The 71,366-nt window shown below is 39.4% G+C and overlaps 3 protein-coding genes across 8 annotated transcripts; 1 reads left to right on the top strand and 2 right to left on the bottom strand.

Moving 5' to 3' along the window:
• Window positions 1-1,049: 1,049 nt before the first annotated feature.
• Window positions 1,050-17,238, top strand: RBSN (rabenosyn, RAB effector). 3 transcript variants are annotated; one of them, XM_050904443.1, is made up of 12 exons: window positions 1,050-1,085; window positions 1,629-1,925; window positions 4,685-4,825; window positions 6,696-6,796; window positions 7,442-7,487; window positions 7,600-7,761; window positions 8,666-8,907; window positions 9,772-9,842; window positions 11,522-11,608; window positions 12,067-12,169; window positions 12,597-12,671; window positions 13,591-17,238. In XM_050904443.1, exons 2-12 carry the CDS (start codon window positions 1,763-1,765, stop codon window positions 14,728-14,730), a joined length of 2,331 nt encoding a protein of 776 aa, XP_050760400.1. In that variant the 5' UTR covers window positions 1,050-1,085; window positions 1,629-1,762; the 3' UTR covers window positions 14,731-17,238. The 3 variants fall into 3 exon arrangements, with proteins under 3 accessions (XP_050760400.1, XP_050760399.1, XP_050760401.1); XM_050904442.1 differs by lacking the exon at window positions 1,050-1,085 and having other exon boundaries at window positions 1,612-1,925; XM_050904444.1 differs by lacking the exon at window positions 1,050-1,085 and having other exon boundaries at window positions 1,612-1,925; window positions 12,597-12,680.
• Window positions 17,239-18,151: 913 nt separating this feature from the next.
• Window positions 18,152-19,764, bottom strand: MRPS25 (mitochondrial ribosomal protein S25). The gene is made up of 4 exons (XM_050904455.1): window positions 19,552-19,764; window positions 19,347-19,453; window positions 18,766-18,853; window positions 18,152-18,526 (listed from the first exon to the last, which is right to left on the bottom strand). Exons 1-4 carry the CDS (start codon window positions 19,683-19,685, stop codon window positions 18,334-18,336), a joined length of 522 nt encoding a protein of 173 aa, XP_050760412.1. The 5' UTR covers window positions 19,686-19,764; the 3' UTR covers window positions 18,152-18,333.
• A 12,324-nt stretch (window positions 19,765-32,088) lies between these two features.
• NR2C2 (nuclear receptor subfamily 2 group C member 2) lies at window positions 32,089-66,388 on the bottom strand. 4 transcript variants are annotated; one of them, XM_050904451.1, is made up of 15 exons: window positions 66,309-66,388; window positions 64,189-64,272; window positions 53,195-53,305; window positions 50,108-50,308; window positions 48,787-48,889; window positions 47,551-47,730; window positions 45,271-45,418; window positions 43,497-43,590; window positions 42,948-43,081; window positions 41,163-41,340; window positions 40,015-40,136; window positions 39,364-39,503; window positions 36,326-36,463; window positions 34,687-34,792; window positions 32,089-32,454 (listed from the first exon to the last, which is right to left on the bottom strand). In XM_050904451.1, exons 2-15 carry the CDS (start codon window positions 64,246-64,248, stop codon window positions 32,280-32,282), a joined length of 1,890 nt encoding a protein of 629 aa, XP_050760408.1. In that variant the 5' UTR covers window positions 64,249-64,272; window positions 66,309-66,388; the 3' UTR covers window positions 32,089-32,279. The 4 variants fall into 4 exon arrangements, with proteins under 4 accessions (XP_050760408.1, XP_050760407.1, XP_050760409.1 ...); XM_050904450.1 differs by lacking the exon at window positions 66,309-66,388 and adding an exon at window positions 65,775-65,855; XM_050904452.1 differs by lacking the exon at window positions 66,309-66,388 and adding an exon at window positions 62,813-62,912 and having other exon boundaries at window positions 64,189-64,253.
• Between the last annotated feature and the right edge of the window lie 4,978 nt (window positions 66,389-71,366).

Below are 71,366 nucleotides of genomic sequence, written 5' to 3'. Positions count from 1 at the left end.
GAGTTGGCATCTAGTTATAATTCATGCCTTGGAAAACACTTCCCCCTCCCCCACGCTCGATCGCTCTTCAAAATGTTTTACAGGACTTAACTTCAAGGATAAAAGTGCAGGACATCAACAGTGAAAATCCACCTTTAATGGATAGGACTCAGGTGTAAACAGCGTTGTCACATAAGAAAATCTCTGCCTCCAAAAGCCTGCAATTCTAACAGATGAAGCAGAAGTATGGTTACACACTCCTTTCCTCCATACGCTAGGGAATGTGGGACAGCACAGATTTCTGCCAGTTGAGACTGAACAGAAACTAGCATCAGAAAGGGGATATTGAAAGGCTTCTGTCATTGATTTACACAACTATTTGTCAGGTGGCAAGGGCAAGCAGTAGTGGGATTCCTGGATTCTATTTGTGGCTCTGTGAGTACCATGTCATCTACTGCTACGGTTTACAGTTTTGGAACACTTTCTTTTCAATGACTTGGCAGGCTAAGAAAAGGTACATCAGGCTTGTCATTGTTAGCAACGCTGGTCCTCTTCCCAGCATGCTTCGTAATAAGGATATAAAGCACAAATCCACCAGCAGCTAGCAGAAGAGGTAAGTGTTACGCGAGACGTCCCGAAGCAGCGGGAGGCCAGAGGGGGGGCTAGCCTCCCCCGCTCCTGAGAGGATTCTGTCACCACGATCTCATACTACCTCCCTCATACACACCTGCGAGCCTCAGAACGCTCCAGCAGGCCCCGTGATCAGGAGCTATTCCAGGGCGGCTGAAAACAGAGCAGCGGCCGCCGCATCTCCCTCAGGGGAGGCCGCGGCCCAGGCCCAGGCCTCCTCCGCCCCGCCCCGCCCCGCCCTCCATCGATAGCTCTGCGCTTGGCAGCGCACGCCTTAACTAGGCCTCGCGTCTCCCTCCGGTCCCGGATGAGCCCTCCTCGTCCCCACCCTTCCCGCCCATCGGTATCTCGGCGCTCGCCCCGCCCTCCGCCGGACTCTACCGCTCCCGGGCAGCCGGGACGCCGAGCGGGTGGGAGCGCGGCGGGCCGCGGCTTCCGTGCTGCCGGAGACACGCACCTCCCGCCCGGCCGCTGAGGTGAGGCCCGGCCGCCTGCGTCAGGGCTGGCGGCCCCTCTCGGGCGGGGCGGGGCGGGGGCCCCCAACGGCCGCTCCTCCGGCGGTCAGCGCGAGCGCTAAGCCCCACCCCTTTCCCTGCGTGCCCCCCGCCCCGGCCGCGCGGGGGGCAACGGGCCCGGCGCGTGCTGCCCTCCTGCGCCTGCGCAGGCAGCCGCCCCCCCCCCCCCCCCCCGCCGGGGGCGAGCCGAGCCGGGGCGGCAGGCAGCGCGGGGCCCGCGCCGGCCCTGTCCGCGGCGTGCCGTTTCCAGGTCGCTACCCGACTGCTCCTTCCAGGCAGAGGCGCGAACAGGCCTCTCCGCTCCCCCCGCCCCGTGCGGGGCCTTCGGGCCCCGGGCGGGGCGCGCACGCCGGCCGAGCGGGTGCCGCATGCGGAGCGGCGGGACGCGGCCCCCGCCCCGCCCGGGGCCTCGGCGTGGGCGCCCGCTGGGCCGCGGAGGGGCCGGGGAGGGCGTGGGGTGAAGCCGTGCCGCCAGCCCGACGCCGCTGCCCGGGTTTCTTTCAGAAAGCCGCGGAGGACGATGCCGCTCCCGCGCTGCTCGCCCCCGCGCTTCGTCCCTGCGAGGCGGCCGTGCCCCGCGCTGCTGCGCTGCTGCTGAGGTCGGGGAGCGAGCGGTGTCCGCCCGCGGCCGGGCCGCCATGGCATCCGGCTGTCCGCCGCCCTTCGGCGACCCGGGGGAAATGAGGGAGGGCTTTCTGTGCCCCCTTTGCCTGAAGGACCTCCAGTCTTTCTATCAGCTCCAGTCGCACTACGAAGAAGAGCACTCAAGTGAGGACAGAGATGTCAAAGGACAGCTCAAAAGTAAGAGGCATGACAGCTGTTTTAATGTGTTTGTTTTTGCCGCGTAAAATTCCGTACGACAAAAGCTGCTGGTACTGTGAGCTCTCTCAAAATGTCTAAGACGACTAAAATATTAGCTGAAGTGAGTTACAAGTGAGGTATGGGGTTCCATTTTTCTAAAAATTACCTTAGGCCAAGGCATAGTTTTTACATTATTCCCGATACTTTCAATAGGTAAATTCTAAAGCAGGCACTTAAAAGACATCACTCTTCAACTGTCTGATTTTATGCATGATTTTTATTATTGGCCTTTTTGGGTTGTTTGTTTGTTTGTTTATATCTGAAGACTGATTTATACTGTAACCCAGATGAATTCCCAAGCATTACTTGAAGACCTTACAGGATATGGGGAATCTCTGGTACTTGCCAGGTACCAATTCATTAATCCCTTGTTTTGGTAGTAGATAAAACTGTAGTCGCAGTTAAAGTGTAAAGTTAAGGAAGGCTGGTGGTTGGAAAAGATGGAAAAGAATGTGGGTGGTGCAGCTGGCAGTAGATGCTGGGAGTGTCCCAGGGTTGTGCTATGGATTACCAACTTTAACTGGTGTTTGAAAAATCCCTTTGAATTCTGTTTAACCAAAATATTTCCCTCTTTTTACACCCCCCCCCCGCCCCGCCCCCCCCCCCCCCCCCCCCCCGCGTACACAGTGTCATTTTACATTGAGAGAAGAATGTGCAAAAACTGGTGATAATTCTGTGTGTTCCCTGCAAAAATCCTTCTGGTTTTGTTTTATTATACTACAGATAGTGGCCTGGCAGTCTTGAATTTTTACCCCCTCCTTTTTTTTGTGCCCCCCCCCCGCCCCCCGAGATTGATGATTATTACTTCCAAAGTCTCTTTTCTCAGTGAAAAGTTTGTGTTTTTAACAAGCCTGTCTTAAGGGTAGCACAGCTGAATATTTCATGAATCTTTAAGTTGCTAGCCATCAGTCTGGCTACTTCTTGGCTCTTAGCTCTGTGCTCTTCTTGGACAGTGAAGGTAGACTGGTCAGTACTGCAGTCATGTTCTCATCATGGGTACAGTGCTGTAATAGCTGAATCACAGATGCTTCCGTGGAGCATTTAAACCAGAACAACAATACGGTTTTCATTGTGATAAGAGGAAGGAAAACAACAACAACCTAGGCTTGGTAAGATTTCCCAAATGCTTCTTTTATTTAATACAAAACACCTGCATTTTGATTTTGTTCTCTCTAGTGTTCTTTTAATCTAAAATAGGGTACTGTGACTTCTCAGGCTGTCTTCCATATGTGTTCTTGCATAAAGGATGTTGGTTTTGTCTGCTTACTTTCTGTCCTAGTTATTCATGTCAAGGTCTATCCAGTGAAGTCCCTTCTAGAAAAAGGAAGGCCAGCAGAATCACCTATTTTAATTACCTGTTTTAGGGACTAGTGTTCAAACTGTGCATCACAAGTGGTTGCACGACTTTGTGCTGAACTCCAGCTACCCTAATTGTGGAGTTCTAGAAATGCTTACAAATCCCCTTATTACTTCAGTTGAGTCATACTGAGGTGGTTAAGTTTGACTTCATGGCAAACAAGATTATGAATTTTGCTTGAAAAGCTTTTGTGTCTGGCAAAGCCATGAGGCATCCCTGCTTCTTTTTGAGTATGTCAGACTTTCAAAGTCTTGAGTGCAAATATATTTTTCTATTTAGATAGTGTAAACTTCACGTAAGAAACTGCAGTGTCTAGCTGGCATTTGCTATGCTGGCTTGAGAGTAGGTGAGGGGAGGAGAAATCTTGTTTCTTAGATGATGTTACAATGTTAGTAAAGCCCTTGCCAACCTGACACAGTTTTATTGAGAAGTGCATTTTATATCAGTGAGTGTCATTTTGAGAGGTAGCATAACTTCAGCAGCTGAAAAACTGCTGGAATTATGATGTCTGGATGAGGGGCCTGCTGGCACAGCCCCAGTGGCTGAAGCTCGGGGGGACAGACTCCAGTAGGGTCAAGGTGGAAGTTCTAGTGTTTTGGACAGTAAATAAGAAAATGAGAAATATGAAAGGACATGCTAACTCATGGTTCCCAGCAGCTTGTTAGAAAGCCTGATGTATAAAAGATCTAGTTCAAGGAGATACTGAATGTGTTCGGCAAGAAAAGTAGTGCCCTCAACTTCTGCTAGCATCCAGAGAGGAACATAGCTGCAAGGGCAATAAAAGCTCTGAAGTTTCAAGTTCCTGGCCTTTTTTTTTAGCCCAGGAGACTGTCCTCCTCTCACTAGCATTCATATGAGATAATGCACTGGGCTGTTCAGTATTTCTGAAATTATTTAGGTGTACGAGCACACTGAAATTCTTAGTTTGTAGTTTGTGCAACAAGACAAAGAAAGTGTTGAACATCCTTGCATCCTAAGAAAATCATTGGGAATTAAGAGAATTAAGATATTATCTGTATGATGTCCCAGAATGCTGTGAAATGGGTCCCATAGTTTAAGACAGCTTACTGTTTTGCAGTGAAGTCCCTGTTTGGAGTGTCTAAAACTACTGTTTTGTCATTAGGACCTTAGTGCTACTTTATGACAGATAACAAAGAGCATCTCATGTCATCTGTGATTCTCTGAACCGCATTCTGGTTCTAAACAGAACATGTTGAGGATAAATTTGTCATCAAGGAAAAAGACTTGGGCTAAAAGATAAGGAATATTCCATACTGGTTTCATGTGACAAATATTTGGTGACTACCTGCCACATTTGATAACTTGGGTTTATCTTTTTCAGATCTAGTCCAGAAGGCCAAAAGAGCAAAGAAGAAATTGCTGAAACGAGAAGATGACAGAACTGATTCTGGATCTCAGGAACGATATGAGTCATTCAGCTATGGTGGAGTAGATCCGTACATGTGGGAGCCCCAGGAAGTAGGTAGGAGAGCTAGAAAGCGATACGCAGTGGGGATAACTTTTAATCTTAATTGGGAAAGTGCTACAGTATTGCTGAAGTTGCATGGAATTGTGTCTGTATTGCGTTTGATTCACTGTAGCATGGGGTTATGGTTTGCATATTGATTTTGTGCAGCCTGCCCACATTGTGTGGGGTGATGGGGAGAATGCAGATAATGGGGGGGGGGGGGGGGGAATGTATAGAATCAGTACCCCAACTAAGCTTGAGAGCAGGATAGCTGTTTGTCATGTCATTGTGCCTGAGCTGTTGAGGCCTGCTGGATACGTGTTTACCTCTGTGCATCTAGCTTTGTTGAGGTGTTGTGCAACCATCTTGTGGCTTTTTACAAAACAGGTAATCCACTAAATAATTAAGCTATAGCTATATAAAATCTCCAGGTTTTGGGCTACACTTAAAGTAGTTGTTAGTTCACGTCTGACAAAAAGCTTGTCCATTGATTTAAACTTTCAGCTTTTTCCTTGGATTGAGGTGTAGCTCTTCTCTCATTAAAAAGAGTTTTACTTTAAAAAAAACAGAGAAGCAAAAAACCACAAAACAAACAAAAAACCCAAGCCCAAACCCACCCTTCTGAATATAAATCTACATTTGTAGAATTTCAAGGATAAGTTGACTGAGCCTGTAATTACAAATACTGCTACTGGAAATTGCCTGTTACTGAAATATTATGGTTATTTTCAGGGGGAGGAAGCAGCATTATCTCTGGTGGATCCTGGGAAAGTTTCCCCTGTGCTGCTGACAGACTAGGACTTAGTCCTTTGGGTCTGCAGAGTCTGAGTTCTGTAGATCATTATACTTTTGACTTTGTAACTATTTCAGCAGCAATCATAGTATAAATATTAGCTAAGAATAAATTTAGGCAGTGAACTAGCAGAAGGTTTCTGAACATTAGAGAAGTGAGAACTGTTTTCTGATCAGAGTGGAGAAGATGAACCTTATGGATTTTAGGATGGGATTTGGTGGGTTTGTGAAAGGGACTGCGTGATGTCTCCAAAGCAGTGGCTGAATTCAGTTACCCAGAGGGGCCCTTTCGTTCCTATGAATTCAGCTTAGGAAGTTTTTTGGTTATTGCATTAGCATGAGGAAGTGAGATTGTTACACTTACATAGGCAGTATCAAAAAGCAACATCTGATTTTGTGTTCTACCAGTCAGAAGAAAGATTTTTCTATTATTATTTTGTCTGTAACTTTGATTTTTTAATACCTGGCTCATCTTACTCAGAAAAGGATCAAAACTTAAACTTGAAACCAATGTTGTCAAGTATGAATTGTACATTTCTTAAATAGATGCTATATTATTCTTTTGTATACTTGGTGGTCAGTTTTCTGTCAATCTGAACTGTCATCAAGGACTTGATTCAGACCCCTAAAGGTGGAAGGATGATCAGAAGTCTGAAAGAGAAATTGCTGTTGCATAGACCTCCAATAATCATTGGACCTGCCTCTTCCCTTTGTTCAACATGTAGCCAGGAAACTAAAGAGAGTTGGTTTTGAGACTACTACTAGTTGATAGTAGCTTGCCAAATGTAACTGAGGGATGAAGAGGGAAGAAAAATTTGTTGCAGATGTTCTCTTTAACATAGTCCCTGTTGTCTTCTGTAGTAGAAATAAAACACTGTTTATTGCTAGCCTGGAGATTAGGCTTTAACCTGCATGTTTTATTTAGAGCAGCACTGTGAAAATGTAGGATTCTAATGTGTCTTTAAAATTCGATTTGGACATGAGAAATAAATGGTGAAAAGAAGAGACAGCTGTCTTTCAAGAGGCATTTAAATGCATTTAAATCCATACAGAACACCTGGGTGACTATGAAAACTTTCTGCTATCTCTCCAGGTGCTATGAGAAGTCATCTTTCTGATTTCAAGAAACACCGAGCAGCCAGGATTGATCACTATGTAGTTGAAGTCAATAAGTTAATAATCAGGTTAGAAAAGGTAAATTTGCTGCTTTTTAATATTCCAGCATTCTGAATGTTTCCTAGATTTAAAAAATCATATTTTAGTATGAAGTGTGCCCATTTATCTAGCAGTGCACTTTATAAAGGATACTAAACTATGACTCTTTCACACATTACTGTTTTCCTTTTTTTATCCTTGAGTACTGTGCTTGGTCTGACCCTGTACTGTGGATATGATTTCTGTTTCTATGCACTGTTTTCAAGCTGAAGATGCTACTTCCACGTGCTTCATGAACCATCTGTTTTCCTGTATATTTTCTCCATCTTTTACTTTACTAAATTTCTCCCTAATGTTTTTGTCATGATTCTTCCAGCTTCTCATTCTTCAAAATCTGCCAATGATATACTTACATTTTGGCTCAGATGCAGTAATGTTGAATGCTGTAAGGATTATGTCCAAAATGCTCTGATTTGTACAGGTTTGGCAGTCATTGTTTAGCACTACTTGTGTGAATATGGCATTAGAAATAAATAGGAAAGTTGCAGGAATCTGGTGTAAAACAGACTGAGAGTCCTATCTCTTAAAAATGCCACGTCTCTTTTTCTTGGTGGGTTGGGTTGTGTTGGGTTGTCTTCTTGCAAAAGTACAGTTTTCTTGAATGTATTGTTTATCTCCTACTAGCTTACATCGTTTGACAGAGCAAACACTGAGTCAGCTAAAATAAGAGGTTGGTATGAGCTTACCTTAGACTATTTGCTCCTATAGTTTAACCAGCTGAGGAATTAATTGAATGAATACCTTATGTTGTGTGTATTCCCTCCCCTCTTGCCCGATCACAGCTATAGAGAAGTCTGTTGTGCCTTGGGTCAGTGATCAGGATGTTCCATTCTGCCCAGACTGTGGCAACAAGTTCAGTATTCGAAACCGACGTCACCACTGCCGCCTTTGTGGGTCTATTATGTGCAAGAAGTGCATGGAACTTGTCAGTCTTCCTTTGGCAAGTAAGTATAGTGTGTGGTGTTAATTCCTCCTTTCCTTAGCTCACTTAGGGTGCTAACTGCATCCTGGCTTTTTGCCATTAGAAAAAAAGCTGCTGGTAATATTCTGCCTGGGCAGAAACACTTGGTCCTTAATGTGTCATTCACTTTCATGCAGACACTTGTCTGTGAAACGGAATAAGAACAATGATTTCTCCATTCTTTGTCTCCGTTCCTTCTTCAGATTTGGAAGTGTTGCATAACACAGAAAAAGTTACTGGAAGTAGTAGTAGTATATTCTACTAGTAAATATAATTAATATTTAGTGTCTTATTCTACTGAGTACCATAACTATGAAGGTGTTAGCTTTAGGAATTATAACTGCCAAGGTTCCTGACATTTAAAACTATTGTGGATATTTCCAGTCTTGCCCATGGTTGTCCAAATGCTGACATTGAGGAAATTCATCCACAAGCCTTTAAGAAACCCTTCGAACTATAATTTCCTCATCTAGTGCACTGGAGAGGACACCATATTTTCTGTGGAAATAAATGACGTTAACTGTGCTTTTTGGAGCATTCAAGCACAAAACATGGACAGTATTAACATACCTGTTCTTTCACACACTATTCTATAACTATGCAAGCTCCAACATGAGAGTGCTTCTAGGCATAAACGAAGTAGGTGGTTCTCAGCAGTCTGCTCTCTAGCTGCTTTTAGAATGGAGCAGGATTTACAGTGAAGACCCAAATTCTGACTTGCAGTCTTGGTTGCCATGGGTTCCTTGCATGTCTTTCAGCAGACTGTTTGAACTTGGTTTTCTAATATTACCTGAACGTAAAGTTTCTGTTAAAGTGCAATTCATTTGTGTTGGTAAAATCTGTTGGCTTCTCCAGTCACTGTAAAATTACCTGTGTATAATTTTTAGGCAAACTCACTAGTGCCAGCAAAGAGGCCTTGGGTTCTCATACTAGCCCGAACTCCTCACCTAATAGTGTCCATGGCTCCCGCCGTGGCAGCATTAGCAGCATAAGCAGTGTGAGCTCAGTTCTGGATGAGAAGGATGATGACCGAATCCGTTGTTGTCGGCACTGCAAAGATACCCTGTTGAAAAGAGAACAGCAGATTGATGAGAAAGAATACACTCCAGAGATTGTGAAACTCTATGAGGTAAATCAAACTCTTTGCTGCTTTCATCCTTGGTGTATATATCTGCAGCTGTCACTACTTGACTTTTGGCTTGTTATCTCATGTCCAAGCTCTTACTTTATGACTTAATACTCACTTGTGTTATAATAGACTCTATTGAGTGTTTATGCCATGTAACAAAGTTACATCTGAAATGATGGAGCCAGTTGCCATATAGTATTTATATCCCACGATAACTTCAAACATCCTTTTAAGATACATCTTCATTCTCATCATCTGGAACTAACAGTTCTGAGATGCCTCTCAAAATTGTGAACTGTGTCAACTGGGATTCCTCAGAACAGTTCTTGTTTAAACCAATGACGTGCTGTGTACTTTGTTGATGGGCTGCACTGGAACTATAGGACTCGATGATGTCAGTGCTGTTTGTCCTCACGCTGATGGCAAATGCTTTTTTGAACCACCTGTATCAATCAACAGTGTATGGCTGGAACATTGTGTTCATCTATGCTTTGCAAGCAGATACTGACAATCATCAGGTGTATTTTCAGTAGAGTCCACAAACCCCCCAGGTTAGTGTTAATGGGAGTTTCTGTTGGTGCTCTTCACGAAGAGATTTAAGGCTAGAAGTTGTCCAAGTCATCCATTAAAACAGCTTCTGAATTCAGAATTCACCTTGCAGGGGTACAGAGTCTTTCTCTGTTCCTGACCATGCCATCTGTATTCTGAAGGTAACCGGAGCATCTTGTCATCGTGAATAGTTAAATGGCTTTCATCACGGTTAACTTTGAATGTGCACAGGCAGCATGAAAGATTTATGTCAGCATGTTCTTGCATTAGTGTTTTAATACAAGTTCTTTTTTTATACATTTTGTTTTAAACAAGAAACTCCGACTCTGCATGGAGAAGGTTGACCAGAAGGCGCCGGAATACATAAGGATGGCAGAATCACTAAAGTAAGCCCCATTTGCTAATTTTGTTTATTAATATATGTATCTTTTCTCCCCAAAAGTGTGGGAAGGAGTAAGGAAGTGGCGTGCTAAGGCTGCGAGAGTATGTAAATTATAAGAAAAAGCAGTGTTAGATTATCTGTTGTCTTTTGGATGCTCTTCAAACAAAGTAGTACTGAATTAATTATTAATGGTAACATTGCATACAGAGAAGTAGTCTGATTTATTTTTTTTAAAGCCCCTTCCCAGTGAGGCGCCACTGTCATACTTTGACATGTCATCTTTGCAAAAAGGAAGTACAAGGCTACAATTCTTGTTGTGTAAAGGAGCCTCTTCAAAACAGTTGAAGTAGGATGTTACTGCCTTCAGCTGGATGGTATGGCTTCCAAGTAGTGCCGGCAGCAAAGGATCATTTGAATGCTTGTCATCTGTTCTTGTGTAAAGCAAGCCACCTTCACCTGACAGTTGTTCTAAGTCTAGCTGGCCTGCCCTGTGCTGCAGTGGATAAGCAGCGTTCACATATCACGCTTTTGTGCGTAATTTCTTGCAGTAGTATTCTCTCACTGGGGTAACTTAAATCTCTCTGGCTACATCTGCAAGAGGTTGTCAAGTTATGCTTCTGGCTTGTATAGTAGAGAAATACCCACATTGGTCTTAGACTATGAAGCATGTCTGTTTGGGAAGCTAAAGTTAACAAATATTTCTGTACCTGTCCTTTAGATCTAATGGCTGTAGAAAAATTAGGCTGTCATTCATCATAACAAAACTGTTTTTGTCAAAACACACCTCCCAAAAGGAAGAAAGAAGTATAGAAGGTGAAAAACGCACTAAGCTGTTACTGCTTTTTGTCATGACTTCATGAGAGCTGGTGTTATGTGGCTTGACAACTGGAGAAAAGTGAAAATATGAATGTCTTGGATAATGGAAGCACATGTCAGAAAACAACAGACTTCTTACTGATGAAATTAAAGATTTCTGACTAGTAGTCAGTGAGTCCCAGAAACTGGAATCATAGATACTGAAGTTGCTTTTGAGAGAGTGATCCTTGTCTTTTATTTTTGTGACATAAAAGGAGAGGGAAGCTAAAAACTGGTGAAGAGTCTTCCCCATTAAACCCTAATCTGTTTTATCAATGAATGTCAGATTCTAGTAAAGTGCATATAATTGATTGTGCTCCCATGTGGACAGTTTGTTACTAGCATCTTAAATATTACACCCATGTGGGGTTGTAGGCTTTTGCTTTCTGACAAACATTAGTAGAGATAACTATACCATTAAAGTAAAATAGTTACTTATTCAATCAGTCAGTGTTTTTTCCACACCCAATCACCTGGAAAACACAAAATAGATGCATTTGCTAAGTATGTGTATATTTTAGATATTATTGGTAGAGTGGCATTCTTGTGTTAAAATACAATTTCTCCTATAATAGTAAATAATAATACAATCATAAATAAAATTATCTGCTATTAAATGTTCGCGTTCACAAGATGATTGTAATTTTCCACTTCTGTCACAAAGAAAGGATTTTTAAACACAATGAGCTTGAAATAAAATGGTTCAACCCCTTTAGTGTTAGCTGTTCTTACCATTGTTGAATCTTAGTCATCTTGGCATAACTTCTAGTGTTCTATGTATCGTTAGCTGGATGCATGACTTACAATAAAGCTGTATTTCTTTCTTAGTGCTGGGGAGACAACCTACAATCTTGAACATGCTAATGACTTGAGGGTGGAGATTCAAAAAGTATACGAATTTATAGATGCCTTAAGGTAAAAGATCTCTTCCCCCCGCCCCCAGCATGCGTGTATCTCCCTCTGTTATGACTTCTCCGTATTTTTTCTCAACTGTTGGTGTCTATGTTTGTGTAGCATATACCTGCTTATTCATATGGATAATCAATTTGTCTGCTCAGTTGTAAAGAGCATGTGAAAAGGTAGATGCTGTTCCTGTGCACCATCAATTTCTACTTCCTTTACCAGCCTTAAAAATCATGCATTCCTGTGCAGTGGAAATAACTAAGCACAGAGGAAACAAGTAGCGGCACAGTTCTTTTTCTAAAAAAAAAAAAGCGTGGGAGTGGAAAGTGTTATAACTCGTAATATCCAAAATGGTTTACCTAAAAGAACATCAGAAATTTTTCATCCAATATTGTGTGTCTCCCCTTCTGTTGCATTTTCGCTGGCCCTTGTTTTTGAACTGATGAGGCTGTATGTTTGCTTTGATTCAGTAAGAAGATTTTGAGTCTAGGCTTGCATGAAGATCCCCAGCCTCATCCTAAAACACTGCAACTTCAGAGAATGATAAGATATTCAGCTACACTTTTTGTTCAGGTAAATGGAGCATATGTTATGAGCTGAATGTAAATTTTATATAGTGTTCTCTTCTTTGCCAGGCATCCCTGTGGTTTGAAACCATTTTGACAGGAGGTTTAGTTCTATACATGTTCTGTAGTTCCCCTAATGACTTACGGTAGCCTTAAATGAGCTAGCTTGAGTACATAGTGTACTCAGAGCAGCATCGAGTTTAGGGACCTAAGAGAGGTGTGAATCTTGGCTTTGCCTCTTGCTGAGGTGTGAACCTAGCTAGCAGTATAGTTATGGCAGCAAAGACGTGCTCAGACTTGCAGCAGTGACTGCAGTGTGGAAGTACCTTTTATTTGTTTGTGGGGTGTTCTGTTGGTGGTATCTCTCTTTTCAAATACTTGAAAATTGGCTGAATGCCTGCAAGCAACACTGTAAATATTTCAATTTTTGCCAGGAAAAACTGCTTGGCCTAATGTCCCTGCCAACCAAAGATCAGTATGAAGAATTGAAGAAGAGAAGACTGCATATGGTAAGACAGGTTAAGATCTGTTACATCTTGTATCAGAGCCTCCTTCAAGGGCTTAAGCCTAGTAGCTGTGTGTGTATGAACAGTTGCCTTTAACATTGGATTTCAGTTTTTCATTTTTTTATGGAGATCATTCCATACTCTTTTTCAGCGATTCATGTAACACCATTGTTGTATTCTGTCCAGAACATAAGTAGATATGTATTGAGCAGCTGAACACTTCTAGAAAGCAGCAGTGACTTGGTTGCACATGCTGTTTCTGCTGCAGTGCATGCAGAGCAAGCCCTAAACTAAGTATGTTAGTTTACATGGATTTTCAAATGGTGTTCTGGAGTTCATTTGCACAAGTAGAATTTGGAGACTTCTTTTGGTGGTGAAAAAGGACATATTAGAATAAGGATGCCTCTTCAGAGAGAGAGGGTTTTTTCAGTTAGGAGGGAGGACATCATTAATTGTAAACTAAACCAGCTTTATCTTGATGTAACAGCTGAGAAATAAGAATCGTTGCACTCCAAAAGCTGATGATACCAGTGACCTTTAACACTGATGTTCTATTACAGATACCTCCTGTAGTCAGATGTGATATGGTTACTGTCCAAATCAATCTAGACCACTCTTTGCACAGTTGCATTAAGCATTTTTTTCTCTATATAAAGTACTGTCACTGCTCCTACTTGCCCTCAAGTTTGTAGCGGCAGATGTCATGAGATTTTGATCAATATTGTCACAAACAAACTGAAGGGAAGCATTTAGGTAATATTATGAAAATAAGCATTTTCTGCCAAGTAACCAAAAATGCAGCTGATCCCCTTCAGTGACAGCCAGCAATGTCTAAAATCAGCTAACTTCTTGTACCTATGGATATTTAGAACGGAATTTTTCAAGCTCATGGTGTTCTCTTACTACATGTTTTTTGTTTTAGGTGGCTCTCGAAACACATGGAAAACAAGAGGAAAAGCAGAAAAACTTTATCTCCAGATCTGCAGCCACAGTTAATGGTGATGCAACTCCCCTGAAAAAAGGAACAGTCAGGAATTCTGAAGGCTGGTTACCTACATCTAGCATATCGAGAGAGAGAGAGATAGCAGACCCACTTCTTCAGCAGATTGACAACATCACATCCTTTATTAAGCAGGCAAAGGCAGCTAATAGGATCGACGAGGTCCATATGTTGCAAGAGAACCTGAGGCAGCTTCAGGATGAATATGATCAACAACAAACTCTGAAAGCTATCGAGCTTTCTAAAAAGCAGGCAGAAGAGGAGGAGATGCAGAGGGAGGAACTTCAGATCCTTCGTGAAAAAGAGTGGGAAAGGGAACACCACAAATTGATGTCTCAGCATTCAAGGACACGCTCCTTAGACTTCAGAGAAGTCAAGCAGCATCAGCATGAAGTTGCAAAAGAGAATCGGAACTTGACGGCGCATGCATTGGATTTGGATATTAGTCAGATCAAAGGGGACCCAAGTTTTGAAACTCCTGCTGTTGAGAGGCTGCCAGCTAAAGAGCACTTGATCTTCACGCTCAAACCCCAGAATGTCCCACAGTGTGACAAAGACCAAGATCAGACAGCCTGTCTAAACCCCTTTGAAGATGAAGCAGATACCCCTCAGTTAGAGGAAGACCCTGCTAACCCATTTGCGAAAGACACTTCTCCAGTGGTTTCTTTCTCTAACACAGCTCTGCAGAGTGATAAAAAAGAATATAATCCATTTGAAAATGAGGAGGAGGATGATGAACAAACTAATGGAGCACCTGGCAGTACTTCAAACCCTTTTGAAGAGGATGAAAATCCATTTCAAAAGCCTGGGGGTGGTTGGAATTCTGGGAATCCATTTGAAGAGGGATCCTCTACTAATCCCTTTGAAGTGGAGGATGGCAATGAGATCTCTGGAGAGGAGGCTATAGAGGAAGAGCTGCTTCTCCAACAGATAGATAATATCAAAGCTTATATATTTGATGCCAAACATAGTGGACGAATGGATGAGGTGGAGGTACTGACAGAGAACTTAAAGGAGTTGAAGCGCACATTAGCAAAGCAGAAGGAGAAATCCAACTGCTGAAGCAGCAATAGGGCTGTGTAATAATTATTTTAAGTCTGCTGTTAAATATGGGAAGGTAGAGCAGATACTTATAAACAGGAGTACAGATCACAAGAGGGAATTGGGAGAATGTTGACTTTTATGCACTTTCAGTTAGGCATTTCCACTACTACTCAGTCTTGAAGAAAGAATTATTGAGAGATGCTGCTGGTCTCAAATGCTTATACTAAGAAATTTTAAAATAACTTGTTAGAACACTCTTTTAATGCTAACTGGTCTTACTGTGTGCTTATTTTGGTCAAAGTGGTTAAGTGCTAATAGGGAACTATGATTTGGAAATGGTTGCAATGTTGGTTTGTCATCTTTCCCCCTTGCTGTTGTAGTATTGTGGTATTGGCCTTTCAAGTGGGGCTTTGACTAAAGAGAGACAAAAACTTTTCTAAAACTTCTGCATCCTCTGATAATGACACAGTGCATTGTTACAGGCTAGCTTGACTGCCTAATGGTGTTACGAGAAAGTGCTGTTAAAAGGCTACTGTGATTCTTTGAGGTGCAGAATATACAGGCTTGCAGATCAATTTTGTGCAATGCTAATACATAAAAGGGATTTTAAGACTGAGAAGAGCTTTATAACTCATCTGAATATGGGTAACTTTTTAATGTGTTTATAAAAATTCCCAAGTAAAATTTGGATGCTGTCTTTTCATCACTTGGTTTCCCATTTGCTCTGAGCACAGACCGCAGTGTAACAGAGAGCACCATGCTGGCTTCAGCAACCTGCTTGTGAGGGAACAAGTATCTACTCATTTCCAGGGAAAAGAGCATCAGGCTAGCACCATTTCAAACTATAATATAAAGGGTGACCCTCCAATTCCTAATTATCTTATGGAATCTACACATTCCTTTAAATTCTCTGGGTGACAGAATGATCATGTTTGTCATATTTGTGAGACTGGAACCCTCTTTTTGTAGCATTCAAGGAACAAAAATCTTGTTTACAATGGAGAGCTGAAGTGCCACTGAACTGGAATTCTCTGAAAGCTAGGAGACAAAGTCTGTGGCTGCGATAGTGCCAAATAGCAATTCTCTTTCATATTTGATTCCCCTCAGAAGTTGTTATGAGACTCAGGCATGTCTGGCTTAAATAAGAAGCTCCACATTGGAGTCATCTTGTGGTCCTGTGGTTGGGGGCCTGACTAGGTGACCGCCAGCACCTGTGATGCAGGAGGGCTTAGAGCTGGGCTTCTGAAGATTGGTATCAGAAATGTGCGATCACTTGAGGGTTAGGTCAGCCCGTACCTTTGTGAAAGATGGAGCCTGAGCTGCTTTCATTTTTATCTTTGAAAGGCGGAGGTCCATCGTCAGGCATCAGTGTTTGAAAGGGTGGTGGGGAGGAGTTAGTCTAAAGGGTGTATTTATTTAAAGCTGAAATAGAGGAAAATCAGGCAGATCACACTGTATAGCACTAATAATAGTGGGCTTACTCAGAAGTGTAAACTTTTATGGAAAGGGATGTGTCTTTTCACTATGTCTCTGGTAACATATATTAGCACAGCTGTAACCCAAATATTGCATTATATTTTAGGTACACAAATAATTACGCTACCTAAAGAGCAGGAACTCTAGTTTTATTTTTCTGTAAGTAAGTGGAGGTAGGGACTTGTGGAACTGTTGTTTAAAAAAAAACAAAACACCTATATCCTCACTTAATAGCACTAGTAGCTGATCAAAATAACTTAGAGCAGCCAGTTAAGGACAGCTGATATTCTTCCTACTGTAGCCCACATTTGAAGTTGAAAGGTGTGCAGAACAGGTTGTCTTAAGACCATAAAGTTTTTATACTGAGATGTTTTATTAAAGTTGATTGAGTCCCCGAGTGTTATTTTGCACCAAGTGAAATGAAGAACAGAGGATTCTGAGAGGTCGTAAACTAACAAAACATGTGCGCTGTGGCACCAGGTTCACGAAGGCAGCAAAAAATAAATGTTAAGATAGCTAAACATAATCCCTGGAATTGTTTAACAGAAATAGTATAAGGTAGTTATTTAAGACAGACTTGTTTGCTAGTCAAGAGGATTCCTCCCTGCACTGCAACCCAAAGCTTTTTTTGGTATCAGTGTGAAAAAAATGTTTCAGTGGCTTCAGCTTTCACATTTAAAAAGTGTTTTTTCCTTGTTGCAACCATCCTGCCTTGTTTGTATTTTCAGTCTAATACACTAATAATTAAAGTATCCTTATTGTACATGTAATAATGTATTTTTACAAGCAGATAACAGACTAGCATACCTCATGATCTTTGTCAGTGTTAAATGTGATAGACTAGACATCTGATATGAAGGTCATCTCCAAAGTGAAGAGCTTATGCTGGTATTTGGACTGCTGTGAGGCTCACAAGGCACAACGGAATGAAGACATCTTAACCGTAAAGCTCAGTAAGTAACTAGCATTGACTTTTGTTAAAATTGCATGCACTACTCTGTATGGAAACTTTGTAAACAGAGGTGAAATAAAACAACATGTTTATTTTGTGCTGTGTTCGTCCTTGACAATTTTTACAGGATGCCTCAATTGGTGTGAAATTTTGTACTCGACCATTAGTTCAGAAATGCTGAAATACAGTCCTATAGTAATTTGCATATATAAGCCTGACTTAAAGGTATGTGCAATTACCTAATTCCAAGCAATATAGTACAACCTATCATATGTTTATATACTATTATGGTGTAATTGTTTAGTGAGGCAGAAGCTATGATGATTTAGGTGGTTTTGACCATGTGCAGGGAGCAGGAGTGTTTGAGGTAAGAGGAGTTATAGCAGCACTGGAATTTGAAGCATAATGGACTTGCTGGCTAGAATTTGCTGGAAGTTGATAAATCTAGACACAGTTCTCCTTTGTATGGCTTTTTTTTTTTAAGGAAGACTTTAGGAAATTGTCTTAAGAGTAGCTTTAAATTCCTTTTTGAAGGACAATAAAGATAATTGTAAAGCATATCTTTCAAATACCAGCTTACATGTTCTCCTTTACAGCTGCTATTCTTGACTTGATCAGTGTTTCTCAGAGCTGCAGTATCAACTGCAAAACTTGTAAATGAGACTTTTAACTGTTTCTGAGTGGTAACTAAGTAAATAAAATTCAGCATGTAGTTTGAGCTTGGAGTTACATTATCATTTGGCTGTCCTCAGTTAGTACAAGATGGAAATCAGCGGCAACACTTTAACACCACTTTCTATAATTGTGGAATTCTGTGCTGCTTCTAAGATAAATTAACTTTTTAGTCTAGTCTCTCTATCCCAAAGCAAACATGATCTTGTTTTTGCCGTAACATTATACATGCAGGCGTGAGTAGGAAATGGGGCTCAGTCATTCTGTTTTCCTTGTTGTTCTGTTTTCCTTTTATGTGGTGTTGACTGTAATGCTTTGTAAAACTGGCACCAAAAAAGCTGGGTTTTAAACTTTTATTTATTTTTCACTTTAGTTGTAGGTGTAAGAAGACTTATGAGACAAAGTTGTCTGTATTATATGAACTTGCTTGTTCCTGCTTCCAGGAGCTGTTAGCTCTTGTCTCTAACTGAAGTACCTTGATCATCCGGCCCTGAGGAAAAACAACTGCATGACTTGAGATGTCAGGCCGATGCTTCATTTTTCATAGCAGCTTTATATTTTCCCCTCATCTCTTTGGGCAGTGGCACAAAAGCAGGGCAGGGAACTTGGCCTTCAATTTCACACATGCATTCTCGCAGATGATACTTCTTGGGCCCAAAAGTTGCTGGATGGGATAGTTTTTTCCTTTCTCTTTCCTCTTTTTCGAGTGTTTCTCTAGAAGAGAGATCTGTTTGTTACTATCAGACGCCTGAATGGCAACATTTCCTCTCCCTTCCCTGGACCCAATTTACCAGAAAGATGGATTTACAGTTCCTAGCTTGTGGATGTTACCTAGCTCATGTCAATTTTGTCTGGGAAAAGTGGTATTTCCTTCTGTATACCTGACAAAAGTTTGCAGCGATTGTATTATGATGTATGGTAGACTGTACATTAGATTACTGAGTGTTACTTACTTGCTTTTCCCCAAGATTTTTTTAATGTGCTCGGTTATCTCTTTGTTGGTTTTATCTTCCACGTCAACCAAAACTTGTTCTCCGTTGTCTGTCAAGAAAGATTTGTAATAGTATATTAAACGGTACCCCTTCCCTACGTACCACATGCTATTTCACAGTAGCTGCAAAAAGTGTTTTAAACGCACAAAACTAAGACATCTATTTCTCTATTACAGTTAATGTACAATGTAATGTTTCGATAGGACAAGCAAAGTCGTCATCGAGGCTGATGCTCGGACAGCTGGCAGAAGCGTGAGGCAGTGGAGGTGAGCGCAGGGTGTTCGCTAACACACAAAGCCCACTTTCTAAACGAGCGCCCTTCTTGCCCCCGTCGCACGCTGGGACGCGGGGGCCAAGTCAGAATGACAGAAACGCGGATCAAACCGTGCTTCGAGCCTGAAAACCATCGCTGCTCTGAGGCCTCCCGCAGACGAAGCTGCTCGGGGGAAGCCCCGCTCGGGGCTCCTGGCGGGACAGGGGCCGGGGCCGGGGCCGGAGCGCGTTCGGGGCAGGCCCGGCTCTCCGGTCCCGGCGGCACCTACCCAGGTAGAACCGGAGGAAGGGCGAGGGGGTCATGTTCCTGAACAGCATGATCTGCACCCAGGGGTTCTTGTACTGGATCTGGGGGATGTTGAAAAACACAAACTTTCTGGAAAGGAGGAGAAGAAAAACACACAAACACCAGCCGAGATGTCTCTCAGGAAGGCGCAGACCGCCCCGCGCTCCCGCCGCGCCCCCCGCGCTCACCTCGCCCCCTCGCTCAGCTCTCCCGCCGTGTTGTAGTTCACGGTCATCACCTTCACCGAGCTCTTGAAGATGACGTCGCCCTGGCTGAGATACTGCAGCGTCCGCCTGATGGGGAACCGGCCCTTCATCGGCATGGCGGCGGCCTGGCCCCGGCCTCGGCTCGGCTCGGCTCCGCCGCCGGGCGGAAATGGCGGGAAGCGCCGCCCCGCGCCGAGAGCGGCGGGAGCCGTAGTTCCCTCAGCAGCCGCGCCGGCTCTGGCGGCCGCGCGCGCCCTCCGCCGGCCGCGCGGGGCCCTCAGCTCCGCTCCGCTCCGCCGGGCTGGCGGCAGGGGCAGCAGCGTGCGGGGAGGCGCGTGCCGGTGAGCCTGCCGGCGATGGTGTCTGCACGGGTCTGGCAGCTGCCTCTCCTGCTGTGGTTGATACCGAAACAATACGGGAATTTTAAGTTTAAGAGACAAGCCTATAATACGTAACGCAGCGTGTTACGAGGGGCCTTAGACAAGAATGCACCCAAGGACATAATTCTTGTCTTTGTGACTGCTATGTCCTGAAGGAGTATAGATAAGGAACTGGATGCCAGTTGAAACAAAGATAAACGGCACTAAAGAACATCTGCATCCTCGGTAAGAGTTGAGAAAACTAGTTAAAACTGACATCATTGCAACAGACTGAGATAAGGCGCTCAATAAACCAACCTGTGAGCATATATGGCAGAAAGACTCAAGAGTTCATGGAAAGGACACCAAAAGACACTTCTTCAACCACCACCAGGGACCACCAGAGACCACCGAAGACCCTCATGGAAGCCCCTCAGGAACCCTGACCGCATGCGTAATGATTATGTAAATATGATAATTAGCTACAGGAGAGAGAATGAATATGTATAAGATTTCCGAGAAATGTAATGCATATGTATAATCCTATGGAAATATAAGGGGTGCTTGCCGAGACAAAGACTGAGCACGTTGGGCGGAAGTATCCCCCGTGCTCCCAGCGCCTCAATAAAGGATGCCTGCCTTCTAAATTGCTAATTGCTTGTTAGAGGGTTCTTTATGACCGAATTTCCGGTAACACTTACGGAGATTTGTACGGTTCAAAGAAGTTGCACAACGCCAGATGTCTTTTTCACCAGTACGTCGCCGTTTATCTGAGAACCTGCCGTTGCGAGTCGCGTTTTGCAGATTAGCGGCAGTTTTGTGGCCACTGAAAGCTTGCACGCTCACGAGAAGGCTGCCCGGGCGCGAGGCAGCAGTCCTGCGCGGTGCAGCGGGTCACGGCCGGCTCGGGCCGCCCCCGGGCTGCCGGGGCTGCACGCTTGCTCGGTGATGTGCTCATCCCCCGGCAGCCGCCCTTGGCTAGTGTCTCAAAAAGTAAACTGGGCTGATGGTCTTAGTAAAAGGAAGTCAAAACCACGCCAAACCAAGTATTTTGGAGGCAAAGGTAATAAGACAGCGTGAAATTAAAAGTGAGGTGCACACAGGTATCATGTTGTGACAGCTAAAGTGGGAGAAATAACTAGTTAGTAACAATTTAAGGGAAGTAGAAGAGTTGGAAGATGAACTAAAACATAAAGGGCTGCAAGCCCTCTCCCTGCGAAAAAACAAAGAAAAGATGATCACATGCATTTTTTTACTTCATTTTTGTTGTTTCCCCTTGTAGTAACATCGTATCTTGATGCTAATTAAATTTCTGAAACATGCTGTTGGCAAGGGTTGTTTTTTGTTTTTTTGGTTTGGTGGGTTTTTTTTTACTTTTTCACTATTACTTTTGTTTAAGCAGCTAAAGAAATATAAAAAGCAACTCAATTTAATACATTATTTGGCATGGCATGAATGACTGGACATTTTTGTCTGTAACAAGCCACACAGCTTTATCAAATGCAAAAAACGCATTTTGTGCTCAGGAAAAATTTGCCTGACTCGATGCACGAGTTCATGCCACAGGATATACAGATGCTCTGAAGTATTTCCTACATCAAATTCTGTCAATGCACACTGATCTTGACTCGTAATACCCTTCTGAGCTCCTGTTGTTTCTTTTCTAGATGCTCTGCAGATAGAATAAATTGAATGCTCTGTTGTGTGGACACAATTTCAACTGGCAGAGGATCAAACTTTTCAAACTTACTTAGCCAACAAGAACTCCTGCTTCACAGTAGGCCTCTAAATGAAAAGGACCTTTTTTTCCCCCCATGTTTTTCTTGCAGACACCTGGATTTGACAACTGAAACGTAAAGTCTGACTACCCTCATTTCTGCTTAGTGAAACTTTTCTAAGTTGTACAGTTTCTAAGAGCAGCAACAAGAAATGAAGTTAACTATCTATCTAGCTTCTCTACATAAATACGTGTGGTGCATCTCAACCATGTTATATATATAAAATGGAGGACGCATTTACTGTTTGGAATGGAGTCCAAGTTCATTACCTCAGTTATAAAGTGTGTGTGAAGGGAACTAAAACAAGACCTAATGCATCACCTTAATTTAAAATGCGGGGAACAGGAAGGGGCTACCAGATAAAAGTAAACATACATAAAGCATTGCCTATTAATAGCTAACTATCTCCTCAAAAAACCTGAGAAAAACAGAAGGCTAAAGAAGATTAATTAAAACCTTCTCCTTCTCCTAGAAGTAGCTCCCTGGTGTCAGTAAGGTTCATGGGATTTATCTTCTGTCTTAGACTTGAGGTTAAATCACTCATAAGATAATCACTGTAGTGAAGGGAAAATACTGTTTCTCCCTCAAAGACAGTAAATTATGTATTTGGCTTAGACACCTATGTTTAAGAAGAAATTAAGTAAACTTAAAAATAAAACTCAAGAATGCATTTATATTTGTAATTCACTTTAATGGTATAAACCTCATTTAGGTAGTAGTATTAAGCCACAACAATATAATGCCACATTTAAACAGCATTTAATAAAATGCATAAGCTAAATCATGCACTGCAACACTCTATATACAAACACAACAATGCAAATTCCTCTTCATGACTGAAGACATTGATTAGATACAAAATTCAGATTAAAAAAAGAACATGCTATTATTTTTAAATGCTATCACACAGAACAATGCTGATTTCACAAAAGAAGCTGTAAGAAATTAACAACTTTTGCAAGGTTTTTAACTTGAAATTAAAATATAACAACATAAACAATAGTCTTCTAAATTATAATGAACAGAGACTTCCAGAAAATATCCCAAGGAATTAAAAGTAGATGATTCCTTTTATAAAAATTTGCTATTTTTGTAGGAGCTCAGAACTCCCTGGTATGCCAAACAGATACAACACTTACACAATGTGCAGTTTTTCAGTTAAGAAATTGTTTGAACACTGGCTTGCAATGTATTTTGGAGTACAGATTGATTATTAAAAATATTCCCACATTTAACATTAATTCCATGTATGAGAAATTTAACATATATGCTCTGTAAGTAACATTTTTTCTTCTTAAAGAATATCCTTTTTATTTGAAATTTATTCAGTCCTACTTTTAACCCACAATCATAAAAAATATTTTAAAATGGACCTGTGCCTTATTATCATTTATCTAAGATCATTAAAAAATGTACGAGAAGCCAGTTATTCAGGGGTGTGAGATACCTGGCAACAGGTGTGCTTCTCAGACTTTTGCTTTCTGTAATCAAATACAGAAAGCTGATTTCACATTCCACAGTTTCCACAGAATATTACAACAGAGCCTTTATTGCCACTTAAATTTGAGCACATCTTGTCCTTCAGAATACAAACAATTCAAACGTGTATATAAAACAAGTTCACAATTATAAAATATGCTCTTTTTTCTAAATTCACAGTTGAATTTTTAAACAGATTCAATACTGATCAATACCCCAATTGGCTTCCTAATCTTTAAAAATGTTACTGCAGTACAATGACTTAATAGACATCCAGGTTTCCATTCAGCCTTTAAAGAGGAAAGCAAACATTATTCAAACAGCACTGATTGTCAAGACACCAATGAAGGACCGTCTGTCACAGGAATTCCTGCCATTAATTTAAATAATTTTCCTGCTGAAAATCTCAAAAATGAGGTTTGAAATGTTAAAATGGATGTTTTACAGTTTTTTTCTGTATTTGAAACAAAAGCTTACAAATGCTTTCTAAACGATATAGTGAGAAACAGAGAACATTCTTAGCATTTTCCATAGCAAAGACTTTACAACCAGAGGGCCTGACTCTGAAGGAGACTTGTGTTTTACTTTAAGCGTGCAAGAAGCTCACATTATTTTAATTGGTGTCTGCTCATCTGCTGAAACATACACAAGTCTTTGCCACATTGAGTACAAAACGTGGAAATAAATGCCCAGAAAATTCCACTTCACCTTTTTAATAGGACAGAAACAAGACTTGCTGAACTACTCCCCTACACGGTCTGTGAAATGCTTTTTCAAAACAACAAAGTTAACAGAATTACTTTTACAGAAGACTTCCTTTGTAACTTAAGTCATCAGAAGGGAAAAGGAACAAGAACTACTTATATTTTGAGAATTTGTATGTTTGAATACTCCCTATGAGTAATAAATTGTCTTACTGCAAGTCTAATTTCATAAATGCTCCATGTGCCCAGCTCCCATGTGAACAATGGAAACTTCACACACAGAGTGCAAGATCTGCACAGATAACAGTTTCAGGAAAGGACAGAACGTGAAAATGGACATTAGTCTGACAACTAAATGAACTAACCAGCTTTGTTTAGTTTAAGCTAGACAATAAAGAGAATAACTTTGGAAAGTGAATATACAATTGAAATGCATCGTGAAAATAAGTCTCGATGCTTGCTAAGAAATAAACTAACTGCAATCTCCCTCTTGTTTAATTACCACTGTAACAGAAATGTTGTCGTTTCATTGAACAGAGGGCATAGTCTTTGTTTAACTAACGGTTTGGTTTCATGTTATCATTATGGCAATACGAGTATTGATTTTTTAAACAGCATCCATTGCATCCTGTTCTGTGTGCTACAGTTCAGTGATAAAGGGTAACTTGTTTTTCTTCCAATTAGCCACTGCTGAAGACTTAAAAAAATTAATCTCTTACCAAGTTTCACTGCAAAATAAAAATTTACAAAAAAAACCCTCTCAGAAGGCTGAAAGAGAATTAGTATATATTGAAAACAAGGAAGTATTTTCTATGACTGTAGTTATTTATTTATTCATTTATTTTTAACAGACATTATATGTTCAATTAGCTATTCACTGGCAGACTTCTACACGTCAAATGAGAAAAGGTAAAGGGAGTAATGTAAAAGCCAGAAAATTAATGGAATATATTCGTCAGTTCTGAACAGAAAATACTAAATTCAGGCTGGGTTTAGAAAAACTTGCAAAGCTCTGAAATTCGTGAGGATTCACCTGCTTAAGCAAGGCTTAGTTTGGGCTAAGAAATTAAAACTAGGAAGCTCTGGATTAGCAAATGAATGAAAAGCTTTAACATATAGAACAGTATGAATACATGGCTACATATCTGTACATATATACATACACTACACACTTTCTATACACTGTACATAATGTATTTAGACAGATAGGTATAAACATATACATTCATACACACATACATACAACTATGTACATATGCATTAGCTGCTCGAGTGAGTTTTAGAATTGAACATGCAGAAATGCACAATGGTGGGAGGCACAAAATAAAGATGTGTAAAAATCTATCAAACCCTTTAAAAAGAAGGAAGACAGGCATGAATTTAACAATAATAAGCCATTTTCAAAGCATTCTTGTAACTCAGAGGATAAAACAGGCTGTGGGAATTATGGAACATTATGACAGTATTATCTGTGATGAACTTAGCATGACTTCACAACAAAAAGCTCAGTAATAAGGTAATTCTGGGGTTTGATGTTCTCCAAGTCTAATATATTTAGACTTAGAGCATTTAAACTTTACAAAGAATTTTACTTTAACTTGCAACCTCAGTATAAATAATGTTCTAATTTTTTTTACACAAATAATTTCCCATATAATGTTGCTGTGATTGATTGCAGCAGAAGTTGGGTTGTAGCATTATCTAACAAGAGGGGTTATGGCATTTTTCAGCAAACAATAAGCCTGAACTTAGTTCAGGAGAATTTACTGTTACAATGACTCAGCAACTTTAGAATTAAAAGGTGCGAAAAGTAAATGTTTTCATTTTCTCCCCTTTGCCCTGCCCGCTTGGTAATGTTTCATATAATGCTGTTTTTTAAACTAATTTTCTGTCATTCAAGATCCAGTAGATGCTGGCAATTTGTCCTTCCTCTGCCCCTCACTCTCTGTAGGGTGAACATGGTCTCATCTTGTTGATTCTCCCTGGATATATGGAGGCATTAGGACTGCAGACGTGCGCTGCTCTCACAGCAGGCCCATGCTTATCATCAGAGCAAACCACTGCAGAAGCTGTTCTGTTGTTGTATGGCAAGTGTGGCAAACTGCTGGGACAGATGGGAACCTGCTTGTTGTTTGCCTGGTATTTCTGCTTTTTCTCTTATGGGCAAGAGTAGATGAAAAAGAACCAACCTACCCTGCTTTTGCACTCTAAAGAGTAACCGAAGGAGAGGAGAGGGATTTCAAACAGAAAACCAACTTTTTTTTTTTTTTTTTTCTTTTCAGGGTGATATCATCCTGTAGGTATTTGCTGGTGCACCTGTGTATGTCTGATTGACCTGCCAGTTCTACTGCTCACACCACCCAATTCAAACAGGACCCCTGACTGGTGCTGTTATTGCAGAAAGCTGCTTTGATCACTGCTTCTTTGGCAATATCCTTAGCCCGATAATTTCCAGTTCCCTTTTCCTGGCTCAACTGTATTCCTGATACCCTTGCTACTCATGCTATTTGGTGTTTTTTTAAACTGTCCCTTACTAATTAAACAGCAGGTAATCAGGGAAGAGTCCTGACTACCCTCTTAATTTTAATGGGCAGGAAAATGTACTGACATCCTCAGCATCTTGGATGAAATCATTCAGGAATCCATGAAAGTCCTGTGCACTACACACAACAATGAAAACACTGAAGTGTTTTATAGTCTCTGCCAATGAAGAAACACAGTCGGGAAACTGGTTTCACCTGGAAGCTTCAGCCCTGACTTGTTTTCCCTATCACACCTCAGAATATGCCCTTTGCCAAAGGGTACTATAATGATAATGCAGAGCCAGCTGCATTCAGCCCAGAAATCTTGAGTCAGTACTATTCACTGGAGGCATTATGGCTGCCCTGAGGGCCAAGTGCTTCAGATGACGGTAAAAAGAGACTTGGTAAATGATACCAAGTAATCAATGGTGACCAACAATAGTTTCTTGCCCCGGAGTGCTCTGAAAACTACGCCTCCTTAATGATCTAACATTTTAAGGCAGCTAAAATAAAGGCTTGTATGATCTCTTTGAAGGATCTCTCCTTAGAGATTATTTTTTCCTCGTCTATCAGTTTCATGCCAGAGTAACTCCACTGGCACCAAAAGCATTGGATCTAATTTACAAGCAATGTAAATAGGCAGAGAAAGATGACTTTTGCACATGGTCTTAGTTCTGTGTCTCTTTAGTCCAATGTAAGTAAATTAAGGGAAGAAAAGTAGTGTATCTTCTTGCCCTTGCCACAAATGCAATAAAAATCATCATTACAAAGCTAACCCAAAATGCTCCTACACAGTTATTGATCATTGTTCTTTTTATCTACAAGATTCAAATCCAGTTCCTTCTTAAAAGAATTGGAAAACAAATGAAGCACATGGAGAATGGACATTATTGCCTCAGTATCACTCCCTGCATGCCCCAGTCTCAGTCAGCACAGAATTATAACATTAGTCTGAATGAATTATTACCAATATACACATGTACTCAAGTTCAGATAGATCTAATCAGATAGTTTACCACTATATTTCTACCGAGTTAAAATATTTTCATTTCAAGAGCAGCAGAAACAGGACCTGAAAAATTCTGGAGAGAGTGAATTTTAGGCACTAAGTAGAGCTTCAGTGAGATGTCACTTTTCTTAGAATCACTTTCAGACTGTGATCCTTTGACTCCTGGTTCTGTAAACATAAGTTTAGCATTGAAATTTGGCCTTTATCAAAACAAGCTATTTCCATACTTAAAAATCAAGAAATAGTTTTTCAATAATTGTTACAATAATAAAAAACTCTCCTGTCCCATATTCATAAGCAAAAGTTTGCACTTGCAAAGAAGAAACAAAATGAAACTAATTTAAAAGTAAAGCTAGTAAGATTAGCCTGTTTGTTAGCATCTTCCAGTTACTGGCAGAAGGGATGAAACAAACCTCAGAAATGACAAGAACTACATCAGTGTTGTAGTATTTTCTGCAGAGATAGTTTAAAACTTGCTTGAGTCTGCAGCTGTACTGTGTACATTGTTCTACCTTCATTATGTTAGAGTGGCCTGAAAGCCCAATCACCAGAAGAGGCTGAAAATAACGTCAAAGGTTAACAGAGCGCAAGAACAACTTTGTAAAGCCCATTTTCCTTAGATGCGTCTTTTTCTATTGCTACCAAGCAACAGCTTAACTGTTGGCAGAAAGAATCCCTTCATCAGTTCTGTGCCTCTTGAACATCTACCTTCTATTGATGGACATACAAGGAAAAGAAAAAGATTTCTCTGAATGAGCTAAAACAGCTTCACTGCTAGATTACACCTAGATCACTGATGGATTAGCAGCTTCACTGCTTGATACACCAAAGGGTCGTGCTGCCATTGAGAGGTACCTCGACAGGCTGGAGAAATGGGCTGACAAGAACTTGATGAAGTTCAAAGTCCTGCCCCTGGGGAGGCACAACCCCAGGCACCAATACACGCTGGGGGCCACCCAGCTGGAAAGCAGCTTGGCAGAAAAGCACCTGGGGGTCCTGGTGAACACCAAGTGGAACATGAGCCAGCAACATCCCCTTGCCGCAACAAAGGCTAATGGTATCCTGGGCTGCATCAGGCAAAGCATTGCCAGGAGGTCGAGGGAGGGGATCCTTCCCCTCTACTCGGCACTGGTGAGGCCACACCTGGAGTGCTGTGTCCAGTGCTGGGCTCCCCAGTACAAGAGAGGCACTGGAAAGAGTCCAACAAAGGGCCATGAAAATGATGAAGGGACAGGAACATCTCTCACAGCAGGAAAGGCTGAGAGAGCTGGGACTGTTCAGCCTGGAGAAGGCTCGGGGGGGTCACATCAATCAATGTGTATAAATACCTAAAGGGAGGGTACAAAGAAGATGGAGCCAGGCTCTTCTCAGTGGTGCCCAGTGACAGGACCAGAGGCAATGGGCACAAGCTGCAACACAGGAGGTTGCCTCCAACATCAGGAAACACTTTTTCACTCTGAGGGTGACTGAGCACTGGCACCGGTTGCCCAGGGAGGTTGTGGAGTCGCCATCCTTGGAGATATTCAAAAGTCACCTGGACACGGTCCTGGGCAGCTGGCTCTAGGTGGCCCTGCCTGAGCAGGGGGGGGTTGGACCAGATGAACTCCAGAGGTCCCTTCCAACCTCAGCCAGTCTGTGATTCTGTGATTACACTTGAAATTTAGCGCAAAGGAGCCCTACTGCGCTGGAGAATATGGTTTATAGTTTTATATGGCAGTATTTTAAGTGATTCCTTTCAGTGTCTCTCCATCATATGCCAAATCTTTGGCTCATTTTTATGACAGCCCTTGAGCAGCAAGTGAGAAAGAAGTGTTAGGTTATGCATCACATGTATCTTATTATTTATAGCTAATATTCAAATACGGAAAACATTTTAGATTCTGAATATTTCTTAAGCTCTAGGATCTACCATCTGCCATCCAAATTTCTGCAATCCAAACTGTTAGTCTGGAAATCAAAATAGTATATAGTTAGAGAAAGTACTTTTTGTTAATGGCATAAGGACTAAATTATCTTGGTTCTGACTAATGCAAGCCAGCAAATCGTGCTGATGCTGCTACACAAAGAGAGACTTTATAGCTTTTAGGTGATAATATCAGAATCTGAAGTATGGAACTGCTTCATTTCATCTATTAAATGCATGCACAATAAATAAACCCTAGATATGGATTGCATTGTTGTTACTTCATTTACACAAATTAATATTTTATCCCTAAAGTCCAGGGAACTATCTGCAGAATAAGTGACTACCAGAGATGGATCAAGGATATAATTATATGGCCTTGCATTTGTAGGGAGTGTAGTTTATTTGTAAATAAAGCTCTTGTAAACAGAGCTGCATGATTTTCATTTACAAATGTAATACAATGCATACAATTTTATTTCATGCAATCCTTCTGTTCCCAAAAAAATGTAGTAGCTTTATTTTGTTTCCTGAACTGTTATGCTCACAGCACAAGTTGAAAAATGAGGAAAATAAAGTTTTGCACAGAAAATGGGGCCCTTTTACTTGAAAAACTGGAAATTGAAATGATGTTTGTCATGAAAAAGCCAGCTGGTATGTATTCAAATTTGGGAAAAAAGATTCCAATGGCTAGTTTTTGTGCTAAGGAATATTTCATTTGTCATTAATAATGCTTACTTATCTGCTTAAATGATTTTTACAAAATACTGAAAGCAAATTAAACTGCATAATCTTTTTCACAATGAAAATATCACAATAGTTCAATGCATACTGCTTTTAGAACAACGACATAACCCAATAAAATTTTAAATTTTAACAAAAATGGCCGCAACTCTTTCCAAGGTAGCTACTTCTGATGTTGTTTATATCACAATTAATTTTTAAGTTGTATACCCTTAAAACAGGGACTTTGCATCGGAAGTGCTAACACAATCACACAAGAAGTTACACTGCAATAAAACAGCTAGTACAAAATTCTGCATTCCAGTTGACTTAACATTCAGAGTGCAGACCTTCCATCACATTAAAGATATGACAATTTCATTTGCTATACCAAAAGCCAAGAGAAATGAAAGTGCAATATTACAAATCTCTGCACGTATATTGGACTCTTTGTAACACCCTTTTGAGAAAAGAGGACTCTGAATGCTGTAACAGTGGTAACTGTAGAAGACTTCAGTGCATCCAGAAGCTAAAATTAAATAGCCTTCCATGTCACAATGAGTGCTACAAATGTGAGCCTCCTAATGAGAATGAAGTGTACCAGGTCAGGACTTTTTAGTACATCAGAAGCCTCATCTAGAGCTGCTTAAGGTCTTTTGGCTACAATTCAGACCTTTAAAAAGACACAAACACCAACCTGGTTGGTGTTTCTAAATAAATGTCAATAACAGAAGAAAAACAAAAGTGCTGAACTTACCATTAGATTTTTGTCACATAAAAATACACAAGTAGAAAATGCCTCTACCATACAAATAATTAAAATAATTGATGCATCTAATGAGCCAGGATCAGATGAAGGTATTAATTGCCATCACTTTTTTTTAAACTTTGATTGTTTAAAATATTTAAAGTCAATAATAATAAATTATACTAAAATGAAAGCAATGCTAGCAGCTAATGGCCAATACTAGAAAACATGTTGATGGCTCATCACTCTAGACAATTAAAAAGTAGTTAATTTTATAACTCCATGGTATATCAGTCATTAACTGCAATTGTACATGACTGAATGTAAGTCCTAACTATATTTCAGTTTCAAACTGAGTCATAGGAAGGATGAGAGCACTGCAAAACTGGGAGTGCTCAGTCAGGGAAGGGGAGGGAGGAAAGGGGAAGAAATAAAGTTAGACAGTTTTGTAATATGTTCTTGCTGACAGCCAGAGGTGCTACACGTTTCACGTTTTAAATTGTACCTTTGGCTGGATAATGAGGGTGTTTAGGAGTACAGAGAGAAGGAGTAAATTTGGAAATACAAAGAGCATACTCAAAGAGCATCACACAGCTCTACTTGAAAATGACTGTTCTTCCAGTTAATGACTGATTTTCCCCACAATCAAAAGGCTTCCGATTAGAATAACATTTGTCATGACTGTGGTGGTCTGAATAGAAACTTTAAGGAACCTGAATATTTCATCATTACTGTGGCAAGAAACACATTTTTTCTCCTAGTTTGGGTAATTCCTGCAGCACGTAATAGTCACAATGACTGCATCGTACTGTGAATTACAACTGCACTAATTTAACAGAATATAGTTTCATATAATGTGGATATCTGATTTAAGAATCCACATTAATATTTCATGCATAACGTAAGAGCAAGTGACTTTTTGTAGAATAAATGATTGTCTCCTGTAGCATTCTACGTTTTCACAGAAATCACTAGCATTTTGACTAAGGACATATGCAATTTTTTTCATTTTCCATACTCATAAGCAGGATGTTGATGACGTCACTTTGACAAGAAGTGCTTACAAAGTGCTAGTATTATACCCTGGCATTTATTAGATATTAATTCCAAGGATATTTTTAAATATATACATACTGTTCTTTTTACTTTTAAAGTAATTTCATTACTAATCTCTGATATTATAAAACTCTATTTTTAACCACTGATAATTTCTAAATACAAAGCATGTGAAAAGTGTGTTCAGTAATCCATAGCCTTTTAAATGAAAGGCATCAAAAATACTCCTTGTGGCAGAAAAGGTCCTATAGCAGGTCTTTTAATAGCTGCTTAAATTTTGTCAATGTCAGCAAACAGACAAGGAGAAATCTGACAGGAAACTGATAACAAGCTGGAAATATTTGTACATACCAAAATGGTATTCTTTTAACTTCATAATTGTATGTTTTTACAAAAATTACTTCGATCCATCAAATTGTGTTGTTCCCACTATGCAGATGTGCCAGTTATTTGACCATTATATTCTGCTGTTTCCATTTTGAGAATGTAGGGGATTATGCTGTCAATGGGAACATTTCCAATGAGACCAGTAAAAAATAGTTCCTCAGTAATGCTAGAGCTCATCAGCCTAAGTGCTGGCAGGCGAACTAGAATCCGGGCTAGCCTGAAAAAGAAGTTCAGTGGATTATAAATACATACAACACCAGTTTAAAATACTTCGTGGCTAAAGAGCTGGATCTGCTTTTATTATTACCATAACTCATGAATGGGAGTAAAGAGGCAATTAAAGCTAATTGAGCTACCATAAAAAGAATAGTTACTTTTCTACCCTGCAAGTGAAATGAAAAGCCACCATCTTTCTTTGTGGTTTTCCAATGAAAAGGACATATTTAATGCCCTTTGTAGATACAATGTGTATGTACAAACACACAATTCTCCTGGTCTGCTTTTGAAATTCCCAGCTCTGGAAGCACTTCGTAGTTCAGGACAATGCTGAGACTAATAATATTCATACTGACTAGTGAGAACATTTGCACAATTTTAAGAGTAAAACGCTTAATTAAAATTTAAACCATAAACAGTATAGTCCTCAGTTGCCTAGCAACTTAATGACAAACCAGATAGCAAGAATAGGACTGGATATGTAGAAAAGGAAATAAGAGAATCTGCTTCTGATGAGAAAAGGAATTTGGAGGGATGTGCTGTTACTCATACATACTGCCAAATGCTGTGTTTTTTTATGTACCAGGATGTTAACAGACATCCAATATAATGAAGTGACCATATTGAATTTCTGGACTTTCAATGCATTTCAAATTTAGGACAGTGACGAAAGCATATCTGCTGTGTTTATATGGCAGATATACATCACAAATGCCAAAATAAACAAGTGTCCTGAACCAGAGCCATGTGATAGCAAACCTTAGGCAGCACTGAACACAGGCCCCTGGAAAATGCTCGAACATCTATCGAGAAAATATATAAGGTCCATTCTGCTAATATACCATATCTTGTAGATTTTAGGAGAAAATCGCAAAAAGATTCAAGCCATGCTGCTGTTTTCATGAAAATTGTAACACTTGTGCTTCTATCTCAATTTGTGCCAGCATTCAGTTGCTCAGAAATAATCAGATTTGTACTCTAAACTTACCTATGGGTGAACATGGGGATATAGACAATGTCAGTTAAAATACAGGACACTGTTTGGGAAATGTAACTCTCTGATATTCTTCCTTCAGCCACTATTAAGAGAAGTAAGTATATGGAACAAATTCTGTATTTCTTTTTATGGCAGATATCCAGCTTTCATGCATCAAACCAGAATAATTGAATTGTAGACAGAAGAAGAATGTGGGATTTGAGGTTATTTCTGAAGTAGAGAATCCCATCTTCACTGCACCTAACTGGGAATCCTGATGCCGTTTCTGTTGCTCCACACAATGTTAACTCTGTAAGATCAGTGCAGAAACCAGTTTCTGTGATGGGAGAAGCTCTCTCTTTTACAGGCCTTTTTTCATTTGTTTGTTTGTTTGGTTTTTTAAAGTTACACTTCCCTCAGACCTTGCTTAAATGTATGGGATTGCATGCTTCTTTACATGGGGATACCTTTCACAGTAAAAAAAGAGTATGTTCCAGGATATATTGCTAGACAGAAGTTAGAATTTCCCTTGTAGTGCAGAGAACAATTGTGTTGATGAAATTTAGAATAGTTTTGATGGAGATTATTAGAAAACAGGATGATTATTTCTAGCAAGTAAGAAAAAGGAACAGTTGAGAGGTGGAAAAACAAGTTAGATACTTTCAAAGAGAAGTTCTTGGAAATTAAAAAAAAACAGAGGAGAAAATAAGAAGGACGTGGGAATTTCTTATGAACAGAAGCTTAAGAGTTGGTTACTGTTCCCCACGTGTAATCCTTATTTTTCCAAGGTTTATAAACTGACAGTTTTAATACTTTTCTGCATATGTAACTTGGCAAACATTTAAAGGATGATAATCACCTTTTATTATCTCAAAGCCTCTTTGACAACTAACTTGAAAAAGGAGGCAGTTTGAACTAAAGAAGTTTGAGGAAGTTGAGGCAGTTATTCTTGAGACTTCTAATAAAGTTAAGTCTGTTTACTTTTCTAAACATGGCAGTGAGACTCTCAAAAAAAAACCCTAAAAAAAATAAAGTACTCAAGTTTAATTTACGTGGAAGAAGCTAGTCAGCTATTCTTGCTTCCACCTATCTTTAAACAAACCTGCTTGCTTTTATGAACAAGGTTCTAGTTCTTTCTCATCAATAGTCAAAAAAGAACAGATGTCAAAAAGGAAATTTTTACATCAATGATGTTATTTTGTACTTTTGCCAGCTATGGCCCACAACATTACTTTGGGTACTATAGACAATAAATACCTATAAGTATCTTCTGGATAGGTTTTTTGTACATAGTCCTGCAATTCCATCTGTGCCTTCTCCTGGAATTTTTCTATTTGGGTTGAACTGGTCAGACCAGGGTGATCTAAAGAAACAAAACATTTCTGTATGTCGATTGTTGCCCTATACATTTTGAAATATATGTAGTTATAAGACTCTTGCATTTAATTTCATTTAAATATTTCTCTTGTATTGTGATGTTTTGTTAGCTGTATAAATGAAACCACTCAACCGAACATTTGCTTCCTGGCTTCAGAATTAGCTTGCTCACTTTTCTCTCTATAGCTGTGTGTATCCACAAGAAAGTGAAAAAAGATTAAGCCTGTAGGTATGTACCCGGCAATGACACTCCTAGTTTATGTTTCTAACCTTGCTTTTTTAAATGTGTTTGCCTCTGTGATTTCAACTAACTATGCTGACTGAGGAATATCTAGGTTGTTTTCTTGACAGATCAGTTTCTTGACCTTCTCGAGTCTGTCTCATGTTTTAATTCCAGCTGGCTCAGCTCCTCAAAGACAGTCACATGATCAGAAAAAAAACGGAAAATACCACATATCTGACTATGCCCAAATATATTCAGTGTTGTGTTCAAACTGCTCTTCCCTTGAAATAGGACAGAGCTAGCTTGAGTTTGGAGAATTTCTTGCTCCTCCAACTTGAATCAAAACCCTAATAAACCTAACCCTAATGGTACAATCTGAAAAAAACTTTCAAAAGCAAATTTCAGGACACCAGTATCTTCTAATTAAAGTAAGTTTTATTACAGACAAAAATAATATCAATGCAAAAAAACCCCCCAAAATCCCTGATAACAAAATACTCCTTTTCTTCGTACTTTGTTAAATTCAAAGTGGTAAACACCTTTGAATTAAAGTAAATAATTTACATTTCTGAGCAAGAGTTTCCCTTCACGCAGCCTGTCCGCAGTTTTAAATTAACCTTTCTGTGTCCTAGGAACATTTCTCCACCTTTGCTGAAGAGACTGTCACTTCCCATTTCTTTAACGTCCTTACCTTATCATTCCAGAAAATCTTAAGTGTCGTCTTTGAGTAAATCCTCGTATCTCATAAACACTGTTGATCATGCTTTAGTTGTATGCTATCATTTTTTTGGTAACAAATGGAAGACAGCCTGTTTACATTTAGTTTTGGAGATTTTGTGGAAGTTCCATATAAAATACAGTGGTATTTCTGCTCATATTTCAGTGATCCCTCTTACGAGTGTATTAAAAATACTAAAATTGAAGCCAATTTCTTTTTGTCACTGTGAGAATGTATTTCCTCTAATCCTTCCTGCTATTTACTTCACTAGTATTGCTAGTACACATCCCAGATAACTTATTACTCACAGATTCTCAGCTGAAGGTAATTGAGAGTCTAGTCTTCTAAGGTGGGTGTACAGGAATACCTGATATATTGGAACTGTAAATAACATGGATATGCTGCTCCAAAGTTATTTTTAAAACATACTGTTTGTGATAAATCATTATTGAACAATCATTTTATCTGCAGCTTAACACCAGTCTCATCTCAAGACATTAGTCTCATTAAAAAAATTGCTAAAACATTAACATATAAATGCTTATTATTTAAAAAGATACAGTTACTAAATTCCTTACCAGGGCTAAAGAGGACTATAGCTTTAAGGTATGCATATTCATATCCATCAATATCAAGCTTGGCCATGCTGTTACAGAACTCCTGAAGTTTCCAGATGTGTTCCATGACTTGCTTTATTCTGTCTCCAGAAAGTTTATCTACAAAAAGATATTGCTTACTATTTCATGTGAGCTCAAGTACATCTGATATATTAACCAATATCCTTTTATAAAACAAGTGAAGTGATATTTTAAAGTCTTTTGTGTCATTTGCTATCTTAAAACCACTTAACATATAAGGATGGCCTGAATGATTATGGAAGTGAAGATTTATAAAACTGAGTCAGACACAGGGCTAGCAAATGGAATGTTAACTCTTTTGCATAATTTTGCCAGTACAGCATAATCTGCAACACCAATCTTATTCTAGTGATGTACGTTCTGAGCAGAGACTCTCAAATTATGGTGAATTTTTCTACAAATGGCTAGAGTGATTCTGGGAATGAACAGAAGCACAAACCAAATGCTATCATGCAATCCTAATTTTAAATTCCAACAGTATTGAGTTAGCTTTTCCAGAAGTGAATGCAAAAGCAATAATGACAGTGCTACTTTTTCCTCTATCTGTACTTTTAGAAGTGAATTTTTCATTTACTGTGCTAAATAGTCTTTTTTCCTTCTGATGGGGTAAATTCACTCAAATACATGTACACAGATTCTTCTATCATTTGAAACATCACGATCCTTATGTTGGCTTCATATTCTTTCTTAAAATGCTGATTTAAAAAAATAATCTTATATTATTTGTGGATAAGTTACAATTGAGTGGTATTAGCTGCTCAGCTAGGGAGGCAGAGATTTCTATTTTGGTAAATATACCTTCTCTTTGACTCCATATCTGCAGACTAGTCAAAGAGTGAAAACCTTAGAGATTATATTAAGGCAAATCTTTGAATATATAATTACTATTGTCAAACTTCAGAGACAAGTCAATCCACAAGGGATAAAACTTTTTCTTGAGAAACACATTAGAATAATTTTATTCATCATGATCTCTAATTCTAATATTTCATATCATTATAACTTAAATATTTTACTTGTGTCTGTACAGCTAATAGTGTATATGATTGCTTAGACCTGTGTGCCTTAAACTGAATCTTTGATGTAATTTAAGATTATTTTACATATTTTCTGAAACTGCAATAAAAAAATTGAACAGAAGAAACATTTTTTGCACAATGTCTTGAAATAAGAATAAAAGCATAATCTAAATTTCTAAAATACATGAACTGTGATACGAGTTTTTAGTTACTCAAGATGGATCAAGATAGACATGATGTAATGTTTTTATTTCTATATTAAGTGGGAAACGATGGTGCAGAAATACTCAGGAAAAGTGAATGTGAATTCCACAGTTTCCAAATAGCCTCCTCACTAATATGCTTCCTAGATAAAGTTCTGAAATTTCTTCACTTTGTTTTGAATTTTAAAGTTATAATACACAATATAAGAACTTTGCAGAATAAATAAAACAAATCATCAACAAATCATAATAAAACAAATCATCCTCTTTTCTTGGCCAGTCTCAAGTAACACAGCATGACTGGAAGTACAGGTTGCAGAACAAATTTATTTTTTTTCTTTTTTGAGACATGGGAACAGAAGTGGAGCCAGCTTAAGGCTGTAATAGCCCCACCACTTACTCCTCCACAAACTCATTGCCTGGGGTGTAGGTGGAATAGACAGCTCTATTTTTTCTGACAGAGATATAATTAAAAGCCCAACTCAGTGCAGAACATACAATGTGCACGTTTCCCTATTGGTCTTTTAAACTCTCGCCTCTCTCTCTGTGCAGGAAAGGAGCATCAGTTTGTTGCATTTTGAGGGCTGTCCAGGCTCTCTTAAATTACAAAAAAAAAAAAAAAAAAAAAAAAAAAAAAAAAGAAAAAACCCCAACTATATTCATTATGAAAGCATACTATCCATTTAAGAATCAAATTTCTGTCTAATTTACTTTATCATAATGAAGCTAATAAAGTAGATTAAAACAAATGTACTTTACTAACATTGCAGGATATTAAACTTTTTTTCAGATTATCTACTTCTGTACGTTTTATAGTTCTACAATCAAGTTTTACTCTCCTCAGTAAAAGCCTATTTTCCAATTTTTGCTGTGTGCACAATAATGGCACCACAAAAATCATCAAACAAGTTGGTACCAAATAGTATTCTGTAACTACTTTTAACTCACATTTAAGTTTAAGCTAGCTTTCATGTAATATGCTGTGTTTGCAGAGTTTAAAGCTGCTAGTATTGTTTTTTTCCTCCTATTAAAAATGGAATGTTATTTTCACACTAATCAATCATATTGATTGGGAGCATCCTTAAAGAAAAGAATGAAAAAAAGGCAACCATAACAGATTATCATCCATTCTAGATATAGTCATCATTATCAACAGGCAAACACTGAATTAAAAAATAAAATTACATAAATCTTTTTGTTGTTTAATGCTTCACAGGGTACTTCAAAATACATTAATCACTACTGCATTATAGCAGTATCCAAAACCATTATACTTGCAAGAATATTCTTGTGATACTTGGCAAATGCTATAGTTTTACACTGCAAAGAGGACAAGGAAAGTTCTGGAAGGAAAAAAATCTGGTGTGGTTTGGAAAAAGACATCATTATTCTAACAGGAAAAAAAAATTACATCTGGATGGGAGGAAAGCTCTGTGAGCACACCCAACTTTTGGATGTACCTGTCTTTCTCTATACTGCCAGTCAAATGTAGAAGACAGGAGAATACATCCTCCAGCCTTATCCCCATTTATTCTATGGACACTTGTATCCCACAGAGATCTGTGAGTTCACCACAACAAAAGTTGTGGATCACCAGAGGGAAGGTAATTATGCAAGAGAAGGCTTCTCCTTCCCCTGGATCCTGGGGAACAATTCTGTCACCAATTAGGAAACACCTCGTGAGAAACGTTATACAAATGTCCCTGTAGTGTTGACAGGACTGAACACGTATAAGAATCACACACTGAAAACATACCTTCTTGTATGCTGTTCTGGAGATGGTTGACAATAGCTGCTAGGATAGTAGACAGACTCATCACCTGTGCACACTGTGCCAGGCCTAAGGTAAACAGCTCATTCCAGCAGGCACGCACAAGGCTGGTATTACAGTCCTGCCTATAAATAACAGAAAATCAAACAACTGTAGGTAGTTTTCATATCAGGTTGGTATTACCCTATGTGTAATTACGTTAATTATAACAATTAATAATAAGGATTAATGTATTGCAAACCACTTTACTAAAAGTCATATATTAGCATATTACAAGTATTTCAAAAAGCAAAAAGAAGTGATAGGCCGACTACAGGAAACCATTTCAGCTTATCTGTAAAACGGTGCTCACCAGTTCTTTACCAAGATATATTTCTACAAATTAAATGCTTGCTTTTGATTCGGCTTTAGCTTCTGTAACCGCAGAAACATCAGATACTGTAGTTATCCCCTCCTCTGCCATCTTCTATTTTATTCTTCAAAAAGGAGAGTATTGCATAGTCTTCACACATTTTACAGAAGTCATTAAAAATTAAACAATATAATCATTTAAAAATTCAAAATAGCTGAAAAGTGTTCAGATCAGTGCTTAAATTTATTAGAAAGCAAACCGTTCAACAGAGTATGTCCATTTACCCAAGAGCTTGAAATGCAGGTATGGACCTAGCCCAGTGCATAGAGAGGAAAAGTAGTCGTGATGCTGACTCACAGATGTAGTGTACATTAAGGTACTCCGGCATTGGACTGGGCATTGTCAGCTGCAAAAAATAAAAGTACAGTACAATATATACAGCTCAGACATAAAACAATTTTTATTATCGATGAAATAACCAGCGAAAACATTCAAACTACTCTCATTGTCTGTCATAAGCAACTGTGTGACAAGAAATTGTCAAAGGAAAACTGTACTAAATAACTCATTACTATCGGCAAGGAATGCAAAATGGGAATAGGAGACAAGAAATTATGTGGGAGAGAGCTCAAATGTTTCCTCTTAAAATGTTTTAATATTCATTTAATAATAATTAAATCTATAAATTTCATTGCTCTGTGGAGTGTTGGCTAGCATCGCAGAGCTATAAAAGATCTTTTAAAACTTTTCAAAAAGAAGCAAAATAAAATCTAAAATCTAAATATCTAAAATGGGAAAGTCATGTAATAGAAATCTACAATCACAAAACACCATTAATGGGAATAAGTAGGTTATGATAAAAGTTTGACTACATTAAGTATTACTTATTTCAGTAATGATCTTTGTATTTCTTGAAACAGTGCAATTTGATTACAGCAAGATGAACACCCTTATTGCTTCTCGCACATTGTTTATCAACATGTGTTTGTTTGTATTCCGCTGAAGCATCTCTAAAATGCAAGACCTTTTTCAGTGGTCTAACCATAAGCATCTAAGAAGGCACTGTAACCTCTCTTTATATGAAGGAGCCCTTTAGATGAAAGTTTTACACTATCCAGAATTATAAATTAATTAAGCAAGACATCATACTATATGGATGATATGGAAAGTGATTATCAACAGCACTGGAAAGTGAAATAAATTTTAAAGCATCCCATCCTTCTGTCTATGAAAAGGTCTTACGAAATAACACTTATACTCTTTAGGTACAGCATGCAAGTGTGAAATTGTATTAGAAGCTTTGTAACAGCAGATGTTATCCTAGATTATATTGCCAAAATTAAATATAAGAATAAAGAAAACATAGTAAACTAATTTTGGGTTATGTCTTAAGTGTTAGTCTGTTTAGTAAGACATTTAAAGAAGCACATACCTTAAATGTGACATGTGTATCTGTAAGTAGGGGTCCTTCCACTTCAATAATTGGTGTTGACTGATCTCTACTGATTACATGAATATTCCCTCCTCCTGTAGGATCCATCCCATCTGCCAAGTTATGAGCTGCTGTACCATCTGTGGTATTAAGTGCTTTAGCTAAAGTATCAAATGCCCTGAAAAAAAAAGTTATAAACAATGAAACAGTGCTTCCTTACACCTTAAAAAAATTCAGAGTAGTGGTCAAATTAAACGTTATAAAGCATTTCCACTTAGAGGTAACATATACAGGAACTGTTTATGCTAAGACACAAGGTCAGACTTTTCATTACAACCTGGCCCCTCTGTACTGTTTGGACTTTACTAAAAGGAATAGATCCGCCCATATATCGCTGGTGAAAGAGCTCCCTTGTAACAGGGGAACTTTTTACTACTGTAAATCCTGCTCTAATAGTTTTATGCTAGTATTTGTACTAGTAAAGTGATTTCTTGCACTTACCATTCACTATCCCCTCCTTCTCACCTTGGAATGTGTAACAGATTATGTGAGGATTATAGACCAGATGCACTCTGGAGAACACCCTGAAGTCCCTGTCCTTGATGTCCAATTTCTTGGAACAGTGGAGAACAGCGTGGTTCTCTTCTAGACAACATGCTTGAATTTCCTTTCCCTTAAGATGAGATATGGCCAGACACTCCTGATCTCACAGTATAGACAGAGCCTTATGCCTACTTATGACAGTAACATAAGAGAGACTGGTCCCTGGACTCCCTTTATACTCAAGCTGTAGCTGGGCCATTACCAAAATAAGGCAGTGTAAATTCCCTTCTTGTGATAACACAGCTTAGATTTAGAGAAGAATTTTGTGCTCCAGTTTCATAACAGTGGACAGTATTATGGTATATTGCTGTTTTGCCAGTATTTTTGTCAAGAAGTTTTGGGGAGGGTTTTTTGGATTTTTTTTCCTGCTTTAAAGAAAGAGTACAAGGTTGACGTAAGTTGACTTGCAGTGTCAAGCATTTTTAAATATCAGTTCACTCGAAGAGTTTAAATAAAAGACTTAAGACAGTGAAGTTAAGCTCCTCTTAAAAATCTTCTACTTGAGAAACAATGGACAGTTTTGAGGCCAAGTATTTTTCTTATTTCACTATACTGCCAATTTATGTTGTCCTTCAACACCCCCCCCAACCCCAACTGTAAAAATCTCAAGCTCTGATGGAAATGTTAAGATTCCATGCTCCTTTTCCCCCATTTTTCTCATTAATAAAGACAAAAAAGACTTCAAACTCTCTCTGAACATTAAAACAAAAAGTTTATTAATCTTAGTTTAACTACATTTTCCCTACATTGCCGGCAGGTACTATGGCAGCACAATCTCAAAAAGAAATCTGCAGTAATACAGACTGCTAAAGAGCAGGGCTAAGGGCATGAGCATTGTGCAGGAGAAGCTTCCATATAACAAGCCTATCAAATAAAACAGTACCAAACTGTTGCTATTCTCAGAGTCTCTCAAGGTCACAAACCAGTCATCTATTATTTTTCTGAGTATGAAATCTGGTCTAGCTTCAGAACACTATATTTATAACACAGGACACAGTTCTTCACAAGAGGAAAACAGCCAAACCTGGATTTCTAAAGAATTGCTTTTGTGTTGCAAAGTAGGGGGCAATCTCTACTGTGTTTGGTGTCAAACAGAAGTGCCAAATTACTTCAATGAATGAGTGTAAGTATACACCATACAGAATACAAATTGCTAAATAAAATGCAAATATAAATGCATACCGTGTAATCTCACTTGCGGATTGCTCTTCTTGTTGAACTTCAGAAGTATCTCCATTATTTAGCGACTCACTGAGATTAGCAAGAGATGTTACAACATTTGCTAGTGTTCCTAAAGCACCCTGGCTTGTTTCAGCCTAAAAAGGAAGAACCATATTAGTAGATCAAAATTATAGGTGATGTATCATACGTAATTTTTTCCCATTTTAATCTTTGTGTTCATTTTCCCTTATGTACCTTTTCCTTCCTCCTGAACACCTACAGGAAGAACAATGGCTCACAATGATCATTAAATCCTATTGTAATCATCAATCCTAGCCCTGGCTGACATACCATGTGGGGAACTACCTGTGGCTAACCTTTTGCAGAAATATGCCTGTGAAAAGAAATCATGTTCCTGTTGATCAGCTTATTACCTCCATTCGTACAGATCTTCAGACTTACCCCAACCTTATCTTCTCAAGAGCAAGAATTATTTGTGTCTATGTACATAGCTAAAATAATCTGAACAAATTAATATATATGTTCAGAACTTAACTGAAAGAATTATACCTTGGAGTCAGCAGCTAGGAGGACTGTACCATCATCCCTGATCAAAGGCTGCTGAATATTCACAAGCATTCCCGGATCAAGAAGACCTGCTGACCTGTTCAAAAGCATAAGGCATCTGACAGTCAATAGTATTTTACATTAATCAGAAGGATGTGTAACAACCTATGTCAGAATAAAAGGGATTACCAATTTTTAAATTAACAATTTAATGAAGCTCAGAGTTTATTTATCAGGACTTAAGTCTTTCTGAAACAGTTTCCAAAAAGTAGCTCGAAAGACAGAAAGACTGGAATGTGTTTTCCTTTCCTGTGCAAAAGCAATGACAACTTCCCAAATAGATATCCTCTCATTCGCTTTTTATGCTCGTTTGTTCTGTCTTAAGGGAAGTTGTTGTCTTCTCATGCTCTCAGAAGTCACTTAATAGCTCTAGAGTTATACATTAGACTTTGGAGGAAGGCACAACTGTGCGTTCTAAGTTAGACAATGGACAGCACTGAAGAAAAAAGTTACGTCAAGAAAATATATTTTACATTCCAAAATACAGTCATGTAATCAAGGTTTGCATAAAATCTCTGCTGCCTTTACTTCTGCTACTTTTTGACCTAACATCCTTTCCCTTTGCTGTATCTAATTTAGGGAGACAGTGGGAAGTCTTTGCAGTCAGCAAGGGTAACTTTATTTGCTACTTATATAACACTCCAAGTCTGCATAACCCAATACAAATGCACGCACGACAGGTTCAGGCCACAAGGAATTTATAGTTTAAGGGGTCTGAGACTAACAACTAGCATTGTGAACTACCACAGGCAGCAAATTATCATGTGTTATGCAAATCTAAATCCTACATAAATAATAGAGAGTCACACTTAATGACTATTGTTTATAGGATTGTAAGGGATCTGTAGCACAAGGAAATCTCAAAGAAGCAAATGTGTCTGTGAGCAGCACTTTTGAACAATCTGACTTGCAAACGAGAACACTGAAAAACAATTCAAGAAATCTCCAGCCTAATCTTCCTAACTGCAGTGTCATCTGTTCAACAAAGAATATATATAAAAAATTAAATATACATATAAAAACAGAATATTGATATTAATAATTGATATTAAATATCTTTAGGTGGTTATTATCCATTCATAAACTAACTGGACCTACGGTTTTAAAAATGTGACATTTAACCTAGAGTTCTTTTTTATTCTATTCAGAAAAAGACAAATCTTGCCTCTATTTATTATGATATGCATTTCCACACCCACTGCCTATGGAGACAACTCATGGGAACAGTCCCAGAATATCTTCCATATAGTGGAATATCTTCCAAAAGGAAGCTGCTGTTTTGCTGTTGTTGAAACCGGTCTCTTGGGATCTGAATCAGCAGTCACTGCAGTCTCTTTTACTGCTGTCTTTACGAGAAGGAAGACCGAGTCTGCCATTTGCAGATTTGATTTCAGAGAAGTGCTAACCTGAATGCATCACAGCGTAGGCCTACATGCTTTTTGCTTGAATATCACGTATTTGCCCTGCCTGTGCTTTGACCTGGCTGGACAAGAGCCAGCTCTGAACTGAAAACCACCCAGCTGTACTCAGACATAAAAACTTTCACGAGAAGCAGAACAATCTAGGTTGGTCTTGGTAATGGAAATAGACGATTTGTGAATTGGAGCTCTTTTCTGTCCAATTCTTTAGAGCAGAGGGTAAGGAAGAGTATAGGTGTGCCTGCAAAGTAACATGCACAAATAACCTTAAACAAGGCCCGTTAAACTGAGGTACTCACCGCGTCCCATCTTTATCTGCCACAAATGTTGGAGTTGCTATTAGAGGGCTTCGTAGATCTTTTCTGATATAGATTTTTTCAGTGGAAGCTGCACAGTTGGTTGGTTTTTCACGTTGCACATCAAAAGGCTTTCTTTCACTCTGAACCGCTACACAAAGATAGAAACATGCAGATTTGAAAAGAAATAATTCAACTGAAAAATACAAAAAGAAAGTAAAATTCTCACAGTAGGATTTTAGTTTGCACAGTTATAATGGTGTATCAGCTCGAAAATTTAATATGAAGACTGAAGAAACACAGGCTCCAATTTTACTATACCTGTGCTTATGTACATTTTTAACTAAGAAAGTCATGGATTGATCATTTGCTTTAAGTTTTGCTGAACTGGAGTCAAAGCTTGCTATTTCATTGGCATTTAATAAAATGGAACATTCTGCAAAATGTGTTTTCAAATTGTTTATTTATTTATTTTTTACAGGTAAAGCTATACCTAAATGTTAGGTGCAGTCATACTCTGGATGACTCAAAACAATGCAAACCCAGAAAAAGTCAAGACAGGCAAGTTACGTGAGAGATGCAGGTTAATTCCCTGGGAGATGAGTCTCTGCATGATATGCAATTCACTCACATCCATTCATTCCACCCAGTTAGGGAACAGTGCTCCAAAACTAACCTTTTCAGAATTTAAAGTATTTCTACTTGATAACTGGAAGAAAATAAGCTCAGTCTCCAATGTGCCAAACAAGTGTGGTAAATCTTTTAACAAAAATAGTAAGAAACAGTAACTTTGTAATTTTAAAGGAAGTGAAAAGCGCATCTTTATAATATTAAGGTATTATTATTAAACAGATTACAGAAAGTTATCTGGAGTCTAAGTCACTAAACTTTACAAACTCCTCTATAGCTTGGCAAAACATTCAACTGCATCGATTTTTTACCTGAAGAGGAGGATAATAAAATGAATAAAAGACTATGAGGATAATATAAAGAATTTTTAAAAGTGTTGTACTAATATTAATTCTCACAACACTTTGCAAATGTAAGGCATAATATAAATGGAGACAATATTTCTGTGCTATTCATTGTACCAGTTTATCATACAGTAGTTATTAACAAGGAAACAAAAAAATTCAACACTCCTCTATAGCCCTTTTGAACGTAACAGTAAAATACATGGATATGTCTTTCTCTATCCTCATAACCAGCAAGAGTTATTTAGTTCCCGATTTTATTTTTGCTAATATTGTTACTGTCAGCAAACTTTAGGGGCTTAAAAGTAGATATATCCATTTTGTTGGCTTGGATACATAAATATTAATCAGAAACCTGACCCAAAGCCCAATAAAGTCAGTGAGCATATATCCTAATCATATTGGGATAAGAAAGGTTTAGCTTCTGGAAATGCAGCAGTTTCTCTTGTACAAATGCCTCCTCCTATACTCACCACAGTGTGTGCAAAGCACAACAATCATCACTACAAGCCTGGAGTTCCAGAGTGTAAATACAACAAAGATCTCCCTATTTACACAGCTTGAAGTTCTGCCTCCCTTGAACTCAGTGATTGGAACTTACCCTGCCTAAATCAGAGTGGAAAAAGAAAACTACTTGTTGCTTCACCTTAAATTCTCCATAAATTTATCACAAAACAACCAGATAATAGGCTTCACGAAGTGCTGGACTGAAGAAGCAGAGGTGCTATAAACTGGAAACAAAGTACATTGAAAGAGGAGTTTGGATGCTAGCAGCACTGGAATTGTACGAAGCACTGCGTACAAACATTAAACTATATTGTTTAAAATATGACAGTTTATACAATGCCTCCTAATACAATGATTACAAATGACCAAATTAATATAAAAATTTAAAAAGAAAAAAAAAAGGACATCAACTACTTTATATCACTGGTTGAAAAAGCAGCAAAAATAAACCAGAAGGAAAGCAGATTCTGAACACGGAACATTAGACTCAGATTTATGTCCATCCGCATTAAAATATTTTGTATTATAAACATACACTGTGTTTGTAACATGCATTCTAAGTGAAGCTCTAACTGGGCTCCTCAAAGACTACAGTAGTATAAGACATGGTTCAAAACAAATCACTACGGCACCTCAGACATAAAATGGTGATGAAAGAAAGGTACAGTAGATGCTTTCGCTGCTGAAAGTTCTGTTTCTTTCAAGCAACATACACCGAAATGGAGAGAACACACTAAAAAGTGGTAGTCCACGTATTTATTATTTGGTAGGCACAGCATCACATTGGGTACTTAACACTCACATTCCATTTTCATGCCCATTTCTAGACACTTCTTAAGCCTACAAAACTGGCAGCGATTCCGATGGTGTTTATTGATGATACAGTCCTGGTTGCTACGACAACTGTAGGTCAAATTCTTCCTCACACTCCTTTTAAAGAAACCTTTGCATCCCTCACAACTGACAGCACCATAGTGACGACCTAGGAAACATATATATTGTTATCAGATGGAAATTACTTATATTTTAGCATAGACATATTTATCTTAAGCAAGTAAAACATTGTAAAAGTCACCCTTTAAATTTATTTTGTATTTCTACCATCATTTTGGACCATGAAAACATTGTTAAAATCTTACAGGATGTTTCTTGTTTATCTATTGTGCGGGCTTTTTGGTGGGAGAGCGGAGAGAAGAGAGGAAGGCTAAGCCTATTTCTGAATGAGAGGCCTGTGAAGTGGTAGCTCCCATTCTGGGCAAGTACAGATGCAATTCTATCTGCTGTTACAGATTATAGGATACATTAAAAGAACATACAGGCTAAGAGTTTAAGTAATTTCAGAATATAAGTAATTTTACAATAAAATTTTAAATGAAATCTTAATTTAAAATTCCTATACATATCAATTCTGCTATTGTTTTAATTACATAAACATTTAAAAAAATAAAAGAAAGCGAGACAAAGACAGAAAGGTGTCTTCTCTGTAGCATGAAAGCACAGTCTGCTTCCTTGGCTAATGTAGAAAATTTACCTCGTAGACTCCTTGTTACTGCATGGATCTGAAACACTGAGGATTCACTTGATCTCTACTTGCCTTTTTCTGTGCTAGTAAAAGACCAAAATCTACTGGGAAGTCTTAAGTTTGTTAGAGAGCACTAAGAAGTGTTTTCCTGGAGCAGGTAGACTTTTCTAGGTGACATGTTTATTGCCTGGTTGCCCATAGCTGTGGGGAACCAGACTAAATGCTTCAAATAGTCTCTTTCAGTTACCAGGAGCTATTCAATCATTATTTTGTCTTGCAGCACATGCTGATCTATCACACACTCCAGTTAAAGCACAAACTAATATTCCTTCAAGCAGAGTTTAACTATTCTGTGTGTATAGATACAAAGTATAACGTTATCTTTTTCCATTTTAGACTCAATTGCTTTTGCCATTAGCATGGCTAAAATCAGTTATAATACATGAAACCTCCTCCCTTCATCCCAGTCATCCTTTCAATCAAGTTTCTTGAATACTACTTTCTATGCTTCCTTACCTGATGCTTTATCACCACAGACTACGCAATATTCTACTACCTGGGGCCGCTGAACATCAGCTTTTCCCAGCAAACGTTCCACCGAAGCAGAGTCTGTCACTATCTAAAACAAAATTCCCGAACAAAAAGAGGTAATTAGCTAATATTTTCTTCTGACGTGAAAGTAAGGAGCTTTGTCTACAGAACAAGACTGGTGTATCAACTGAGAAGAGGTAGCTGAATTTGAGAATAAGTATGATGTGGAATGAAATTAAGCAGTATAAAATGCAAGTTAATGAGAGTTTTTACTGTCAAGAGTGAGACTGTTGAAACAGTCATAGCAGAACAAATTCCAAATAAAACTCCTAGCTTTGTTCAGTACAAATACGTTTCTTCACTTGTGCAGTCAACCATATTCTTCCCTTCTTGCAATTACTCTCAAACAGCTCCTATATTTTAGCCAAAGATGGTTGTATTTCAGACGCTGTTCCCATCTATCCCTTCTCTATCAGGGGTATGCGGTTCAGAGGGGATAGCCTGAAGCTGAGATCCATTATAGAAACAGTTTAGCCTCTGAAGGCCTTGGATTCCAAAACTTCTGTTAAGAACATTCCACTTAACACAGAAAAATTAAAAAAAACCCCCACCCCTCTGCAACGTCAGATAACCCATTTAGCATAGTAAAATAAAAAGGCTGTTAATACAATTTTTCAAATATTTATGTAAGAATGATACTTCTCCATGTAAAATATTCTCTATTGTAACAGTAGCAATAGAGACCAGGTGCTTTTTTGTTTGTCCTTTTTTTTTTTTCTTAAGACTGCTAGGAATAAATCTCAGATTTCACTAGAGAGACATTATTGTTTATATAATTTGTTTTGCAAAGCTCCCCTTGGTCTGGATTATGCTCAAGACCCACAAACAACTATAGCAGAGGACAGCTTCTGCTCCGAAGAGCTTTTACTGCAATGTCTTGATACTGCATTGTGAACGTAAGTTTGCTCAGGTGAGTTTTATCTCTGTATATCTGTGATTCTTGAACAGACCACCTGAAATCCTGGCACTCCTCACAAGCACCATCTTAAGTATTTGCTTATGTCTTTGGAATTTTAATGAGAACACACAACAAGGGGTGATAAGTGCAATGGAATGCATGAGGAACATGAAGACAGGAGGATTTACGATTGAATAACGAAGCCTACAATTAGTATGGTCTAACCCATGTCATTAGATCTTTAGAAAACTATTGCAATTTGTCTTAAAGCAATTATAGACTTAAATAATCTAAAAATCAAAAACTGAAAAACAAAAATCTATGGTCTATCTCAATTACTATATTTACCTGAATTCTGCCTGGCACAATGTTGTCCGTGGTGGTAAAGATAAGCTGTTTGGCATTAGATGTCTCAGGTGCTGCCAATATCACCTTTCCTGCACCAGTTCCATCTGGACTGGCTAAAATAAACTGTTGCTTTGGAGACACAGCTGAGTCCACTGCTGTCACTATTTGGATTTTTTGGCCTGTTTGCTGATCTGTCACAATCTGTAAAACACATTGAAGAACTTTATGAGCCACAGTAAATTTTATGTTTTAAAACCTTCCATTCTGTCTCAGAATTATATGATACTCTCTGATAATTGTCCTTGTTATTTATTATTTTGCTATTTGTACATTTATTACACTGGTACAAAGTTATTGCAGCTACCTACATAAGTGCAAACCAATAAAATCAAACCAAATATATATGTATGTAATATACATGTATCTACATACCTGCCGCACAGACAGAAAATACTAGACAGAGTTGTGCAAAGTGTGAGTGTGATATTGTTAATAATGAAGAGATATCAGGAGATCTCGTTATCACATTTAACTGTTCAAAAGGAGTTAGATATAGTGGATCCCAGACAGAATAAGAATAAAATGTAATGTTAAGGACTGCAGCTGATGTATGGCAGGTATATATGCAGGGTATACTCTGCCTAGTGAGACAGCGTCACAGAAATTTCATAGAATCACAGAATATCTTGAGTTGGATGGGACCCGTAAGGATCATCGAGTCCAACTCCCTGCTCCTTGCAGGGCTACCTAACACTAAACCGTATGACTAAGAGCATCGTCCAGATGCTCCTTGAACTCTGACAGGCTTGGTGCCGTGACCACTTCCCTGGGGAGCCTGTTCCAGTGACTGACCACCCTCTCAGTGAAGAACGTTTTTCCTAATGTCCAACCTGAACTTCCCCTGATGCAGCTTCATTCCGCTTCCTCATGTCCTATCGCTGGTCACCAGAGAGACAAGATCAGCACCTCCCCCTCCACTGCCCCCCTTGAGGAAGTTTTAGACTGCAATGAGGTCACCCCTCAGCTCTCTCTTCCCCAAGCTGAACAAACCAAGTGACCTCAGCCGCTCCTTGTAAGTCTTGCCCTCAAGACCCTTCACCATCTCGGTCGTCCTCCTCTGGACACACTCTGAGAGTCTGATGTCCTTCTTACATTGAGGCGTCCAAAACTGCACGCAGTACTCGAGGTGGGGCCATACAAGTGCAGTGTAGAGTGGGACAATCACCTCCCTCAACCAGCTAGCTATGCTGTGCTTGATGCACCCCAGGACGCGGTTGGCCCTTTGGGCTGCCAGGGCACACTGTTCACTCATATTCAACTTGCCATCAACCCAAACCACCAAATCTCTTTCCGCAGGGCTGCCCTCCATCCTCTCGTTCCCCTAATCGTACGTATAACCAGGATTACCCTGTCCCAGGTGCAGAATCCATGGAGTCTACAAACATAAAACTCCAAAGAAGCTCAAAGGTTAAAGGACAATCATTACCGCTCAGTCTCATTGTTGTAAAACTGTTAGTTGTTAAGCTCCTCAGAGTTTTCCCTGCCGAGCTTTCTTCAGCCTCCATCATTTTCATATAGATCTTAACTAACAGGACAATTCACAGTGAAATCTAATCTTGGATTATGACTGACACCACTACCATATTGCCTGTATTTGTTCTGAGGAAGCAGGAATACTCTTTTCTCATCCTAGTATTCTCCTTCGTTATGGAGTCGTAGTTTTTTTCCAAAAATATCAGTGATATAAGGAGATAGATTATTTTGCAGAATTGAACAAAAGTTGCAACGTGAATACCTACCTTATGAATGCTGAATATTCATTATGCTTCAGTTATACGTGTTGTGAGAACATCTACCTTGCAATGAAATATTGATACATTTGATATGGTTACTCTAGCAGGCAAAATAGAAATTATGTTACCGGACAACTGTATCAAAAATAGAAACCTTCCATCATAACAGAATCTTGAGAATCAGCATGTGAAACAAGGCTGCGTGATTCCACCTTTTGTTGATAACTTTAAGGAATAACATCTTAGATAAAATACATAGCTAAATGTTGTTGATAACTGAAGAACATCTCCTTGGTACTGTCTATAAAGAAAAATCATAGAGACTTCTTTGTAATTTTTCATAGATCAGATATAAGCACTGATGATAATAAATAACTAAGACAAAAAAATTAGGCTGGATAAGAAGTGAATGATATTTAGGTTCATAAGAAAAACTAGTGATGTACATCATTATACATGCTGCAATTTGAATCTTTGAAAATAACATTACAGAAAAAATTGTATCATGTATAGTTAAGTATAATGACAACGTCAAAATAATTTTAAAAGCGTTTTCAGGGCTGTTCATAGGGGCAGTACCCACCCACCCTGATCAAGACATATCCCAAGAAAAGTCCATCCTGTGATGGAGGCTGCATTGCCAGGACTGTTCCAAATGCCCTGGAGTACAAGATCCTCTTCTCCAGCACCACCTCTGGCAGAAATACATGGGAGTATTGTACTGGCACAGAACAAGGTCAAGGAGGGCAAAAGCTCAGTATTGCAGTACTGCAACACTCTAGTAACATTAATACTTAACAATTCTTACATCATTTGTCACTGCATACATTCCGATACATTAATGGTATCTTTATATTATCTATCAGGAACAATGACCCACTGTGCAGCATTCCCAAAGGCTAACTTTATCCTAAATAGGCTAGTCTCCCACTGGCTCCTAAATATGGCAGAAAGAGAGAGAGAGAGAGAGAGGAATGCCCTTGGAGATGATCTTAGGTGTTCTGTTGACAATGTCTGCCCATTTGCTACAGCTAGAGCTCAGGAGATTTGTATACGTAGGCTAAGTTTAACCTCTGCAAATATTCCCCACTGACTACATCATCAATACAATTATTATATACAGCCAACTCGTCATCACCAAATACATGCTGAGGGAGAAAGATTTTTAGTTTGCACTAAAAATGATCTGTTCTCACCAACTTCCATAGACTTTAGCATGCTCTTGTATAAACCTAAGTGGGAGGAGGAGAAAAAAAAGATGTAATAGTTAGTTACTTAATCAATGGATTTTTACCTGAATGCGTTGTGGTGAAGCTACGGAGGAGTCTGTGGAAATTATCTGGATACGTTGGGAAGGGCTGGTCATCACTGGAGATTCAGATAGTGAAGTCTGAACAGTCTGCACCTGTAAATAATGTACAGAATTTTAATTCACTGTTACAGTACTGAACACTTTTAAAAATACATATATTTATTAAAGATCAGATGGCCCTATAGCATGGAACCTAAATTTATTGGAAAGGTTACAGTCATTGAACCAACTTGGATTTGTTTTCAATGAATTAGCAGAATATTGGCTTTTTTTGGGAACAGAATGAATCTGATAGATAACCAAAACCACAAACCCAAACCATCATCACCCACTCCCCCCAAATAAATCACCGGATAATTACTATGTGATCCTTCAGCTTACTGAAATGCAGAAATACTTTTTTCAACTTTCAATTATATATTTGGCTCATTTTTTGCTTCTGTAAAAACAAAATACACCGTATACAAAATAATGTGTAATGTTAAATATGTCACCATTTAATAATTTTAAAGTATTTTATGAACTAATTTTTTAATTTTCATATAGCCCAAATTTAGAAAAGCTTTCTCGAGGCCCTTAAATAAAAATGTCCTCAATCCCACAAACATATATGGTACAAGAGATATACAGAATCTGCTGGAAGAGCACACACAACTCCTGTCTGACCAAAATGGCTTTTAGTTTTTATGTCTCTGACTGTATTTCATCTACAAAGCCTTCTGAAACTGTGGTGTCTATACAGCTCACTTGGAGAAAATAGCAATTTCATTTTTCAAGTAGAAGTAAGAACAATTTTAACTGTCCAGTATTTTAAAGGTAAAAAGTTAAAACTAAGATGGCTGGTTATCTGGATATCTGTGCTTTAGACAGTAGAGTAAATTAGAATTCCAGTTGTTCAGTGTGCTCATATCCTCTCCCCTTTTTTATTGTTCCCCAATTTCTGTTTTTCTACTTCAGAGTGGTGCAGATTTTTTCTGGAATGTATGCTCCAACAAATCACCAATATATTCAGCATGTATTCAGGTGCATGTGGTTAATTCTTCTTATTCTAGTGAGGATTTCACTAGCATGACAGATTAAATTTGGCACTACAACTGAATACTATTGTTTCTTGTTCTATTCCATAACTTTCTAGAGCACCAAACTATAATGCAAATGTAGTTCTGACTACCTAGAGAAAGCTTGAAAAACACCCCTTGCATTGCTATTTTCAGAGCAAAACTGTTAAATGTTACATTAAACATGCAAGATAACATTGCCTTGACAGCCTTTATCTTCTGTTTACAGAAGGGATATGGCATTGGCAATGTACATTTACACACATAATTCCACAGTTGTGCATATTTAGACTTTGTGCTTGTTCATCCTCAGATTTATTCATGCAACTGTTAGTACGAATTGTTCCTTCTCAATAATTGTAAATGTGGCATAGATGAAGCACTTGTATTCTAGTCCTCACAGTCAGCTCACAGGTAGAAAGGCACTGCTTGCCACTCCCCACAGCCATCCAATCCCATTTTTATTAAGCTTAGGATATACAGATGCTTATAAAAAGTACCTTATTTAGTATTACTGGGTTTTTTTCAGATATAAACATGAGCTGAAGCTATTCTATCAGTCTTTAACACAGAGAAGTATCTGCAGATGTAGATGTCTATATGTATTTTTTCTCACTATTGGTACATGCATTTTTGCCATTCTTAGTTTGGAACCTGACCACACAAAAAATTGGGCTTAACTGAACAAAATCAAAACAACGTGTATCAAAATTATCCTGGATGTTCTTGAAGAATTAGAACATGGTTAGTTCCAGATCTCTGTTGGTTTGTTTGTTTTCAATAGAGTAGAGGGAAAGCTAAATCATTCTGCTACTTCTAATATAGTAACTTAGAAGAAAATTACATATGCTTATTTGTGCTGTACTCATTACGAAAGCTCTGCTTTCTTGGTGCATTTTAGAAGTTACTAGTCCGTGACATGCCTCAATGTTTTGACTCATGAGAAAATTCAAAACAAAGGAGATAACTTGGTTCTAAAGCCATACACTGCATATGTTCACCAGTATTTTCAAAAAAGTTGCAAAAATATTTGAACAACAGTTAGTGCACACAAGACACTACTATTTTGGTGTAGACTACAGCAACGCCACAGGTGACGTTACTGTCCACAGTCAACAGCACAACATGGATACTTTTTCAGTCACATTCTTTATTGAAAGTTATTATATAAAATGATGGAAAAACACAATAATATTTAAAAGACTGCTGACAGCAAATTTTACACATGCAGCATATCTGAATAACAAGCATTGTAAGTTCTTAAAATACGATATAAATTTATACAGACATCCCATTTCAATTGGCATAAAGTACTGCAGTGATGTACTCTATAAAAAGAATGAACCGAATATGGCACTACTGATTTCTTCTACACTTAGTTTAACCCATAACTACTTATTTGAAAACAATATATATAGGCCAAAACTCTGTTCTTTGGAAAAATGTTCTGTAATGTCAATGACTTAGCAGCCTAGATTTTTACATAAGTTTGCCTAATGCTAAATAAATCTTACTTACATTTTTAAACAGATTTTACATTTTGATAATTTCATCATTTTAAATAATTGTAAATAATTTAAATAAATGGTATAATTTACAATACTTGCACATTGTGAATGTAAACAATAATTTGGGTTTTCATAAATACCCCCTAAGTACACATTTACATTGTCCCACAGAATCTATAGGACTGCGTTCAGTGTATGACTCATTAGAATAATTCCATTCTATATGGGCATTTGAGAGTATCAAATTAGCGTTTAATATCTGCAGCGACACGTGGCCAAAACCAGGAAGCTCAGAAGTTGTTTTTATTAAATCCTCTTCTAAACAATCTTGGAATGATTTGTTTATCAAAACCTATATAGTTGGACAACAGGGTAGTGTCAATTCAGTCATTATTTAAGCTTGCATGGAAAATTCTTAATTTTGTAAGCTTTCCTGTTTAATATACAAAAAAGTTCATTTGTGATATAAAGAAAGAAAAAACAGTTTGGATAGCAAGGAAAATTTACTGCAGTCTCTTTGGGGAAGCACTTAATGAAGCCATACTGTTCTATTCTCCTATTGCCTGTACCATAAGTAGTCCCATATACTGTAAAAGTAAAACCTAAATCAAACATGCTATCTCTAATTATCCTTAGTACACAGGAGAGATGTAGAAATAGTAGAATCTTCTAATTATTGGACGATACAAGGCATCCAGCAGCAGAAAACAAGATACCTAGGCGAGAAAAAAACCAAGACTCCCAAAATCAAGACTCTTAGAGGACAGATATGAACAATGATCTCCTTATCTTCCATGCCAAATTGTTATCTAAGCCATGCACCCTTTAAAAGGTCTAAATTAGAGCAAGAAGGTCTTTTAAAACTGTTTTCCAATTCTTTCACCTTCATTTATAGGATCCTTAGCCTTTTTTTGAAGCATCTTCGAACCTTACACCACGATGCACTGCGGGCAGCATGGAAATAGAGAGATCTATTTTTCCATGTTGTTCAAGGATTTATAGCAACTTATAAAAAGAATGCCAGTATATATATGGTAACTGCACTGAAATTCTTCTGCAAACATTTTGGGATTAAACAACCATTTTTTTTTTCTGGGTTTGTAAAGTACCTGCTGCAAAGGGGTCCTAGTGTACAACAGTGGTCCCAGGTACTATGTCAATATGAAAACTAGTGCTTTATGCTTTAAAACACTTTCTCAGTTTTTATAGAATGGACCACGTCCTCATATAAAGGTTATTTTTACTGATCAACTCCAGTCTCCTTTAATATGAGTTATTTCTCATCCTCACCGGATGATGAGTTGGTTATCTTAAGTCTAACAGTGAGTTCTCTATAAAGTTGGGTAAGTTTGAGATCAGCTGCCATTATATTCTGATACGTCATTTTCATGTTTAAATATTCAAGAACATGTATTTATTAAACTGAAAACAGATAACATTTTAGTCTTTTCTTGGCTGAGAAGATATGGTGCATCAATGGAGAATAATTTGTCTAACACCAATAAATGCTTCAGTGTGCACATATAATTTATTTTTATACTCTTATTAACATGCATACATGCTCAGGATGGTGTAGGACTCTGAAATGCAAAATTTTACCTTCTTTTCAGGCTTACCTACTTAATACTCAGTGGAATAAGAAGAGCTTTAAATTTCTGACTGCTACTAAAAATCTCAAGTTTATTTTCCAGACTGAATACACATGCCATTGGTTGACAGCAAAACAACAACCATGGTAAATAAATCAAATGCAAAAAGGGAACATATTTTTTGAAACACACAATTTACAAGAGTTAGGAGAAAAAAAAAAATCTTCTGTCATTTTCTTTGACAGCTAAATTTCTACCTTGAGCACTGTCACACACCTACAAAGGATCAAAGTGGACAAATATGTGATGCTTTATTATGGCCCTACCCAGTCAACTGCACCAAATTTGACTTCTTAAGTAAAAGTATTTAAAAAAAAAAAAAAGGAAAAAGAAAAAAAAAGGAAAAGTAGTCTGAGAATATGCAACACTAAAAAAGCTCTATCAGATTTACAAGGTTAACTTCAGACAGCTTATATAAATACTACAGGAAAAATTAAGCTATCATTAATTAGACTCCCAAATAAATTGAATCAAAGTATTCTGAAAGCAAATGGCTTGTAAGTACTCATAACAGGAAGATAATACAGTTTAGCATTATATCAGGTTCACTTACAGGAGTGGATTAAACATAACATTGACTATTCTAATCTGTTGTTCAGAGGAAACCATGAAACCTGTATCATGTTTAAAGCAACTGCTTTGGAAGCTGTACATGCAAAGACCTAGTCCTCCAAAGTCAATGATGGTACATGTCTGTAATTCTAAAATATATATTAAAAAAATTAAATACACTTTAATTTCTTTAAGACTGGACAGAGTCTCAAATGAGACTTCATCTTCAAGAGATGAGGAAAGAAACAAAGTAGGCCGTATATCATATAAAACTTCAGCGCACCACATTTTACAGAGACTTAATCAACAATCGTTTAAAAGTAACCACTAACACTGTGACTTAGACATAGTCAGAAAATAATACATATAATGTAAAAGACAGCTCAAAACCCCCTAATTTCCCTACACAAAACACATCAAATACATTTATTTTAAGAGACAAGGGAAAAATAATCTGCTTTAATACACTTCGTAGTGTTTTCTTCCTGGAGCTGCCTAGCTGTACACTGTATAGACTCTAGTACTTACAGTGTGAAATTCTTCCTGCAGTCTTATTTACACTTTTCCTTAGCAAACCTCTGAGGGCAAAACAATCCAAGAGAAATGTCGAGGTCACTTTTAGTCAGATCACAGATATTTTCATCCAGTCTCCATTACTGAGGATTCCAATCACAGAAAGCAGCCAGTAATGTTTTAAAATGCCCTCTCTGTGACCCTGTTCCTCTGAAGGTCAAGTGCACTATCATTCCCTGTAACCAAGGAAGCAGAATCGACTTGTTCCTGCTGTTTTGCCAGCTGCTGAAGGAGTTTGTCTAATAGCAAGATTAATTTCATCTGGGGAAGATAGTACCAGGTTATCAAGCTTCCCACTCCCCCTGTTCTCTGTTCTTAAGCCCCTCAACCTGCTCACTCTCTGTGAACTGTAAAACAGCAAAATGAAATCTGAGAAAAGAGTTTGCCTGTATCTTCAATTATTTTCAAATCAGCAAAACTGAAAGGAAAATCCATCACATTCCCTGTGGAGCATCTTTAGCCTTAAAGTTCATCAAGCTAATGTATTTAAAGGAACATAAGCCTTTCTAAACTAGTCCGAGGCCCTCAAATATGAAGTAGTGTAATCAGTCTTAATACACTTAAGAATTCATACAGTAAGTTCATGACACACGTGTGATTAATTAAACTCCATAACAAAACATTAGTATGAGGCTGCAGTGAAGGCTGACAAATGGATGAAAACAGAAAATATTTTTAAATTCTTAGAAAGTGAAATTTGTTAAAGTTACAGTACGTGAAGTTTTGGGAAAAATGACCATGTGCTTGACAAGTTTTACAACAGTAAACCTGAATGCAGTGCACTTCCACTACAAAGCTTCATGTAACAAATGCATGACCGAGGCGTCTTAAGTAGTGCTGGTATTTTCTTTTAACTTCAAGGACTCCTAATCTTAGCACAGAGAAGTGCTCACTATTGAAATTAGGCTCTTTACTTGATAGAAAACACAATTATCTATTGTACAACTCTCTAAAAATAATATCTATGAATAATTACTGTAACCACAGAAGTGTATTTACAGCATGGGTACAATGTAAATATTAGGTCAACTAATTATGATCCAGTGTGGAGGAAAGTATTATACCTAAAACATGAGAAAACCCCATAAAATTTTAGTTGGATTTTCCTTGTGCTTATTATCTGACACCACACTTAATAACCTTGTCACTCTAGGCTTTTATTTGTCCAATTCATTCAGGAAAGACGTTTATGATTACCTGATTAGCAGCTGTCTTTCCTGGGACAAAAACCAAATCCTGAATGTAATAACACTTTATCACTACACAACCCTCTGTTCAGAAGTAGACTTCCCAACTCTGAAGTCTGGAATAGCTGTATTGCAAAGAGAAGGCGGAATCCTTGTAACACTTAAGCAGAAGTGATATAAAAACACATAGTAAGAAAAAAAAGACTAAAAGTTACTTGTTTTCCGAATCAAAAGACAAGCTAGCAAAGTAATCAAAATTTGAAATAAATTACAAAACCTACCAACTATAGCGTACTGATGTAGTTAGTACTACTTTAGTAGTAGTTAGAACTACATTAGTAGTTAGTAATGTAGTTAACAGCTTTGTCACAACTGCCTAAGTCACCCACAAAATCTCAAAGACTTGAGCAAGAATGAAATGCATCTTTAACTAAGAGTAATGTTAGATTTTTAGGGCCTGGTAATTCTTTTTTTGATGGAACTTTCTCAAGTACTATATACTGCACTGAAATATTACAGCTACAAAGGCTTTCACTCTTATTTTTATAGGACATCATCTATGCTACCGTAATAAACACCCACAGTTAAGCAGAATTAGTATAATTTAGAGTTTCTAATATTTCAACAGTGATATTCTTATAGAACAATGCTTGCAAGAGCATATATTATGTTTAATACAACAGAGTTAATGAGAAATTCTGAAATTACTGTACCTAGTAATTTTCACAGGAAAACACTATTCAGAAATTAGTTCAGATATCTATCATTCTCCTTAGAGTCTTACTTTTGTTGTTGTATACATTTCACTTACTGGAAAAGTTTGTGATACTCTTTGGAATTAACTGTCCTGACCACTTGGGCCCTTTGTAGAATGGCAGATAAAATTCAGATCTACCACAGAAGAACTCATCTGTAGTTTAACTGCCCTAACAGGATGCCTGTGCAAGATCTTGTACGAGACATATGAAGGCAACAGTCATGGAAGAAGCTGCAATTCTTGGCATATTTGCATCCTAAAAAATCTCAGAGTACGTCTTACATAACACCCCAATACCTATATTACACCAGCGGCTATGCCACATCTGGTAACATTCTTGAATTCAGAGGCTGCCAAACTGCATAAGCCATGTAGGATCTCCTTACTCCAATATGCACTTTGTGTGAAATACCTCTCAGGCTGATGGTATGTCTAGGTCTTATGCAATTAACAGTAACTTGAGAAAAGCTGTGTTTGAACTAAAAATTGTTTGAGAAGACTCAGCATCAAAACTCCACCTTGAAAACTGATCCAGAAATGAGAAAATGGCCAATGACAATAATAATATATTAAACATAAATGGCCATATTTTACACTTTGTTAATTCTTACAACAAAGCAAAAATTTATTCCATCAGAACAGCAATGTTTCTATTGGAAACATTTCTCTTTTTCAGCACACTGTGCTTCATCTGGACTTAAACCTAAATTGCTGAACTACTTATGATTTAACGTGTCAGAAAGATCTGAAGACGGTCAAGAAAATACTGTATGTGACAAAGATATCCGGTATTTTTTCAGTCCCATGGCAAAACACACTTTCAGAAAGGCCCAAGGTTTTGATAGGTTCTTATCAGGGCACTGAGGGAACCGAAAGCAACTGAAATCCTCCAGCAATGCAGCTCGCTTAAACAAGATCCCAGGAAGCACCGGCCTCAATAAAGTTATCTCCTGTGACTCTCTCCCTATAGCCTCTGACAGAGAAAAAGGATGCACTGGGAATAGTTTGTGGCTGTCATGGAGCTGGAAGGGGATAGTTTTAGCAACTACTAAAAGTTCTTCCTGTGTAAAAGTTCACATCAGAGCTGATGTTGGAAAGAGGAAATAGCCCTTATTCCTCCCCCCAGTGACAGTTCTGTTTAAAAACTTCGCATTAAAAACTAAGGCACTGCACAGGGAATACATCTCCACAACCAAATACAATCTTCTTAAACAATACACAAATCAAAGCTAAGTTGGTGCAGGGACTGAACCTGGGCCACTGATATATTGCACAGTGACAGTACTAAATAAATACTTGAGAAAAGCAGTGTTACTTATCTTTGCATTAAGGCTATAGTATTTTTTATGCTTTTCAAAAGCTACTCAGGATGAGGAAGAATTACTGAAATTCCCTCTGAATCCCCTAGCTGCTCTCTGTTCTCCAATCTCATGAACTGTAAGTAAAGGCAACAGCAGACACTAAAAATGGAACTCTCTCACCCAATCTGTTCAGAAATACACAGTTGGAAAAATGCAGAAGCAACACTGCTATAAGGCAGAAGCAAGCAACAGCAGCGAAACCATTTGAAACCATTACAAGGACAATTTTACAAAGTCCTAAAAATAGAGTAAGTACAAAAATACATGCAATACTGGAGTGTGCTCAGTAACTTCTGTGATAGATTCACAGTTTCATGGAAAACAAACCTGATGAACTATTGCTCAAGAATGAAAAACAACATATGCCCTACTTGCATGACAGTCTGATTTGGGGCTTGGCATCATAGTTCTCAATAAACCCATGCACTACATACGTGGCAATTATGTTGAGAAAATGATGCAGATATAGCTAAACCTGCCAATATTTGCATTAAGTTATCCTGTTTGCAACTTGTCTCTCATCATTCATAACTTAAAAATCAGTGCATGACTAATGACTCTTTCTCTCCTTCCATTTAATTTTCATCGATGAAAAATATGATATTCTGAAAAAGCCTCTCATTTTTTAAGGCCAGTGCCAAGTTTCATGCTACATTTTCTCTGAGAAACAGTGGGTACAAATATAGAATTTTAGCGTACTTCAACAAAACTAGTAATGTATTTACCTGTATTAAAACTGTATCTGACTGAAGACACAAATAGCAGGCAGCCAGCCATTCATAAAGAAATGGTTCAATGTTAACATGGTCATAGCATTAATTAAATCTTAATGAGATAATGCTGCTTATAACTATTTTGCCATGAACAAAGTTTTCATGGTGTTATGCAGTGGACAGGCATATAATTTAAGGAGGAGTTGAATACTATAAAGAGATGAAGCCCTCTATTTACCCACCGGCCAGGAAGAAATCACAGAGCTTCATACACTCTTGAGATGGAGCGATCTCTCCAGTGGCAAGATACAACCATCACACTATGTTACCACGGTGCATTTCCTGCACGAGGAATTACAAATGTCACATATTTTATGTGCCTTAGATGTGATTATAGCACTCAAGTTCTACCAAAATAGTATACGGTTTGCCAGTATTTCCATTACAGGTTTTTATTTCCAAGTTTGTTTGGAATTGTTTTTAAAAAATGCAGCTTGCCAAATTGATACCTGGTATAGCAAACTAGAGTGAAAATTCGCTTGTCAGTTTTCAGTGTGAATTTTTAGGGTTTTTTGAAACTACTCCTTAGATGTTATGTCCAGGGTACTCAGTAGGCCATTTTCCACACTATTTAAAAAGAACCAAAATTTTTTAGAAAAAAATTGCTCTAAGTAGGGAATCTCGAATCCATTTCTGAAAACACAATGACACACATATTTCCTTCATATATAGAGCTTCTTGAACTAAAAAAATTGTTTAATATCCAGGTGTAATCTTAGTTCAATAGGTCAAAAAACCCCAGACTTATGTTTGAAAAGTGGCCTTGTCTACAGAGGTCTCTTAGCCTACTTGCCCTTCATTATTTATGAAATCCTTTAATTATGTAATCATACCATAAATCATAGTAAATTTGAAGGATATTAAACCAAATAATTTTAAACAAACAAAACCGCTAGTTTATTTTTTGACTGAAGTTTGCATACTGAAGGAGATAAATAGGTTATTTTCTATGGCCATGACCACATGCAGTTTCAGTGTTTATGAGTTGATTTAGACATTTTAGCTGTTGAGCATCCAAGCTTCAGTGAATATACATCAAGACAAGACATCACTTAATATCACTTTAAGTAGATTTTGTGCTCTTTTTCTCATACATGTAGGCAGAAAATATAAAGGCTGATTTAAATTAATCACCCTACTGTAAATTCAATATAGTGCATAAGTAAAACAGGTAACTTCAAACACTGTTCTGGATTTAGATGACAACTCAAGAGATAAGCAGAAACCTTTCATGTCCAAAATGGTCAAGCTAATGATCAAATGACCAGAAACTTTGTTGTATTAATTTTTTTAAACAATCCATAATACAGCCAAGTTTCTCTGCACTTCATGTTGAATTTCCTACTTGCATTCCTAATATGGGGGCCACCAGAATGAAGGTAAACAAACCACATACTGGTTGCACTAGTTTCTTGTTTGTCCCCAAGTGTAAAGCAATACTGTTCTATCAAAATTTTCTGTTCCATTTATGCTTAATTGTAAACAGCAAGGACTCCCTAATATGTTTTTCATTTCAAAAGCTCATATACCAACTGTTGTGATATCATCTGTCACTCACCTCAGCCACCTGCTGAGTCTCCACTACCTGCTGAGCCAGCACCTCCATATTGGTTGCCATGGTGAAACAAGATCATTAGAGAACCTGTTTGAAAAGATGCCAGCAACTTCCATCAGGCACAAAAGTTAGTTTTTTCCTTATTATTAAAGAAAGCTCTGATATGATTTTTTGATAATTTACAATACTGTTTGACATATCTGACAAATAAGAAAATATGCCATGGATGCATGTGTGTGCGTGCGTGCACACATATATACACATATATGTACAGTACATGCATACTGGAACCATACTGTTCAGAAAGCCGAGGCACACAGTTATTCTTTTACTTTATAAAGCCTCTAATACACTATTTTTACTCTATTATTTAAGCTCCAAAGAAGACATGTTAATTTCATAAATTAGAAAGGACTAATTCGAGTGTCAACTACTGATGCAGTTTTTGGAATTCACAGATCTCTAAGGTGCTTTCCTCAACTCAAGGGAAGAGAAAATTTACAGTTAAACTGCTTCTACACTACGTGCTGAACAACGAAACAGCAATCTAAGAATGCTGTTTTGAGCAAATTTTTATTGAGTCATTTCATCAAACTGCCATGTTCATCCATATTCCTACGGTAACCTTGCACAATAAGGGAAATAAACTGTCACATCTAAAATATATTTTCTATTATCTAAACTATTTTTTCATTATAATGTGATAGTATTATCACTCTGAGGAGAAAATACTGCAGAATTGTTTTGTCCTATCGTGAGTGTCTGTACCTTCAACTCGATGCTCTTCAGGGTTAAAAAAAAAAAAAAGACAAAGCAAACAAAAAGGAAGAAACAAGAAAAAAACCACTTCCAATATATTTTTAATGATCATTATTAGGGCTGTGTTTCTCCAAGGGTAAATTTAATTAAGATTTCAAATTCATGCATTCAGTTTTTAATTGTGACTTGCTCATTACAGAGCCAGAGTTCAGATTCTGACCCCGGTGCAGGTAATGAAAAGGTATTCCTGAATGCTGGCCCATTTCATGTTTTATTGAAAACCTTCTGTTGGTACTTGCAAAGCAATCATTTAACATAAAATTAAAAAATACTATGAACAATAGCAAAACATGTACCAGAAAAATGCATGCATGTCTCTAGCACCAACCCCCCCATTCAAATGCAACTTCTACAAAGCTAATGTTGTTGAAAATGTCAAAATTCATTAAGTTAAAAAGATTAAATCATATTGTGGTAAATTAAATGTGAAAATTATTTTGTATACGTCAATGGAAGACTATTTGTAATAATGCATAATCAAAATTGAGATATTCCCTATGGAAATCATATTTATGCTACTTTCTCATACAGTTTGTAATTTTTATTCAAGTGTTCAACTTGGACAGTAAGCTTATGAACCATTTCCACCAGACCCATTTAATATTGCAGCTTACAGATGGTTTCTCAGTTGCTCAGTGATTCCTTTTCAGTGTTTTCTCTTATTTTAAATTAATTTTTTGTGTTCAGCAAGGAAGATAATCATATGCTCATAACATGCTGTTTTCTCAGTGCTTTAAGCTGAAGATGAGATATTTTGTTCATAAGAATACCTAAGACCCAATGAAGTCTTTCCTGTGGTAAGGCTCTGACAGATTTGCTGTTGGTGTTGTCATCCACCAAGGTTTTCTGTACTTGCGATCTTCCCAAAACAGCAATAAGCTGAGGCTATCTGATCAAATCCAATTGGAAGCCCAGAGACCACACACAGCCATGCCAACTAAGATTGTTGATGATGATGACTCCCAGAATGTGACACAAGGCAAAATCCGCTTCCTAGCAAAAACCTTGAGCAGCAGGGTTCATAAGGAAAAAAAAAAAAATCCCCAAAACAAACCAACAAAAAAGGTGGAACTTACAAAACTGCAAAGGAGGCACCTGGAGCACCAGGAAAATATTTTCAGTGTAATAGGGTGGCAGCCAACTCAGTACGTGTAGATACACTGCTGTCCAAAATATGGCATAAATCCATTAATCTCTCCCTAAATTGCAGTGAAATCTCAAAGAAAGTCATACACTCTATTTGAGATATTCTATTGGCGTGGCCCTATTAGGAGGACAAGGCAAAAGGCCGAATTCAAGCTTACTGAAATTTGTTCCTTTGTCTAAGGAAACAGGGTTCTTCACACTGCGTGCTTGACTCCGCTACATCGAGCGGCAGGCCAGCACGCTTCTCCTCAGCAGGAGTCTGGAGACAGGAAAGGCGGGGCTCGCAAGCTGGGCTCTGCCGGGAACCTCTGTTACATCGCCACTGTGGCAGAAGCCGGCAGGAATCCTTGCAACAACTGATACGACAGAAAATAACGAGGCCGAAGCCCTGGCCAGGAGCAGCCCCGACACCTCAGACCCGCCGAACCCCGCGCCGCCCGGGCCGAGGCGAGCCTGACGACAGCCGCCTTCCCGCCGCGCTCGCCGCCGGCCCCCATTGGCTGCGGCGCGGCCCGCCGACACGCAGAACGCCCCGCGCGGCCCGCTACTGAAGAGCCTTCATGCAGCTACCGCCCCGCGCGCCATGAAACCACACCCCTCCCTCCCGCCTCCCAGTTCCAACCAATGACCTCATCGAAGACGCAGTACTCCCACACACGCCACCGATTGGTTGAGGGAACCGCCTGTAAGGCCGGTGGCCCCGCCTCTCGAGTAAGAGGGAAAACACCCGAGGGACGCGACTAAGCACAAGATGGCGGCGCTGGCTGGCGGCCAAGTCCCAGGCGGGGCTGCTGCCGCCGCCATTAGGCCCCCCTCCCCCTCCCCTCCGGTATATCCTTATGTCAGGCTATGAGAGGCCCGGGCATGGCAGTAGGGAAGCGGCCGGTAAGATGGCGGCGGTGTCAGCCCCGTATGCAAAGTACCCGCCGCCCCCTCCCCTCCGCCCTCCCGGTGGCAAAGGTAAAAGGGTCGGGTTCAAGCCGCCGCCTCCGCCCGCTCAGACTCCATCTTCTCTCTCTGTGTCCGTGTCCCGAGCTCGTCATCGCCGCGACCATCGCCCCTGCGACCCCCCGGACAGCAGACTGCTCTCACCGAGACCGGACCGGCTCCGACCTCAGGCGGCCCACATTCCAGCCCAGCGGCTCCGCAACGGGACTCCCGCACCGGATCGACCCAGCACCTCACAATGGTCCTCTCTCTCTCTCTCTCTCTCTCTCTCTCTCTCTCTCCAGGAGCTGTAGGCCAGCCTACAGCACGGCCGGCTCCCGCTTACCAGCGAAATACCGGAGCCTTAAAATCCCCCCCTCCCCTTAAACCGAGCGTTACCCCTCCCCTTTGCCGCTCGCGGGGGTGTCCCGAACAGGGCCCCGATGCCACCTCCCCGCGCCCCCTCCCTCTTCCTGGCCCCAACGAAAGAAACCCAACCGGGCCGCCTCAATTTTAAAAAACGATTTTTACCTCAGGAATTGGCGCCAAACGTGCCCTGGCGGTGACCCTGACCCGGGCCCAGGCGGGCCGGTGTTGGGTGACGGTGCCCAGCGGCGGCCCTCCCTCCCCCCGTGAGGGCGGCGGCGGTGAGGGGGCTAACGGGGTCCGCGGAGGGGAAGGGGGGGGCCGGGTCTGTATTACGGGGCCGCGCGGGGGGGGGTGGTGGTGTTTTGTTTTGTGTGCCGTGCCCCTGTGAAAGGTCAGAGTTCGTGACCCCGCCCGCCGCTGCCGCCGCCCGAGAGCGTTTCCCCGCTTCCTCTTCCCAGCACCAGGCCGGCCGCGGCCCCCTCCATCCCCCTCGCGGGGCGGGGCTGGGGACGACGGCGGGGGAGGGGCTACCTGAGCCGCTCAGGGCCTTCGCGCCAACGCTCGGGCGGGCAGCGCGCGCCGCGGGCCCGCTCCGGCTGTGCCAGCAGCAGCAGCAGCAGCAGCGGCGGCGTTGGCGTTCCCTGCGCACGTCGGGGGGGCTCTGGGCCCGGAGGGCTGGGCTGGGCTGTCGTTGCGGCCCGGCGGGAGAGGGCGCTGGGCAGGCACCTGAGCCTGGAAGATCCCAGCCCTTGCCCAGGCTCCTTCTTCTGAAACTGTGAGGGGAAGGTACTGCCCCTGTTCGAAGGCAGTCCTTTGTAACCCTTGCTTGCGAGGCTCCTCTGCAGCCTGCAGCCTGAATTAACCGGTTGGACGTGGTTATTGTGTGCACAGGTGGGTGTTGATGTTCCATGTATGTCTTGGTTCTTGCTGAAGATGCAGAGTCAGAGAGAGGCTTGCAGTTGATGCTGGCTTTCACAAAGGCCACCGCCAGACTGTCCTGAGTTTTTCTTTCATTTTGTAAAGTCGGTGTTGTCGATTAGGACTCTCCCAGTGCAACTGGCTGTAAGCGAGGCTTGTTCTGCCTCCAAATGTGCGACTGTAGGCATGAGCCAGCGTTGTGTGCAGCTGAGGTGGTTTAAGAGCTTGCCACCTTTCAGTGCTTGTCATCTCTGAGGCTATCGTATGTTGACCCGTGACCCCGGTTCATTGTCATAACTGTGTGTAGCTATTCCTTAACCTACCCCTATCAAAATGATCTTAATACTTCTAGTAAGTTTCTCTTAAGTCTAGTAATTTTGACAGAAGCTAACTTAAGGAGTGGTCAGATGAACAGTAAAACTGGAAGATGTGAAGTGATAGTAGCTCCTGAAAGGAAATGTATGGAAGAGATAGTAGCCGAAGGCAATAATCACTTAAACAGGAGATGCTTTTGTCTGAATAGTTACACAGTCAGTACCCTGATTTTTTTGTTTGCCCTTTTTTTTTTTTTTTTTTTTTGGTTAGAACTGGCAATTTGTGGCAAGGATATGAGAAAGTAAGAACTATGCCTATGAATTATAGCCTTACTGTCACAAACCTGGAGTTAATAACATTAAAGCACATGATGTACAGATGTGTTTGCAATAGATCAATAAAGGAAAATGTTTCAAAAAATGTCTTGGGTGTTTGTTCACTACTGTAATGTTAAATGTATGAAAAATTTTCAAATTCTCAAAATATGGACATGCACATACCTTCAAAAGCACATTTTTTTTAACTTCATAAAACATACTATTAAAGTGTAAATACATTTTTGTAACACAAATACCTTTAAGGATTTTCAAAATTCTCATAATAGCCTTACTTCTTTAGTGTCTCTTCCAGTTGCTGTCCATCTTCTTTCATTCCCTTTTCACAAATTCCTCTTGTTCCACTTACTGACAAGTCTCTGACTATCTGAAAGGAAGAATGGAAAATGCGAGAACCAGAGATGAACTGCTGCTTTCCCCTTCTCTGCTTCCTGCTTGGCAAATTGAGGAAAGGTTTAGAGGACAGGAGGAGTTGTCTCCTTGTTCTTCCTTGTTTGTGCCACCAAGAGAAGGCCTTGCAGCGGTTTTACTCTGAGCTCTGGTGCAGAGTGCAATCCTGCTTGTGCAGCTCCACCGTGCTCGCTGAGGTTGGCAACAAAAAGTGCAGTGAAGAAAGCTGCATCAAGATTGTGACAAATTTTGCTGCGGTTTTTGCAATAACTTCAGTGAAATATAGAACTATACTGTATGCCCTTAACTTATTTAATAAGCAATATTTTATTAGATAATGCTGAAATTTGCTAAATTTATATACACAGACTTCTGAAAGAGCATTAGTAAAAAGTGCTTGTATAGGCCCTTTTTGGCTTTAGCTACGACTGGAGAGAAAATCAATAGAAGATGCTGGAGGTGAAAAAGATCAAAGAGAACTGAGATGCTCTACAAGTAAAGGTTAATAACTAGACTGGCAGCAAAGAAAACAACTAAAAGCATTAAATCTGTCTGCTGGTGAGTTGACCTGGATTGCAGCCAGATGCTGACCCAGCTGCTCACTTCCCCCTCCTTAACAGGACGGGGAGAAAATAGGATGAAAAAGCTTGTAGGTCAAGATAAAGACAGAGATCACGTGCCAGTTACTGTCATGGGCAAAACAGACTCGACTTGGGGAAAATTAATTTAACTAATTGCCAGTTAAAATAGATTTGGATGGTGAGAAAGCCAAAAATTAAACTAATGCCTTCCCCTGCCGCCCCCTTCTGCCAGGCTCAATTTCAGTCCTTTCCTCCTGACTCCTCTATCTTCCCCCTCCCCTCCAGCCCTCAGAGCGGTGCATAGGGGATGGGGGGTTCCAGTCAGTACACACCAGCTCCTCTCTGACCCTTCTTCCTCCTCACACTTTTCCACTGCTCCAGCGTGGGTGCCTCTCCATGGGCCACGGTTCCTGTCAGGAGTGTGGGCTCCTCTCCACAGGCCCCCATTCCTGTCAGGAGCGCATGCTCCAGCATAGGCTCCTCTCCACAGGCCGCCATTCCTGTCAGGAGCGCGTGCTCCAGTGTGGGCTCCTCTCCACAGGCCACCATTCCTGTCGGGAGCATGGGCTCCTCTCCACAGGCCACCATTCCTGTCAGGAGCATGGGCTCCTCTCCACAGGCTGCCATTCCTGTCAGGAGCGCGTGCTCCAGCGTGGGCTCCTCTCCACAGGCTGCCATTCCTGTCAGGAGCATGGGCTCCTCTCCACGGGCCGCCATTCCTGTCAGGAGCGTGGGCTCCTCTCCACGGGCCGCCATTCCTGTCAGGAGCGCGTGCTCCAGCGTGGGCTCCTCTCCACAGGCTGCCATTCCTGTCAGGAGCGTGGGCTCCTCTCCACGGGCCGCCATTCCTGTCAGGAGCGTGGGCTCCTCTCCACGGGCCGCCATTCCTGTCAGGAGCGCGTGCTCCAGCGTGGGCTCCTCTCCACAGGCCGCCGTTCCTGTCAGGAGCGTGGGCTCCAGTGTGGGCTCCTCTCCACAGGCCGCTGTTCCTGTCAGGAAGTATTCAACTGCTCCCAGCCATAGTTCAGAAAGGATTTTAGTGGTGGTCTTCTTCAAACTCTCCTGCTGATAACAAGGACCTTTTAATTCCTCCCTTTTGTGGGATAGTTGCCTCAGAAGAAAAAATGCGCTTCAAAGCTGCCATACAAGAAGTGGAGGGAAGAGACCCCGTGGAAGTTGCTCCTCGCCCAGGAGCACAGATTGAATTCACCACAGACCAGAGGTGAGATGGGAGATGTGCACACTTACAGGGAGGGACGGGTGTTTTAGATGTGGAAGGAGAGAACCATTGCAATGCAAAGGTGGGCTGTAAGAGTACCTGTGGCATAGGCCAAAACCCCTCTTTCTGGTTGTGGTGGTGTTGGCAATAAAAGTACATAAT

The sequence above is a fragment of the Gymnogyps californianus genome, chromosome 13 (assembly GCF_018139145.2).
Source record: "Gymnogyps californianus isolate 813 chromosome 13, ASM1813914v2, whole genome shotgun sequence".
Lineage (NCBI taxonomy): Eukaryota > Metazoa > Chordata > Aves > Accipitriformes > Cathartidae > Gymnogyps > Gymnogyps californianus.
This window is presented reverse-complemented; position numbering and strand designations above follow the sequence as displayed.

Bases quoted from the DNA above. Each gene is read 5' to 3' on its own strand.
- RBSN (XM_050904444.1), top strand. From the start codon at position 1,763: ATGGCATCCGGCTGTCCGCCGCCCTTCGGCGACCCGGGGGAAATGAGG. The intron at 6,797-7,441 runs GTAAATTTGCTG...ATCTCCTACTAG, and splicing joins TAATAATCAGGTTAGAAAAG to CTTACATCGTTTGACAGAGC. The intron at 12,170-12,596 runs GTAAATGGAGCA...AATTTTTGCCAG, and splicing joins CAGCTACACTTTTTGTTCAG to GAAAAACTGCTTGGCCTAAT.
- MRPS25 (XM_050904455.1), bottom strand. From the start codon at position 19,685: ATGCCGATGAAGGGCCGGTTCCCCATCAGGCGGACGCTGCAGTATCTC. The intron at 18,854-19,346 runs GTAGGTGCCGCC...CTTTCTTGACAG, and splicing joins CTTCCTCCGGTTCTACCTGG to ACAACGGAGAACAAGTTTTG. The intron at 18,527-18,765 runs GTAAGTAACACT...TCTCTCTTCTAG, and splicing joins AAAATCTTGGGGAAAAGCAA to AGAAACACTCGAAAAAGAGG.
- NR2C2 (XM_050904451.1), bottom strand. From the start codon at position 64,248: ATGGCAACCAATATGGAGGTGCTGGCTCAGCAGGTAGTGGAGACTCAG. The intron at 47,731-48,786 runs GTAAGGAAGCAT...TATGTTTCCTAG, and splicing joins CTGTGGTGATAAAGCATCAG to GTCGTCACTATGGTGCTGTC. The intron at 34,793-36,325 runs GTAAGGAATTTA...TTGTTTCTTTAG, and splicing joins TATAGTCCTCTTTAGCCCTG to ATCACCCTGGTCTGACCAGT.